The sequence below is a fragment of the Vigna unguiculata genome, chromosome 8 (genome assembly GCF_004118075.2).
Source record: "Vigna unguiculata cultivar IT97K-499-35 chromosome 8, ASM411807v1, whole genome shotgun sequence".
In the NCBI taxonomy this organism is placed as follows: Eukaryota; Viridiplantae; Streptophyta; class Magnoliopsida; order Fabales; family Fabaceae; genus Vigna; species Vigna unguiculata.
In genome coordinates this window covers 2,652,112-2,723,397 of record NC_040286.1, presented here as the reverse complement: position 1 = coordinate 2,723,397, position 71,286 = coordinate 2,652,112, and the positions used below count along the sequence as shown (strand labels likewise).

At 29.7% G+C, this 71,286-nt stretch overlaps 9 protein-coding genes and 1 long non-coding RNA gene across 14 annotated transcripts in view; 6 read left to right on the top strand and 4 right to left on the bottom strand.

The window, feature by feature from the left end:
• The window catches only part of LOC114194013, an 11,774-nt gene extending 8,510 nt beyond the window's left edge, over positions 1-3,264 (bottom strand). The window contains exons 1-2 of the mRNA XM_028084042.1: positions 2,889-3,264; positions 1-346 (exon numbers count right to left, since the gene is read on the bottom strand). The exon at positions 1-346 is cut by the window's left edge and continues 397 nt beyond it. Coding sequence (XP_027939843.1) covers positions 1-346; positions 2,889-3,249 — 707 coding nt within the window. The 5' untranslated portion in view covers positions 3,250-3,264. The remainder of the gene's footprint in view (positions 347-2,888) is intronic.
• An 11,852-nt stretch (positions 3,265-15,116) lies between these two features.
• Positions 15,117-16,905, top strand: LOC114195572 (transcription factor bHLH85-like). Its single transcript, XM_028086089.1, has 5 exons — positions 15,117-15,806; positions 15,916-16,161; positions 16,250-16,315; positions 16,422-16,487; positions 16,595-16,905. Exons 1-5 carry the CDS (start codon positions 15,213-15,215, stop codon positions 16,691-16,693), a joined length of 1,071 nt encoding a protein of 356 aa, XP_027941890.1. The 5' UTR covers positions 15,117-15,212; the 3' UTR covers positions 16,694-16,905.
• Positions 16,906-22,961: 6,056 nt separating this feature from the next.
• On the top strand, positions 22,962-24,010 carry LOC114195561 (zinc finger protein ZAT10-like). Its single transcript, XM_028086069.1, has one exon. It carries the CDS (start codon positions 23,089-23,091, stop codon positions 23,815-23,817), a length of 729 nt encoding a protein of 242 aa, XP_027941870.1. The 5' UTR covers positions 22,962-23,088; the 3' UTR covers positions 23,818-24,010.
• Positions 24,011-30,161: 6,151 nt separating this feature from the next.
• On the top strand, positions 30,162-31,865 carry LOC114195339 (LOB domain-containing protein 39-like). 2 transcript variants are annotated; one of them, XM_028085765.1, is made up of 2 exons: positions 30,162-30,540; positions 31,372-31,865. In XM_028085765.1, the coding sequence occupies exons 1-2, from the start codon at positions 30,357-30,359 to the stop codon at positions 31,662-31,664; spliced, it is 477 nt and encodes a 158-aa protein (XP_027941566.1). In that variant the 5' UTR covers positions 30,162-30,356; the 3' UTR covers positions 31,665-31,865. The 2 variants fall into 2 exon arrangements, with proteins under 2 accessions (XP_027941566.1, XP_027941565.1); XM_028085764.1 differs by having other exon boundaries at positions 30,163-30,540; positions 31,345-31,843.
• A 5,480-nt stretch (positions 31,866-37,345) lies between these two features.
• Positions 37,346-42,285, bottom strand: LOC114194777 (QWRF motif-containing protein 2-like). 2 transcript variants are annotated; one of them, XM_028085194.1, is made up of 6 exons: positions 40,554-42,282; positions 39,983-40,102; positions 39,324-39,440; positions 39,107-39,196; positions 38,013-38,120; positions 37,346-37,890 (listed from the first exon to the last, which is right to left on the bottom strand). In XM_028085194.1, the coding sequence occupies exons 1-6, from the start codon at positions 41,904-41,906 to the stop codon at positions 37,807-37,809; spliced, it is 1,872 nt and encodes a 623-aa protein (XP_027940995.1). In that variant the 5' UTR covers positions 41,907-42,282; the 3' UTR covers positions 37,346-37,806. The 2 variants fall into 2 exon arrangements, 1 of the variants encoding a protein (XP_027940995.1); XR_003606441.1 differs by having other exon boundaries at positions 37,827-37,890; positions 39,107-39,192; positions 40,554-42,285.
• Positions 42,286-48,801: 6,516 nt separating this feature from the next.
• LOC114195657 lies at positions 48,802-50,296 on the bottom strand. Of its 2 annotated transcripts, none has more exons than XM_028086202.1 (3): positions 50,076-50,296; positions 49,337-49,398; positions 48,802-49,211 (listed from the first exon to the last, which is right to left on the bottom strand). In XM_028086202.1, the coding sequence occupies exons 1-3, from the start codon at positions 50,164-50,166 to the stop codon at positions 49,020-49,022; spliced, it is 345 nt and encodes a 114-aa protein (XP_027942003.1). In that variant the 5' UTR covers positions 50,167-50,296; the 3' UTR covers positions 48,802-49,019. The 2 variants fall into 2 exon arrangements, with proteins under 2 accessions (XP_027942003.1, XP_027942004.1); XM_028086203.1 differs by having other exon boundaries at positions 49,337-49,389; positions 50,076-50,265.
• A 6,538-nt stretch (positions 50,297-56,834) lies between these two features.
• LOC114195659 lies at positions 56,835-57,792 on the top strand. Its single transcript, XR_003606522.1, has 4 exons — positions 56,835-57,045; positions 57,134-57,199; positions 57,325-57,650; positions 57,743-57,792. It is a non-coding gene; the product is annotated as an uncharacterized LOC114195659 (long non-coding RNA).
• A 69-nt stretch (positions 57,793-57,861) lies between these two features.
• LOC114195658 (sugar transporter ERD6-like 16) lies at positions 57,862-58,422 on the top strand. Its single transcript, XM_028086205.1, has 3 exons — positions 57,862-57,996; positions 58,077-58,123; positions 58,212-58,422. The coding sequence occupies exons 1-3, from the start codon at positions 57,927-57,929 to the stop codon at positions 58,395-58,397; spliced, it is 303 nt and encodes a 100-aa protein (XP_027942006.1). The 5' UTR covers positions 57,862-57,926; the 3' UTR covers positions 58,398-58,422.
• Positions 58,423-60,857: 2,435 nt separating this feature from the next.
• LOC114195656 lies at positions 60,858-62,469 on the bottom strand. 2 transcript variants are annotated; one of them, XM_028086201.1, is made up of 4 exons: positions 62,345-62,469; positions 62,120-62,259; positions 61,593-61,645; positions 60,858-61,421 (listed from the first exon to the last, which is right to left on the bottom strand). In XM_028086201.1, the coding sequence occupies exons 1-4, from the start codon at positions 62,356-62,358 to the stop codon at positions 61,209-61,211; spliced, it is 420 nt and encodes a 139-aa protein (XP_027942002.1). In that variant the 5' UTR covers positions 62,359-62,469; the 3' UTR covers positions 60,858-61,208. The 2 variants fall into 2 exon arrangements, with proteins under 2 accessions (XP_027942002.1, XP_027942001.1); XM_028086200.1 differs by having other exon boundaries at positions 61,593-61,654; positions 62,345-62,457.
• A 3,446-nt stretch (positions 62,470-65,915) lies between these two features.
• Positions 65,916-71,286, top strand: part of LOC114193494 (transcription initiation factor TFIID subunit 4b-like) — a 9,711-nt gene continuing 4,340 nt past the window's right edge. Inside the window, exons 1-7 of the mRNA XM_028083322.1 lie at positions 65,916-66,184; positions 66,344-66,492; positions 67,394-67,601; positions 67,712-67,817; positions 68,878-69,410; positions 69,578-69,679; positions 69,778-70,704. Of these exons, the coding sequence (XP_027939123.1) occupies positions 67,563-67,601; positions 67,712-67,817; positions 68,878-69,410; positions 69,578-69,679; positions 69,778-70,704 (1,707 nt within the window). The 5' untranslated portion in view covers positions 65,916-66,184; positions 66,344-66,492; positions 67,394-67,562. The remainder of the gene's footprint in view (positions 66,185-66,343; positions 66,493-67,393; positions 67,602-67,711; positions 67,818-68,877; positions 69,411-69,577; positions 69,680-69,777; positions 70,705-71,286) is intronic.

Here is a 71,286-nt window from a genome sequence, read left to right as displayed (position 1 = left end):
TGCACATTCAGGAAATTCTTGTCAATCATATGTAAGACATCCTTTCCTTCAAATAAGGCCATAAAAAAGGTGAGCACATTCTGAAAAACTGCCGAGCAAATTCCTCTAATTACAGCTGATGTTGGTGCCACTGATGAAGCAACGCAGCAGACATCAGCTAGGCCACAAATACAGGCTCTAGCAGTTTCAAATGCAATACCGTTGGAATCCTCTCCTCTACTAATCAATGCCAGACTAAAGTTGTGCATATTAATAACAACTTTAGCTGCAGCTTCCAAGGCTGTTGGACAGTGACATGCATATCGAGGAATAAGATCGGCCACAATTCTTTGTACACTCATACAACCTGTCAAATTACAGAAGCTTCAGTTTGGGAAACAGAGCACTCTATTCCTTCAATATTCTTGGCAAAGAATATAGTTTACTATCAAATTAAGCACCTAATAAGGCAATGAAATCACATGAGATAGAGACATAGCTATTTGAGGTGAAATTGAAACCCAAATCTCTTGAACTTTTAGCAACTACCTTGGCCTAACAGAGAGGGAGACCCCAAAATCCTAGATAATTTACAACAAAAAAGAAACACATCACTGCACACACTAAAGTGGCTGAATGATGTTAGTATTGCGGAAGTGGGGTATTAAGCACTTTTTTTCTCCATTTAACGACAATTGTATACCATCTTCAGTTCTACACATAATCATCTCAGTTTTTCTCTAACTCGATTAATTCCCTTCATTTCAACATTCTCATTTCTGCTACTCCCACCTTTCTCTCATGTTGTACCTTTGGGGCCCAAATTTGCCACCATATAGCATCGCAAGACCATAACAGTACAATAAAACACATGTTTGATAGGTACTTTGCGATAACAGATAATTTCCAATGGTTTTTTCTCTTCATTTTGTATTATTACTCTCAAATATATAAAGTTAGAAACTTGTGATATGACATTTTCTCTCGTATTAACTTCTACATTATATTTCTCTTCATTGAAATGATTAGTGACAAAACAGCTCAAGGAAGATGATGCCGCTCTAGTACTATGTTGAGAAAGAGAAACCGAGAATGAATACAATGAATTTCGTGCGTTGTATATGCACGTGAGTATTCTAATTTGTAATTAATAAGAAATAAGAAATACACTAAAAAGAAACAAAATCAATATCTAGTAATGGAAAATATACGGTAAGATATTTATATCATATCTTCCTATTTAATGTAATCCAATCATATCTCTAACACTCTCTTCTCTTACAAAAATTGCATTGCATATATTTCCTCTTACTGCAACTTAGGCAAAACCCTTTGGCTTACAAAGTTAAAGTTTAAAGTTAACTATTTTGCTTAATTCTTTAATCAAAAGTATATCATCTGCGAAAAGCATGCAAATTAGGGATAAGATTTTTGTGAGTCTCTAACTTCCAAGACTAGATTAAACAAGAACTTGATACTGAGCCTTAATGTGATCACATTTCAGAGGTCCTTTATTTCGCCTCTTGGAGTTTTGCCACTCAGTTACCAGCAATACATGTCATGGAAACACCTCTCTTCTCCGAACTCTTCCAAAGCACTTCTCTTGACACTCAATCGTAATTTTTTTTCAAGTCAATAAAAACCATACGAAATATTCTATTGTACACCTTCTCATAGCAAAAAAAATTGATTTAATGAAATCTTAATCCCTTCTCTTAATAGATGATGCTCCATCACCTTAACCCATAATGTCAAAATATGCCTCCAAACCGGTGCTTCATGAAAGAACTAAACACAGATATCAATTTTCATTTTGTTAGAGAGCAGCTGTTATCCAAGGAACTTAATATTGGATTTATCAGCTCTGATGACCAACTTACAAACATTTACTAAGCCATTAAGAGGGTCTAGAATCCAGTTTAAATGCTTCAGGCTTGGTGTATACAATTTATATACACCAACTTGAGGGGAAGTATTAAAATTCTTATTATTTAATTGTACAAGTTCATAAAGTTGTTTTATGGGAGTATGTATACAAAGCCTAAGGATTAAGTGTTATAAGCATTGTATTGTACACTTTTCATCTATACATATAAAATACATCAGCTGAGAACAATAACTCCCTGATTTTTATGAACTCTAAATTCAAGTGAATAGTATTCAGAACTCTTTCCCCATATTTCAGAAAGAGGATTCTTGCACGCATGGTCTAGACTTCTTGTGAGTTTTAAGGATCAATTGGCAAACATTTTGACCAAGTCCTCATCATGTACTAGGATAGACTACATATGTTACAAAACTGGATGCATGCAATCTGTTTATGCATAACCTTAAGGAAGAGTGTCGATTATTGTCAATCATATAATTGATATTGTTGTTTCTTTCTCCATTTCGTAGTTTCCTCATTTATAAGATTAAGTATCATAGGAAAGTTTTTTGCATCATAGGAAACTATTATAATATCTCTTAAACTTATGGATTTCTTTCTTCTTGTTTCATGTGTGCCTTGTATCTATATGCTAACATGTGTACCACAAAGAGTATTGCCTAATCAATCAATCCAATACAAAGTAGTCAATACTTTTCATTTCAGTCTAAGAGAATCGACATTCGTCACCAAGCGTGAGGAACATTTCATGTTTCAGAGAACATTCCAAGGGAATTGAAACCACGGGCAGCTCCGAAACAAAAAAGGAAATTACTTATTTCATTTCATATACTCGAAACATTGGGCAAACCTAAGTAACGCCAAACCAGGCGAACTTTATGCACAAGATTCCTAATGGATTCTACAGAAACGTTCCTCTCCAGCAATATCACATTCCGATCACAATCAAACAATTGACAACAGTTTAACAATAGTAAGAACCGCTAGTTAATGAGGTGAGAGCGAGAGGAAAAAGGTTCACCTCTGGAAGAAGTTATGAGCACGAGATAACTCTGTTCAAGGTCTGCCATGGCGGAAGGAGCGTCTTTCTGAAGCAAGCAACGCTGAATCCGCTTGTAACCTTCGAAGACGCTTCGAATTTCGTCCTTGTTCCGCCGCTTCGCGAGAATCTCTTCCTGGGACGGCGGGGGTAGGGTTTGCGGAGAGGGAGGGGTCGGTTCGGTTGCAGGAGGCGGCGGTGACGGAGGCGAAGACGGTGGCGGTTCCGGTAAAGGCTCATAGAGCTTCCGCTTCTTAGGAGGCTGCTCCACCGAGGCCATGGCTAGTGACGGCAGGACTTGACTCACGACGCAGTGCACGAGTCCCCTGTGCTCTCCTCGCATTTAATTTATTTACTGTATGAAATTACTTAAGCTCATGTTTTGATTGAACCATCACAGAATAATACAGTGGAATGAATTCCGATCTAACACATTAATTTTATTTTTTGTTATTTATCTATTTTTGTTTTTAAATTTTGTCATGAAATTATTTTATTACATAATTTTGTATATATTGTTCTTCTAATAAATATATGTTAAAACATCAAAAGTGCAATGATGACGATGATTCTTACATAATAAAGTAATTGAATTAATTAGTTTAGGGATTTTGTTACTTTAATCAAACTTAAAATAGGGTATTTAAAAAGGATGAGAGTTTTTTTATTTAAATAAAAAAATATTTTTAAAAGGAGTAAATAGTTAAATTGGTTAATGAAAGGTTTTTGCATGGATTAGTCTTTGAAAAAAAAAAGTTCTAAATTTGAGTTTTGAAATATTCTTCATTTAATTTTTAAATCATTGTCATTCAAACATATTTATCAGATTATTGTATATTGACATTATACAGTGGCGAAAATTTTAAAAACATTAGATTTTTTTTTATTCTTTTTTTTAGTTTGATACATGATTCAAGATATCCTAGTCATTTTATTGTTACCAACGTTCTACTAACATATGAACTCACATGCAAATTGAATGAACTATAAAAAATCTAAATGCATGATATTTTTTTAAAGACCAATTAACCATTGCACAATTTTTGTAGGATAATTTTTAATAACTACTCCTAAAATAAGCAAGTTAAATAAACATATAGAGCTACACAAATTATTTGAAGGAAACTATTTTTCACAAATTAATTCAGTCATTATTTATAAGAGGTCAACAACAAATAACTTATAGGAGGTTAAAAAAAATGATGAAGGCCAAAAATTATAGAATATAAGCCATACCACAAAGTTAAGAAAACCATTATAGCTCGAAACAAGTTTTGTGATCCGATTTTATGAGGGTTGCCTAGGATTTAGATTTGTGTGTGAAATTAATGAAGCTTATATGTTGAAATTTTGTGAAGAAAGATAAGTATGGTTCTCAATGTTGAAATTTTGTTGAAGTTTATATGTTTAAAATAAACTTTTATAAGCATTTTAAAAATGAAAATAGCCATTGTAACATACAAAAATGTTTACAATGAAATATTTTGATATATAATGTATTAGAATTATATTATTATTGCAAGAAAATATATATATATATATATATATATATATATATATATAAAATAATTAATCATCAATTGATTAAAGATAATGTTTCTTTGTACTAAAGATAATAAAAGTAATTAAGTTTTGGTATTAAAAGATAATAAAATAATGATAACTTTTATATCTTGATAAATCATATAAAAAAATATGAAGTGTTTTAATTATAATACAAAATATTATTATAAAATAATATAAATATATTTCAATCAATAAAATAGTTACAATATTTATGAATGTAACATAATACATGTAAATAAAATTACTGATAATAGGGTATTATATAGTTAAATAATGTTATTTTAAAATTATATTATATTTATACTATAGGTAACTTTATAGTTAATAGATATGTTGCTTTGGTGAGGTTCATTGGCAGCATGTGAGAACATTGTATTAAAATATGAGATAGGTATATAAATAGTCGGAATCAGCATAGATATAGATAAGATAAAAAGGTGGTTAATGACTGTAGTTAAAAGAATGTATTAGAAATTTAACGCTTAAAAATTGAATCTAATAAGTATTGTTTCTTAAGAATAGCATCTAGCTGAAACTACGTATTCCATTTAATCCTTTCAGATTTTGCATGTGGATTTCATTATACAAGCATTAAATGCAGGTGATAAAGAACAATCAAAGTTTACTTCTTTCATATTCACGCTGCTATAAATAGATTCAATAAAAGGTGAAAAGGTGAGAATATGAATGAGAAATAAACTTATTTGCATGTGTATTGTTTGAATGTGTATACGTTGTGATGAAAAAATTTAGTATCGATCGAGTATAGATATGAATAGTAAAATTATTCAACTTTTTTAATTGAATATGAGAATGAGAATAAAGATGTGCATATTTGTCTTGTATTGTACTCATATACCTATTATATATTTGTTCATGTTTAAATTACTAAATAATAGTATATATATATATATATATATATATATACTTTTTATTTTTTATTTATTTTAATTATATGGCTTGCTATGAAATATATTAGTATTTTCAACATATTTTTTGTCTTATCACAACCATTACAGTCAATTAAATGTTTTTTATGTCTCAAATTTAAATATTTATACTTTTTTTTATATTTTTATTTATTGTATATTTTCTTTTCACATGAGAATGTTTAACACTCTCAATTGAAGTGTTCAATAACATTTGATAAACTTTGTTAATTTTTTTTATTTGTTATTTAATTTTATAATGTAGAATATTATTTTGATATTTTTTATATAATTATTCTTATTTTTCAACTCATTATTATATGTGTAATTTTATCACTATAATTGTATAAATAAATCTTATTTAGTATAATATAATAATTTAATGTAGTTCCAATAAATATATTTCATCACTACCCAACATATATTAAAGTTCAAAAGATGAAAGATGTATGTTAAAATTATATTATTACTATTAATTTAATCTATGTTCTTTATGTGATTTGATCAAATGGTGTGTTATAATTTTTATCAGTGTATAAAAAAATATATTTCATTACTATTTAAAAAATTGAAGTAAACAAACATTTAAAATATTTATTTTCCTTTTATCTATTTTTAAAAATATTTAAAATTTTATCAATTAAGGTTTCATTAATATTTGTAAATTTAATAAATATTTTAGTTTTCATTAAATTTTATTTGATATTCTAATTTGAAATATACATAATTATAATTATAATTTTTTTATAAACATTTGTGATTGAAAAACAACCCTAGTTTAATATTAAATATTTTATAATATTATGTTTATAAAAATTTTAATTATTATATAAAAATTAATTAATGAATAAAAAATGGATACAGATACAAGTACAAATATATATTTATTATTCAGTAAAAATGATAATAAAATAAAAATTTAATATCCGTTAAATTTGGATGCAGAAATAAGTATGATTTTTTTTTTGGAATTAGATATGAGAAACTTTTTGATAGAAAAGACATTTTTCATCTATCAAGTTATTTTTATTTTAACTTTCAATTGTTAGTAGATATTTGAAAGAAAAAAAATATAATTCATAAATTAGTTAGTGTAAAACATTTAATATATTAAAATTTGAGCAATACTTAACTTTGATGGAAAGGACTTTGTCGTCGTTATCGATGGCGTTCAATTATAGACTCTGAATTTACTAAGCTTTCGAGATTAGTTTTTTTTTTTTTTTTTTAAATTGTTTGTTCCATATTCCCTTTTCTCTGTCTTAAATGTTCTCTAATAATCAGCACTCCTTCCACTTTATTTGTGTCTACATATTATAATTGTTTTAATTTATAATTATTGCATTAATTTGACTAGTTTTATTTTCAATGGATGTTTGGGCTACAGTGATCCCTCTTTTCAAGCCCGGGTGAATTATTTAAAACATTTTACTCTTTTATTAGCATGAATTTCTTTATTTTTTTATCAGTTTTTTTATCAATACTAATTTATGATTTTCTTACAATCATATATTTGTGTGATGGTGATAATGTATATGAGGTACCATTAATCTAATAGATAGATATATTATCTTTGAAGAGAGACTTTAAATATGCTTATTTGTGCGAATGCAACTTTTTCAAGTACAAATTAAATTAAAAAAGTGACATATATATATTTTTTACTTTGTTAAAACATTTTATATTTGTTCAACATAATAAAACACGTCATTATTTAATAAAATTCCTAGTATTTTATGTCATACATCTTTATATTTTAAGAGCTTGTACACGACTATATAAAGTATATAATGATTAATAGACTTTAATATGCTTTAACATAATTTTATTTTAAAAGTAGAAATTCTCCATATTTTTTTCTTCTTCTTTGGCTATACAGGGAAACGCGTTTGATTGATATGGACATGCTACCATCCACGTATATTATGCAGTTCCCAAATTAAATAATTACAAAGTTTAATTGCTTCAATACTCGTTTCCAGAAGAAGTCTGCATGAGATTAATTAATTTAACACGTCCATAATCATACTTAATAACTAATCAATTTAATACGTCTACGACATAATTATAATTAATTACTACCAAAAACACTGGAAATACATTATAGGTATAATAATACCACCCCACGACAAGTATATGACTATCTTATAATATTTTTTTTATGTGAACTTTTAAATTAGAATTTTTTTTCCTATATATTATGTATGCATTTAACATACAGGGTTTTTTTTTTGTACAATATTAATTGTTTACGTGGACCAATCGTTGTTTATGTTATTAGAGTTTACGCTTAAGGTTATATAGTTTTTTTTAGTCATCCCATTCTTAGAGAGATAATGTATAAAATTGTAGTTACGAAATACGTCTTTTCTACAAGTATTAAAGTAGTTTACACGGGGTTCGAAAAAAAATATTATTATTTGGTTCAAGTATATTAATATAGCATGTTAAATAAAATAAAATAAAAATTGTAACTCTGAAAAGGGAAATAAAATATTAATTTATTTTCAATTAAACTCCGTGTTTTTTGCACATACGTGCGCATCACCTTAACAAATACAATATTTTTTTTTTAAGTTCGTCATTTTTATGGTAGGCGCACAAAAATTCTGTAGTCAATTTTAATTTCGAAGTCGTTTTTATAGAATTTAGAACTAATTAATTGAAGACTGTGTATAATAAATGCTAAAAATTGGCTCAAATACAGTGATTAAATAAATAATTTATGAAAATTATGGACTTTCGGTCTAAGCTACTTTAAAACTTGAACTATTTTCTCTCACTTTGGGACTAATTAGTGAGTTGTATCTTATAGATCGGGTAAGATTTCTAGAAAATTGTTTTAGTTAAACAAACATGTAAGATTTTTGTCTTTTATTGAATGATATATTATTCCTAGATAGAAATTTTCAGATATTCGAGTAGTTACCTTTTGCCAATAAATATTTTATTTGGGATATAATATTACTTGGAGAGTAGTTAAAATGGGTTATTTAGCCCAAATTATTTTTGATGATTTCTTTTTTTTTCTTACTTCATAAATTAATCTAACTTTTATATTCTGTCTTCAAAATATAATGATTAATAATGATTTTGATATTTTAAAATGTATTAAAAAGAACTATAATATAATATCAGGACATTTTTAATAAGACAATACCAAAAACTCAAATAGAAAATATGAACTCCAGTTTTGGCGTGTTAAAAATAAGTAAATGTTATATTTTGATTTTAGGATTTTATATCAAATTAAAACATGTGTAACTAAACTTTACTACGGGCTTAAATGGTCTTTTATATGAGATCAGTCCATTTAATTTTAGAGAATTTTTAGAATTTACTGTTAAACTTGAACATTTATTATATTTAAGGGAGTTTTGTAATTGATTATGATAATAAATATGATACTACATAAAAAGTTTAGCAGTTCTAATAATAAATGCAGGAAATAAAAAACTAGTTTTTCTTTCTAACCTAAATATCACATTATAATCAAAATAGTTGTAGCATGTGTCATTTTATGTTGTTTTGTGTCTAGTGTAGAGTCCTTTTGCATACGTTTACAAATCTATATAATATGTCTATTCTCGACATTATTTATTAATTAACGTTAAGAAAATTTCAATCTTTACATCTACATCAATGCATTAATCAATATATAAAGTTATTTTTTTCCTACCATATATAACTACAATTTTAGTAATAAAAGGTAACATGCTTCTAAAAAGATACATATATTTTCGCTTTCTTCTTTTGTCTATATAGTACATTTTTTTTCTTTGAAGAGGTTATATATCATACATTTATATATATATATAAGCAATGACTCATCCATTCATCGATGGAATAATACAACAAATGTAAGAGATAATTAACCTGGACTTTTAACTTACGATAAATCTTAAAAATATTATGAATATATATAATTATATAATTAAAAGTATATTAGAAAAAACAGTGATAGGATCACGTGACACATATTGGTTGGATGAGGCTATATAATATTCAGTTATTTCGGTTGGTAAGGTGGTTTAACAAGACATAAGAAATTGTGAATGGAACTAAATGTTCCCATTGAGAGTTCACACGACACAGCTATGACATTTTAGCATCATGAACCCTAATTTTGAAAAGCAAGAACTTGAGGGCACATCATAGAGAATAGATAGAATTTGGAAAAGGGAATAAAATCAGATTTTTAGGGTCTCCAATAATGGTATATAGTATATATATATCTGGAGCTTCTAGATTTTATTCTGTGGGCTTTTCAACTGGTATAAGGGTTTGCTTTGGTGTTGTTGAGGAAATTAGGGTTTCTTTAAGGCATTACCAAAGGTCGTGCAATGGGCACAGCAATTTCCAAAGTACAACCCACTTTGTTTGAGACAGACAGTGCTATAAAAAATGAAGACAACAACATTGTATATCCGACACGTGTAACCGATGGGACCGGTAGCTTCGGCGGAATCTATGGACATGGACCAATGAAGTGATACAGTCTTCTTATTCTTCTCAATGTGTTTAATTCGATATTCGATTAATCTCATCTCATTCCATCCTTTCAGGAATTTCATTCATTTTTTGCACAATATTACAGCTAGAGTCGTAGCTATATATATTATATAAAAGATCATCCACATATATATACATTTCAAAATTTAAGCAAAGACTGATTGGATTTCATCATCAAACCTAAATTCGATGAATTCAAATATTGGATCTGTAATTTATGAATTATTTAATAGCTTCTTTTAATTCATTAAAATGTTTTTTTTAATTTTATGCTTATTATCCTTTAAAAATTTCATTTTTAAATATAATAGAAAGTTTATATATTTAGTCTCTGGTGGGTATCAGTCAAGTATGTTTTGTTACAAAAAAAAAGAACATTATAACATGTAACTAATATTAAAGATAAATATTTTATTTTTTATTTTGTAAATTGTTTTTAAGGTCAATGACATATTAATATTAATCTTTCGTTTAATAAACATGAGATACTTATTACAAAATCAAACATGTTTTTATTTATATTAATCATCAACAAAATTAATAAAATTAAAATTATTGTACTAAATTTTTTCTTCTTATTATACTTAAAAAAATGTATCGATAATTATTGTATTGTATTAAACTCACAATTTATATATTTTTAATATATTTAACTTTGTCTCGCTTTCTTAAAAAATGAGTCAATATAATTTTTTAATAAACTGAAAATAAAAATATTATAACAATAAATATTAAATATCAAATAATAAATTACATGCCAGTAACTTACATTGTGTATATTTGTTTCAAATGTGTCTATAATTTATGATGTGTCCAGTAATGAATATTAATTGGATTTGTCATTAATTAAGTTTGTTTTCAGGATTTAATCAATTTTTCGCTTTGTTTGACAACTTTATTTATTTGAAATTTATTTTTCATTGAAGTCTGAATTTACAAATTATAAAACTGTGAGTATTATTTAATTAAATAATAAAAAATTATTACAATTTCGCACCCTAATACTTTTTGTACTACAAGGAAGAAAATTACAAAAAAAAAAAAATCATTTGTACAAGTTGTTGGACAAATGTCATACGAATTTACGAAAATGCTAAAGAAATTTTAGTTGCACTTTTTATGTGGAACGAAACTAACCCGATCTATCTTTTGTGAACAAAATGCAGAATTAGGCAAAATAAAAATGGTATGAATAAAATTTCATAATACAAATGTCGTAATTTTTATCGGTTATTTTTTTTAAGCTTAATAACAGAAAAAAAAATACTTAGCTTACCGAATATAATAAAAGTACAAAAAATATCATAGTTACGCTTTTTAATACGATAATTATGTGTGATTTTTTATTGGATAATATTTTCTTGGAAAAGGTAAAACATTTAAGTATTTGTATGTTAATATTCCACATTGATTTGAATGGAACCTACTTATTTTTTATTGAGTTAATTTCTTAGTTAAAGATTTAAAGATCAAATTAATCTAGAAGTGGATCGATTTGAAGTTCATTCTATTATAAATTCAATCTAGACAGACTCGTCACCATTCATGGTCATGTAATGTGGTTTAATTTAATTTGTTTTTATGACTATGTGCTATGTTTAACCTATATTCTTCCTTATCCTTGAATAGATTAATGCAAAAAAGTAGGTACAATATTATTTAATGAATATTAGAACTATTGTACTATCATGTAACATTCAATGGGTAGCTGGAAGAAAACACAGATATTTTTTGGCCATAAACATAAACAAGTTTGACTTTGTAATATATACAAATTCACAGCAATGTCAATTTCGTATGAAGCTGTACTTCGTTGCTGTCAATGAGTTGGAAGATATAACATCAAAATAATTTCATGTTTTTCATGTTATTTATACTCTTTTAAGACTTCAAGGATTTTTTTAGTCAAAATGTTTTTTCATTTGATTCCAAGTTTTATTGATATCATTCTTGTAATAAAAAATTGGTTTAATTAGTGGGATGTTTTCATTTAGATGTGTAAATTTGGTATCCGCTTTTAAAAAGATGTCAATTGAGTCTTACTTTTTTAAAAGATGACTCAATTAGGTCCTCAGCAAAAAAATATTAACACCGTTAACAATATTGATATTTAAAATGACTTACAAAATTAAATATTTATATTTATATCAAAATTTAGTGGTAAAAGTCATGAATTAAGTTAAAGACTTTAGTAATTTTTGTCTGAAAGGGACTTGAGACATTTTTTCAAAAGTTGAGACTGAATTGACAATTTTTAAAAATGAATATCGAACTGACACATCTGAACGAAAATGGATATTATCCGACTAATTAAACTTAAAAAATTATATAAACAATTTTGGTACCGCCTTCGTAATTTTTTTTACCTTATTTATATTTATAATAAAATGTTGATTTTTATGATAATTATTTTTTTAGTCTTACTTAAAATCATTTTTAATTGATTATTTGTGTAAAAGAAAAAGGTAAAATTGACCCTACATGAATTGACCGCTATTTGATGTGTAATTATTATTCTTAAGCTTATCCTAGTTGGAGACTAAACATTTTAATTCGAATAATAAGATAGAAAGAAGAACATTTGATTTCCTTTATTGTTTCTTAAGCACTTTAATGTATACGTTTATAATGTGTCAAATTAATCTCTATTAAACTACGAAGAGAGGAAAGAGAAAAAATAATATAAATTCTTTTCTGTGAAAGCAATAAGATATAACACCATGTCTGTTGAAAATGGAAAAATATAAATAGGAAATTCTTTAATCAACAATGAATGTCTTTATATTAAAAAAACATAGTTATTTTTCGCACTTTTAAATTTGATTATATCATTAATCAACATCAGGAATGATTTAAAATAATAAAAGAAAGGATTATTTTAGAGAGAATAGAAGAAAGTTTGAAAAGTATCTACTTTGGATTAATTTATAGGAAATTATTTAAGCTTAACAATGATATTGTGAGTTTGAGAGTTATGGGCTTGTATACAAATAAAATCAATTAATTTTAGATTTATTAATTAAAAAGCATACTTAGGTTCATTTAGTATCGTTGATCGTTGATGGCATACAATAGAGAATAAGATTTTCTGAATTATTCTCGTTTGTGTCTAATGAAGATGATTTATAGAATTTAAAATAATGATATTTTTAAATAATAAAATTGTTAACTGAAAAATAACTCTGATTAATGTTAATCGAAAAATAACTCTGGTTAATGATCTTATCAACATTGTTTGAAAATAATCTCATCTATCATCTACTAAAACTAATATGTTAATGTTAATTGAAAAAAAAAATTGTTTGAAACATTATTTATGCAGATGAAAAATATCCTAATTAACATCAATTGAAAAATAACATTGTCTATCTGTCAAAAAATAAATAACCTAGTATTAAGTTAACGATGTGATCTTGATTTAGCAAACAGTTCATTAAAGATGAGTCGATAATATCACGACTAAAGTCAAATCGGAGAGAATATGAAAAGAAAATATATAAATTAAAAGAAAATAGATAATATGAATATTTTCAAATTAAAAGTTTTTAATTTTAAGTAATCAAATAGTTTTCATAAATTACTGCAATTTTTTTTATTTTTTTATGAAAACAAAAACATAGTTATTATAAATCATTTCAAATGTTTGATAAAAAAACGTATTTGAAGAGAATTAGGACCTTTTTTTCAACGAAACATATACGAGGCTCTGGTTTTTAACTTGCTAATTCTGTACACATAGCTTTTGTATTATTATCATACCCTTTACTAATCTCCATAGACTAGTAGTAACATAAATTGTTCTACTATTATTGCTTGTCCCATAGGAAGTTAATTAACCTTTTGGATTATATTTTGTATAACCTTCCTAAGATTATGGACAACCTTTTTTTTTTTTCAAAACATTGTTCAAGTTTTTGTTCAAAACCATTACAAGTATATCTCTAATCATAACCTAGTCAAACTATTATATGTATACGAGGTGCAGAAATTCAAATGCTGCTACCTAGAATAAAACTTGGCAAGTATATGCGAAATGTAGATACGCGAGTGCCCTACAGCCTGGAGGACATGATCTGTGAGATACCAAAGTCTGGAATAAGGCTAAACAAAAAACGATTTCTTCATCATTATATACTAAATAAGATACGAGAATCCTTCCACATATTAGTGTGTGCCATTTTTTCTTAGAAGTGAAAAATCCTTGTTCAGTGATGTTAAAACTGAGAAACAAACACAGTCTCAGACCGTGTTAACAAACAGGTATTCTACTGAACGTTTGAATACTTTTAACGTTAAAACAAATGTTATTATTGGACAGCAATACCTTACATATGTTTAGTATAGTTTATGACGACACAGTACTACTTAGGCCAAGAAAAACATAACAACGTAGGTGGACAACATATAAGACCTATCTCAGTAAGGTTAAATTTGTTAGAAATGGACTTTAAACCTAACACAACTCCACAAAACTGACTTGTAAAATGAAGATTGCACCTACTTATATATAGTAAAATTGGTTGTCTCTAGTAAAATTGGTTGTCTCTGGTGGATGCGGGGTTTCCAATAAAAACACAGAAAATGCACAAAGAAGAAGATGTATGTATTTTGGTTGATAAAAAGTGCAGACATACATTGAAGCAATGGTGAATTTGTTACAGCAAGGAGACAAAGAGCGTTGTCCACGGTTGATGTGTCGGTCCATGAAGTGGTTTAAAGAAAGTGAGATCATCCCACGATGTAGCCGTCCATGGACCTTCAATTTTCTATTCCCTCACAGAATTCCTCTGCGTTTATTATATTCATATATGGGACTCCCACGTTCGTTCTTCAACCTCAACAACGCGCATGCTAAGTTAACTCCACTTCTAACTCCTAACTACATCACTGTCACCATTAATTAACACCCTTGTTAATCTCGCTTACTGCCTCTCAATCTGTTTTCAGCACACTTTTATTCAGTCTTAAGCTGTTTATAAACCCCTTCAAAAATTATCATTATTCTAAATTATCACGCATGAACTTGGTCCCATATGAGTTGTACTTTGCCCCTCAGTGGACTCCTGAGTTCAGTTACAGAGAATTAGGACCTATCCATCACACAATGATTACCAATTTAAAATGCTATTTGCAAATGAAGTCAATGCTTACACTAACACTTTTCCTGGGATTCAGTATAAATATGTCTATAGTTTTTGCTTATGCCAAGCCAACATTTATTAGCTTCAATTCTCTTTATTGGACCACACAAGAAAAAACCTTCAATTCTCTCTTCTTTTTTTCCTAAACACACGACAGAATGGAACCTGTTGGAGCTTTCCCTGATGGAGAATGGGATTGCTTTCGCAGGATGTTTGATCATGAGCATGATTTCACACAGGAATTTCCTCTTCTGCTTGATGGGGGCGATGAACTGAACATTGTGACACAGCAAGCCAATTTCTGTGCTGCTCCTGAAGCTGCTGAAAATGAGCTCATGTTTTATTCTTTAGATGCTCACAACAATTCAAATTCTTCACAGTATATTTCTCAGGAAAGTAGCTATAGTAACAGTAGCAATTGTAGTGGTGATGACACTGTGTTCATTGCCAATCCGGGTAGCTCAAACTATTATTTTAGTTACCCTGATCACATGTTAGCAAATAATGCATGTGTATATTCCTTGGATGAGAAACATTTTGCCCCTTTTGCTCCGTCGCTTGGTAACATTGCAACCGAGGAGAGTGTGAAGCTGTATCAAGAATTGGCAAGTGACAGATTGGAGAATTCTGAATGCAATCAAATGGAACCTGTTGTTTTTCCCTCCAAGAGGAAGCTTGATGATGTCCCTGCTGAAGGTAAAATCAACAACAGATCAGAGAATCACAAGAAAAAAGCTCGTGTTTTAAAAGAAGTAAGTTTTGTCTCTGATATATGATTTTAGGCTGAAACTGATCGAAACTTAATATTTGGTCTACATTGAAGGTGCAAATTGATAACAATGTTCTGTGTTTCAATATCAGGTGCAAGGATGTATGAAGAACAACACATGGTCCAAGAAGAATGAGAAACATGACAGCAATAGGGAAGATGCAGAAGAGAGAAATGCAGGATCAGATGGACAAAGCTCTAGCAGTTACATGTCAGATGATGATAACAAGGAAAATATTGGAGGAGCTAATTCAGAATCTAAATCTGCTCTCAACTCAAATGGAAAAACAAGAGCAAGTAGGGGATCAGCAACAGATCCCCAGAGTCTGTATGCAAGGGTATATAGACATTTAATCAGTCACTTTAAATGCAAAACCTCTTTTCATTTCATTTCATGGCACTTACACTCCTACTTGAATCTTGCAGAAAAGAAGAGAGAGAATAAATGAACGATTAAGAATCCTACAGAATCTTGTCCCTAATGGAACTAAGGTAAATAAATAATGTTCATCAAACTCTTGTTTCTTGACAAAAATATATGAAAGTGTATCCTAATGGAGTTGTGTATTAACTTCACGGATGGATGTGTGTACTGCAGGTTGATATAAGTACAATGCTTGAAGAGGCAGTGAATTATGTGAAATTTTTGCAGCTTCAAATCAAGGTATGCATATGAATAGCATAAAACTGAAAACCATGTTTCAAATTTGGAAATTTTAACCTTTGTACAATCAAATTGTAACAATTTTTGTCTGGTTTTTTCTGGTGTAGCTTTTAAGCTCTGATGATCTATGGATGTATGCTCCACTTGCTTATAATGGACTTGACATTGGAATCAATCTGAACCTGAAGAACTCGCTACCACTCTGAGATCAAAGAGGGTAAACTCTAGAGGACATGTTTACCGTTTTAACAACAAACGGAAAACAACTACATAGAACAAAAAAAGTGTAAAATAAGATTGTTATTCTAACTTGTTATTGTTAACTAATATGAATAAAATAGTAGTTTCATTCTTACAGAGAAGGATACTTCTGTTTAATCATGTGGGGTTTTTGACTTTCTTGTGATAATCATTAAACTATTTGAAAGCCAACTTTTTGTGCTCTAATTTGGTGGGTGCCTGGGTTCAAAGAACATTGTAAAACCAAAATGGACAAGTTACAGTTCCACCACCTATATAAAGTTCTGACAAAGAAATCAATCAAACTTTTGGGAGTAATACCATTGAATCAATTTAGCTTAGCACCAAGTTTAACAAGTTTAGTGGTAATTTTAATGATAATTAGAAACTATATCAGCAAATAATTTCATGGAGTTGATGTTTTTTTTTTTTTCATGAGTACTGATATTTTTAAAATTAAAACTAATATCAAAGGCAATCTGTTGAAAATCGATTCAAAATTTTAGTTAACATAATATCATGTTAAATATTATGTTATTTTATAACACCATACTTTTAATATTTAAAAATAGGATGATTTAATTAAAAAATCATCAAATTAAGCTGGAGAAGTTTATTTTGTATATATAATTTGTTTGAATCATTTATAGACTTGAATGTTAAAGCAATCCATTTTCCCATATTCATTTGATTCAACCACAACAATATTTTTCCAATCAAACCATTAAAAAAATATCCATTAAATCAAATTTGTTTTCTTTATTTTATTGAAATTTAATTAATTTTAAATTTTCTGGTAAATTTGATTATTTTTAATTAATTTTTTATTAAAAAAATCATTTTATTAACTATCCAAAAGTTTTATACTTTTTCAATTGAATAACTGTCATATGAATTTGTTGTCAACTATGTTGAAGGGGTTATTACTTATGTTGTCTCATTGCATTCTCAACATGAAAAATAAGAAATCACACTTAAATTTTAGGTTTATAATAATATTAGGTATTTTCAATTTTTTTTATTAAAAATATTTATTATATTAAGTATTTGGAATATTTATATTTTAAAATTGAGTATCTCTTCTTTGATTTTGTCTGTTTTTTTAAGCAGAGTAATGTAACTTTTTAATTTTGCAGTCTCAAGCATAACACTTCCCACATGAAAAACAATAAAAATAATCTCAAACCCTAATTATTTTTATAAAAAAATGTTGTTTTGCTTTTCATTAAAAAAAATATTAAAACTAAATTCAAATCAATTACCTATAAATATCAAATAATGTCATTTGGTAAAAATAATAAAGATTTAAAGCTTTCTTTTTTACGGTACAAGGTAGTGTATTTGAGATTGTAAAATCAAATTGCAACATTACTCTAATTTATGGTAGGATCCCAATCGAAAAAGATAAGTATTCTGGACATACAAAGATTTTTTTTAATAAAAAAATAATTTAAAATACCCAAATTTACATGGGATTTTAAAACTTAACTATGTTGTCTTGCTTTTCTTTTTACTTTTTCATGTGGAAACAAGTAATTAGCGAGAATGCAAAGTAATAATTAAGTAAGCACACAGTGAAGAGTTTTAGTACTAATTTTTTTATTATCATAATTTAATTCTACCGTTGAAATATATCTAGACAAGATAAATAAGGGGTGTTTAAGATTCACTTCTCAACTGAAACTTATACTTCAGAAATAAACTTTAGTTAGTAAGACAACCTAAACTTATACTTCAGAAATAAATTTTAGTTAGTAAGACAACTCAACTGAAACCTATACTTCAAAAATAAACTTTAGTTAGTAAGACAACCTAAACACAAAACAATTTAAAAAAATTAATAGGTTTCTGTCAAACACAAGAAAGAATGAGAGTAAGAGAGCAAGTGTGAGAGCAAGAACGAGAGAGATGAAGAGCAACCGCTCAAACACGCGCACTAACAACGAAGACAACAACAATGATGTGACGTCCCAAACGCAACTAATCAAGACCAACATGAACTTGCAATGTTGCGACGTCCCAATGTAAAAAGATGACAATGATCACCAAAATGCAGTGGCAACACCAAAGCGAGAAGAAAAACAGTATTAAAAAAGGAAGAGAAAAACAAGAACGAAAGAAAGAGATAAACGAGAAATAAGAAAAAACACAAACAATAATAAAGACAAAAACAAACCTCGATGAAGGTTATAATAGAAGAAAACATGAAATTGCAACGACGAAAGGAAAGAATGTAGTGGTGTTGTGCGACAAAACCTTTCGCAGGCTATAAAAACTCAAAGTTATCATAATGTCCAATTTAATTAAACATAATAAATATGTTACTTAATAAATATGTTACTTAATAAAACAATCTCATTCTCTCGATAAATACATTATTTATCAGTTACACATACAAATTTGATGTGAATTAAAAATAGACATTATTATTTCATTAAAAAAATATTGGGAATCACAATAACTTTAAAACAAATAAACCTTAAAACTAAAACTAAAGAAATACCTCATCAATTCTCAAATATCATTTTCCCAATAGAATATTTATAATAATTATATATATATATATATATATATATATAATATTTGTTTGTGGAATAAGTTTAAATCATTATCTGAAATTTTTATGTAACAAGTAGAAGAGAATAAAAATGATTACCTCATGAAAAAGAAAGCTAGCTTGGTATTGAAAAAGATTCTCTCGGCCCATACTATTATTTGGGCTAAGGTGACAATGACCTAATATCACACTCATGTGGGCTTCAATACATTTAATATATCACTCACTCATCTTTATCCAAATCCAACCATACTTCTAATTTCCAATTTGCTTTTACCCACTAAACAACAAAATTATTAACTATTCACAAATTTGTGTGTGACTATTAAATCTATGAGGTCACTCACTTTTTGTGTTCTTGCCATAGTCATTATTTATTATAGTTTATCTCTTTGAATTGGACAGATAGGGGTAGGTTTCAAATACCATATTTTAAAACGTGTTTTGCCTTTTTAAAACTCTTTAACTAAATTGTATCCTTCATTGTCAAAAATGAAAATTTGTGCAAACAAAATCACACGTTTTTCTTTAACTATATATATGATTGATTGAGTCATTGTTTTTCTTTTTATATTTTACATATAATGGGTAATAGATTATTTGAGTAGGTCTAATGCGGTTCATAATCTTAATCAATGGTTTAATGGTTTAATGGTTTTATGTAAGCAGTGACTTAAGCCTTTTTCAGGTTTAATTTTTGTAATCAAAGTTGTTAATTAATATATGTGTTAAGCTTATTAAGGGAGTTTTGTTCAGAGAGATATAATATCAATGAGACCTGAATCCTATCACATAAAATATTAACTTTCAATTCAAAATTTTAAGACAATAAATTTATAGATCTTTATTTTTATATAATACTTTACCTTTTTATTTATAATTAATATGAAACTTAGATTAACATTTAAATTTTTTTTAACCATACGAAAGGATTTGTTTGTATACTATCAACAGAAACTTATGAGTATGTTCCTCAAAATATTGTGATAATGAGAATCACACTATTATGTTAAAATTAATCACTGGATGCTTCTCGTAGTTTTCCAATCCATAAAACTTTTTTTTTTAGTGTTTTTACTTTCTACACGCTAAAATTAAACATGGAATTTTCCAGGAATGGAAATTGGGACTTCTTGTTGTTGGGCCCACCTTTTTATGTCTCATTCAATAAACTATGCACATTGTCAGCTACATTAATTACTTTTTAATTAATGATGCATAAATTCCTTTTATTCATTTCTTATATTTATTCATTTTAGAGAGCAAAATATTTACATCAAATAATGGTAGTGACGAATTTGGCATGATTAATATTGACAAAGTTTGTGACAACTGTAAACAAAAAGTGATTATGCTTGATGAATTTATTAAAGGGTGTTATGAAAAAGATATAAATAATTTAGGATAATAAATATTAGTCGTGAGGGTTTTAATATTTTATTATAAATTATGTTTTTAATGAAATTCAGATGTATATAATAACATCATAAATAAATATTTAAAAAATTATAAATGATTTAAGTGAGAAACAAACTCACAAGTTATGTTGTATTAAAGTCTTATTTTAGTGATGTTGTATTGATATTTAAATAAATTTGATACTTAGTATATTTTATAAACATGAATTCATTCACATCAATTATAAGATAAGATAATTTTATAATGTAAATTTCATTTGTTATGATATTAAATTAAGATTAAAGTTTATTTTTTATAAAATTAACTTTTACGCAAATAGTTTGAAAAATATAATATTTTCATATATTATAATTAAAATAAATATTTTAATATTTAATGTGGAATGATCAATATAATTTTTTATATCAAATCCGAAATTAGAAAAGTCTGGTTGCAGATAATAAACTCAATTATCATACTTTAGTAAATTTCCTCATGTTCCATCAAGATTAACTAAAAGAGAAAGAAAGACATGTATTAAAAAAAATTTCACTTTAAAAAAACTGAAAACCATAGTTTAAACAAAACTGAAAACCATTACAATATATATTGTAACAATTCAAATGTAGTTAAATAAATCTAGCTAATAGCGAAAAAGAATTGCTTAATAAATAACCATTAATAATGTATTCATATATATATATATATATATATATATATATATATATATATATATATATATATATATATATATATATATATATATATATATATATATATATATATATATAATAAAATGTAGCCAACAAACAACTTAATATGAACTATTTCTTAGTGAAAAACAAACTTTACAGTAAATATTTTTTCTAAAAAATGTCATTTTTCTTGAAGATAAAGAAAAAAACTAAATCTTCAATTTATTTTTTGTTTTTTTCTTATATTCTCTCACACATGGTTAATGTTGTGTTAGGTAAGAGGATACTACACTCTATTCCACTTGTGTTTTAGTGACACATATTCTACACAAACATCTAGATGCTTCTTCCTTCCTCTTTTTTCCAATACCTCTATAACAACATACCACGTCATACCCTCACGCTTTTAATGCCTCATACACCAAACATCTCATAATTAATATTTTTTTTAGAATATATATAACTGTACAAATAAATAAATAAGTATATATTATTCAATTTTAAGTATATGCTAGCCTTTTCATTTTCAGATTAACATTACAAAATCATGTACCATTTAAAATTTAGATAAATATCATATTGCATCTATCTTTAAATTGATAAGAAAAATCCAACAAGGTGATTTGATAATGATATCTACAGTGTGTGTAGTCAAGAATATATATAATGATATTGTGGGTATTTCAAGTTTTAATTGTATTATTTTTCTTCTAAAGAATCATAGTAGATGGACATCTCCAAAATGTTATTTGACAGTTATTTTTATCATAATATATAATAATAAACAAATGAAGATTATAATATTACATGTTAGACATAACACACCTCATATTTGAATTATTTGTGCACAAACTTTATGATCACTCTTTAAGTCACTTCAGGGACAAGACAATAAGACAATTGGGCTTTTATAAATTATGTCTAATTTCTATCATCACATATGATTAATATATATACATATATAAATCAATTAAACAAGAAAAGTTTGAAAACCTCCATCAACAAAAAGAAAAAACTTTGAAATACTAAACAATCACTGTATTTACTTCTGCTTATCAATGATATCATTTAATAACACAAACTTCCATTTCTTTTTATTAGTGCATTAAAGCCCATATTTTACTCATCACACATATATAACATCAAATTTTATGGAAATCCAAACATAATTATGCAAAAAAAATCATAAATGGGAGAGGTTGAAGAAGCAAAAAGAAAAAAAAAAGAATGAATGATGAGTTTCCAAGTTGCAGAATAATAGAGGTTTTAAGGGTCGGCCGAAAAGATGTTGACAACGAAAAGATGAGTATTGTTGACGTGTGCAGGCTGCTGTAGAGTTTTGGTCCAACTCTCTTTTACATTTTGACTACCAACTTTGAATTTGGAACCAGTCCCACTCTCACACTCCCACAGTGACACCTCTTTGACCACTCTTGCACACCAAGAAACTCCCCAAAACCTCTTCTACTTTTCCTATCTCTTATTTCTCATATATAATAAATGATTTTATATTTAAATAAATCTTACCTTGCACTTGCACACCACTTCTCACGCAACTTCCTTCACCTCCTTATATAAACACCTTCACCCACTCTCACTCCTAACTCAATCAAACACAAACCAAACATCACTCTCACACCTTCAATTTCTCTCTATACATTTCTTTTCTTCTTCTTCTTCTTTTTCTCATTCATATCAAACACTCACACACATGGCTCTGGAAGCACTCAACTCACCCACTGCAACTGCTCCATCTTTCTCTTTCGAAGACCCAACCATTCCATGGGCAAAACGCAAGCGTTCCAAGCGTTCCCGCGACCATCCTTCAGAGGAAGAGTACCTCGCTCTCTGCCTCATCATGCTCGCTCGCGGCACCACCACCACCGCCGCCACCGTTACCACCGCAACTAACCGCCACACCACCGTTTCACCGTCACAACACCCCACCCCAGATCCTTCCACCAAACTCACCTACAAATGCTCTGTTTGTGACAAAACCTTCCCCTCTTACCAAGCTCTCGGGGGACACAAGGCCAGCCACCGAAAACTCGCCGTGGCCGACGACCAGCCTACCTCCTCTGGCATCACCGCCACCAGCACCGTCAGTACGACCGCTTCCGGCTGTCGTGCCCATGAGTGCTCCATCTGCCACAAGTCCTTCCCCACTGGACAGGCTCTTGGTGGACACAAACGTTGTCACTACGAAGGGAACAACAGTAACAATAACAACGGAAACAGTATGGTAACCGCCTCTGAAGGTGTGGGGTCCACTCACACCGTGAGTCACGGTCATCATCACCGGGATTTTGATCTGAATATCCCTGCTTTTCCTGAATTCGCGACCAAGGTCGGAGAAGACGAGGTTGAGAGCCCTCACCCTGTGATGAAGAAGCAGCGTCTCTTCGTGATTCCCAAAATTGAAATCCCTCATTTTCAGTGAATTTACTTGCTTAGATTTATCTTGATTTTCCAATTATTTGGAGAATTTTGAGTGATATATAACTTGATTTTGTACATAGTGCTTGGAATTTTGTTGGATAGTACAGGACCAGTTCTCCTGTTTAGGTTGTACTTTCAATGTTGCAGATTGCAATTTGATTCAATTCAATTGATTTATTTATTCCATTCAATAATTTTATATATTTTAAAATAATTAAAGTATATCTATCTATCTAATTTGGCGTGTTTTGGAAGAATAATTTATGATTCGAATGAGTTTAATGTGAGAATTCTGCCATCATGAAAGCACAGAGTGGCATGAGGGGTGCAGCAAGTGGTGGCGACACTGTCGGTTTCACTGTTAATTTCAGTTGAATCCTCTCTTTGCATCTTTCTTCGTTGTTAGTGGAACTCAACACTGATTCATGTTCAATGTGTCTAATAATTAATATATTTATATAATCGTATAATAGTTTTCTTAATTAATAACTATGTTAGGTGATGGTGTAGAATGTGGATCCAATTTGAAGTCGAGTCAGTGACCACTTAAGAATTAGAAGCTGTTTTGGTTTTATTTCCGGTTAAAATCACGTCAATTTCTCACTTAAGGCCAAACGTGTATTTATAGCTTTGAATTTTCACGTCAAAGATGCAAGAAAACGCGGAACCAAACACGGATACAGTGTATGTACACTGGAATTGTATTAAGCTTCACGCATGTAAGTGCATGTATCATTTTTTTTATATATATATATATATAAATTGGAAAAATTTTGAGAGAAAAAATATTACAGTAATTTTTTAGAGTATGCAATGATTTGAACAGAAAGGATGAGGATGTTTGGTGTATATAAATATGGTTTCTAGATAAAAATGAGGTTTAAGCATTTTACACATTGTGCTTAATTATTATATGTATTTTTTTTTCATATATTTTATTTGTTAATACATTAAAAATGGACGTTGACTCTGTTCATTTATTTACTGGCATTAACATCGAATGCATTGAATTGAATGCAAATGGTCCTAACATTACTAAATGCCAAAGTGTCATTAACAATAATAGTTTATGGTTTTGATTCGTTTTACCTGTGTGCGTATTAGGTAAGGCATGGATCTGAGGTTTTCATTTTACATGTGAATGAATGATGCAGAACTAAGAAAGTACTAAGAATTGGAGCAAGAGACAGTATCTCTTGTAATTAGAAAATGAATTAAGGTACCCAATTTCACCTCAAACTCTCTTTGCATCATAGAAGACAAAGTAATCCTTTTGTGTTCATACTATGATGTTTCTTTCACAATTCACTCAAAATAACTGAATAGGGCTCAACGCGTGGATCTTCATGCACCTTCTCATAGGTTCGGTTCACACGTTTTTTCTAATTCAGGTCTACACGTTTAAAAGTTTCCACTTCCTGAAAAAAAATTAGGAATAGATGACATTATGTGGCATATATGCCAATTCAGGATGTTTAATATAATGTATAGATGTAAAAGACAATGCAAAAGAAGTTAGAGGTGACGCATAATTTCTCATGAATAGACTCCGATTAAACTAAACTAGGCTATGGATGCTGTTAGATCTACTAAATATTTTTTTTATAAACATTTCTTTATTTTATTTTATAATCTCTCTTGTCTGTGCATTGTTTCTCCTCCAATCAGATCTAATATTTAATATATTCATTTTCTTTTTTCAGAATGTTTTCTTTGGTAACTTTTATTTTAAAAGTTTATCATAAATAATTATATTTGTAATAAAGAAAAAATTTATTGCTGCATTCTCTGTAATTAATATTAATTTTATTGTATGTACTGAAGAATCAAATCTATTACTTGGTAAAGGAATAAACTTATGGACATTATAACTTAAACACTAAAATATAATTATCAATTTTTTTATGTTATAGATTAATATTTGAATTATTTTACACTATTTGATATATCGTAACTTAAATGTGAATTTAAAATATAGTTTAACATATAAAAAATATTAATATTATTGGAGATGACTGTATCAAATTCACGTCTAAATATACAAAATAAAAACATATTTAATCTTACATTAAACTTTGAAATATCTTGGTAAAACTTTTTTTTTCTCACTGTTTCTGTTTTTTTTTTCAACAATATATTTGGATGAGTTATTATGATCAAAGACAAACAACAAACTCTTTTTTTATAAATTTTATACTTTTTGTTTATAATATATATTAAAAATATTATTTATATTTTTAAAAGATAGATTAAGAGAGTGACTACTTTTACATTCTAAGTTATTTAATTACCCTTATAAGTGTAGAAATTATCTAACCAAAAGGTTTATATTAGATTAAGGAGAATTGTTGTACTTTTAAAATTTTAATAATTATGTTGGTTTTATGTATCAACTTGTATTAATATTTTGAAGTAAATAGTATAACATGTTTGAAGAAAAAATAATAAATCTAAAACTTAATAGAGAATTATACAATTTTAAATTGAAATGAAGAATGAAGAATTGAAAATCTTTTTATTCATTCTTTTATATTTACTTTGTAATCTAATTTTAATATAAAAAATCAAATTTTTTATACACCTATTTATGTGATGACAAATCTTTAAAAATATTTTAAAATATTAAAATTAATGAATAATATATTTTAAAATCAAGTATATAAGTATCATAAAATAAAAATAAATCATATTTACTTATATATTAATCATTTATATATTGAACAAAATTTTGAAGGACCAAATTACCCTTAAACAAAAAAAACTTTCGTGTACTTATGAATCTTGTGATCATTAAATTATATATATATATATATATATATATACTATTATTTTAATAAATCTATTATAGATGAGTACGAACCTTTCATCGAAAAAAGAAAAAAACATTAAATTTAGCAGTTAAAAAAAGAACAGTGATGTGGTCCACAAAGTTAGAAGCAGACACATACCCTCCAACTGCCACCAACGATGTCTACCTTCCTCCAATCTTCCTCTATCTGCTTAAGGCGGCGCTTTTCTACTCTTTTTTTCAATTAAAATAAATAAATAAATCTATTACACTATTATTGCAATATGCTTAAATATTCAAAATAAAAATTTTAAAAATGAGAAATTATTTTATTTTAATTTAATTTATATTATCGAACTTTTTTAAATTTAAGAAAACATCTGTTTACTAAAACTGTTTGGTTTTATAATATTTTTTATTTTTCATAGCATCATCTTACTTTTTTCATGTTGAGACTTGTTAAAATAACCATATTTATAAAGAGAAAATAAAATAATATTCTATACTTAAAAAACACTTTCAAGAATCACTCTACATAACAAAGACACTCTGGAGAATCTTTTGGCTGTTTCAATGCACATTTTTAACTCATGTTTTCTTTCTTTATTCTCACGTCAAATACAACAAAAACGCGGATTCATTAATTATTAATTAAAGACACAACGGAATTACTACGACCTTTGCATGATAATTTTAAAATAAGTTTATTCAAGCATAGGAAAATTATTATCTTCGATAAGAACTTATGGTGAAATTTCCAATTTATAATATATTTTAAAGGTTAAGTTAACTTTATGTGTTACTCATGTAAAATCAATTAATCTATATTTCTTAATTTTTTAAATATGTTATTTTTAAGTTTAATTTCAAAATTAGCATGTGTAGAAACTAATAAGTATTCGACTTCAATGTTTTCAATAACAACATATTAGTTTTTCACAATAATAGAAAATAAAGCTTTAATTAAGTTGTACCCTTTTATAAATATGGGTGTCTTCTTTTGGAGTTATATATGTACTCTTGTTTGTTTGTTTTATGACATATATACCCATCAAATTCAGGAACAATACAGTAATAAAACTACAAAAATGAGAATGATTAATCTATATAAATTAGTCTTTTATCATTAAATTCTTTCATTTTTTTTTGTTTTTAATTATTTTTTAAACTGGTATTTTTTTCTCATCTTTAATGTTGTGATTTTTGTTTGAACCTTTGAAGATAAATTATCATTATCTCTTACACAATATATAGTCTTAATAGATATTATATTTTTTACCACTTCCATCATGTGTGAAAATTGAAGTTTTTACTCTAAATGAGTAGAAAAAAAAAAGATATTGAAAATTAAGTTATGGTGTTCTTGATTAAAACAATTATAATAATTATAATAATTATAATAATTAGACTAAACTAGTTGAATTATACTCACTTATATGTGTCAATTTGGTATTTGTTTGTATAAAGGTGTCGATCGAGTCTCAAACTTTTAAAAAATTATCTCAATTAGATTTTTAAAAAAAAAATTATTAACATCATTAACTTTATTCATAATTTTTATTACTAAATTTTAATTAAAATATCAATACTAATTTTACCTAATAATTATAATACTTAATAATTATAATAAAAAAAATGAAATACTGTATTTCACTGAGCCTAAGGTTGGCATCCACTCATTTCCTTTACATTACACGTGGCTCGTAAAGTGAAGGACACAACACAACGCACTTCTTCCTTAAGTTGTTTGGACTTCAAAAACACGTTTTGTGAGTCAGAGTGTGCTTCTGTCTCCAAATGCTCATGCCGTCCATTTCATATTTCTATTTCTCTTGTCTTCAAATCCACACACATTTTTTCTTCCTCTCATCAACTTTCATTTTCTTTCTTTTATTGCTTTCTTATACTATTTCTATCAAAATGTAAAATAAATAAATTAATATACTCACGTGGACACAGATGTTTTTAACTAAATTTTAGATAGCTGTTAAAAATATTTGTAATGTAAAAGATATTTTTTTATATTTTTATTTAAGTATTTTGTTATCAATAACGTGATTGATATTTCTTTCCTTTTTTTTTCATTTTCAAGGTTAACTTGTTCTCTTTATAATATTTCCAATTTGTTTCTTGGAAACAAAAATAGCAAATAACAAGTTAACTAATAAGTTAAAAGATATTAAATAGAAAAAAAAAAGTTGATCGATGAAGTAAAAATAAAAAATACAAAAAATAATAATCATATTTAATAGTAAAAATCAATTTAAAAAATACTAAACAATTTTTTTAATGCTCAATTGGACAAAACTTTTCAATAAAATCTCAGTTAAAACTACCTAAATTTACGAGTGTTTAAAATTTAAAAGAATATAAAAATTATTTTAAAATTATGTATCATAAAGATATAATATATTTTTATTTAAAAAAAAAAATCGACCAATAATAAAAAAACATTAATTAAAGTATTAACTTTATAAAAACTTGCAATTTTAAAAGTAACGTGTTACGGTGAGATTTAAAATGAAAAAAAAAAAGAAGTTAAAATCTTCATTTTCCTTTAGCTCCTTCTGGGAGTTTCATCTCGTATTCTACATATTTCTTAGAACATTTCTTTAATAACTTTTGAAAAATGTATCTTTTACAGTTCTCAAATTTTGTTGAAATAAATGAGATACAATGAACGTGAAGCCAAAATAAAACTCGTATAATATTGACAATAAGGCCAATAATATTGACACACCCTTGTTTGATCTTTCCACCCCTTTATTTTAGTTTTTTTTTTTAAATATTCTTAAAGAAATCTAGTTTTAGTTAAAAATAACATCATGGTGTTAGGGAAGAACAGTAGAAGTACAATATTTCATGAAAAATAAATATAAGTATTTAGAAAAAAAGATTGAAATTAATCTTTATCTGAAAATTTTAAATTTAAAACTTTAAAAATAAATAATTCTTTTTTATCTCAAATATATTAAATTTTTTTACGTATGAAACATATTCATACTAATATTTAAGTTAATGTAAATTGAAAAATACATTTGATATATAAGAAAATTTAACCTTAAAATAATTACATTTATTTGTTTTTAAAATTTTTGGATTAAAATGTATTAAAATTTTAATGACATAGTACAACCTTAAGTTAAATATATATTTGAAAAAATTGAGATGAGGGTGACGGGAGGGGATTAAAATAAGAATTTCATGTGAAACAAAAATACGGTGGTGGTGAGGAAAAGACAAAATAATGGGCCTTAAAGAAAATTGAAACCGGCCTGTAGCAGTGGGCCAGTAGCATATCCAACGGCCCAAATCGGGAAAAATGTAATTTGAATTCATTAGAAGAATAAAATGAAATAAGAATGGAGGCATGTGTGAAGTTTGACAAAGCTCTTCTTAATAAATATTCCTCAGCACACTCGTCACATTCACACAACAAACAATAAAGTCTTATAATTTCAATTAATTTTTATATAATAAGCATTAATGTTTTAAATTTATAAAGATTAAATAATAGTTTATCACTTACAAAAGAAAGAAGCTACCCAACACGCAAAAGGCACCATCAAAATCAAATTCAACCTCAGTTAGTTATTCCCTAACTACACTTCCTTTTCCCTTTTCCCACACTCATTTAATCACAGAACACAACAAATAAAGTGTGACACAAAAAACGATTGGGAACGAAAGCAACGTAGTAAAACCGAAAGAAAGACATAGCAGAGAGAAAGAGAGAAAGCAATATCTGTGATATGAGTTGCAACGGTTGTCGAGTGCTGCGAAAAGGTTGCAGTGAGACATGTCCTCTGAGGTCGTGTCTGCAATGGATCGAATCCGCCGAATCGCAACGACACGCCACTCTCTTCCTTGCTAAGTTCTTTGGCCGCACCGACTTAATCTCCTTCATTGCTTCTGTTCCCCAAACCACAAGACCTGGTACATACAATACCTTCATTCTACACTTCTCTTCAATATTACTCTATCACAATTTCTTCTGTTTAAGGATCTTTAATTCCTAATTTCATCTAAATCTATTACTTTATTCTTTCGTCTGTCCTCTAAAGTCCTTGGATATTTCTGATCAACATTACGTTTCTGTTTGAGTCAAAATATTTTAAGATATATGTATAATTCAAGAGGTGATTAAGGTTTGTGTGATTTTCTTTTCAACTTTTAATTTTAGAGTTTTTACTGTTGTATACTGCTCATAAATCAATTTCTCATCTAAATTTTTTAAAGTTATGTTTAGAGAAGTATTTTAAAAATTAAAACAACAATTAGATTCTATTTTTTCATCATCATCTTCTTCTTCTTTCTTTGTTCAGTTTTTCCTTTAACTTCACTCTTTCTTTAAATTTTCCGTGCTTTGCATCACCTTCTATTCCACAACATCTCAAACTTTTAAGTTATATTAAAAAAAAGGTAAATATTAGTGGTGTCATTAAAAGTTTTTTTTAAAATGTTAATACAAAAATTACTTCTCGTTATGCCCTATACTATAATTCAGATAGTCAAACTGTGTTGATTTATAATTTTTAATGCATTTTTTCATACAATTTTTTAGTAAAGACGCTGTTAAATAGAAAAAAAAATAGAAAATGGATTTTAACGGTAGAAAAATAAAATATACATACTATAAAATGATTAACTTTTTTCATTTTTCAGGAATCAAAGTATATCTTGAATTTGCTTTAGAGATATTTATTGTTTTATTCTTTTTTTTTTATTCTTTATTATCAGCATTGTTTCAGTCTCTGCTGTTTGAAGGGTGTGGGCGAACGGTAAATCCGGTGAACGGTGCCGTGGGACTTCTGTGCAGCGGAAATTGGCACGTGTGTGAGGCGGCGGTGGAGACGGTACTCGCCGGCGGCGTTCTTCGAGCGCCGCCGGATACAGTGGCCGGAGCTTCCACTGATACGCGCCGCCCTTTCCGGCCACTAAGATTGGAACATGATGCGAATGAGAACTCATCAAGAAGTTTGATGAACGGAGCAGAGGAACCGGAAACGGTGCGTTACGGTGGTCACAAGAAAAATCAGATCTTAAATTTGTTCATGTAAGATAACACGTGGTTACACATGTTGGTATCATCGTGGGAAACTTTTGAATTTTACTAAAAAAATCAATTCTTGAAATAAATTTCAGTTGAAAAAGTTAATCTTTGATTTTCGAAATAAAGAAGAAGTAATTAATAAAAAAAAAAGAATCAGGAGCATGTTAATTTTTGCACGGATTGTTCATACTTTTAATTTTGTTTTCCACAAGTTTAGTGATGAACGTGTAACCTACTTTGAGTGATGTGTAATGTCGAAATAAAGAAATGGAAATAATAGAGATAAATAAATATAAATAAATACAATAAAAAATGAAAAAAAGAATAAGTATATGTAAATTCAATTTGAATTCCGTAAAAAACCGTGGCCCCCTTATTAATTAGCTCCCGAAGTGATGATAGCTTTAAAGTGAGATCACAAATTGTCAATTTTGATTAAAATATTTAATTAATTATGTATAATCTCTCTCTATAAATAAATATATATGTATATATACTTTTTAAAATGAATTAAAAGATCACATTCATGATACATTTTGTTGTAAAACTTAACATGAATTGAAGTTGTCATATAAATTATGGTCTATCCATTTAGCTTATGCAACTGGTATTTTTAGGATTTTTTGTTTTGTTTCTTCATATGAGTAAAAGATATATTAAACTCACCTTTTGGAAATTCCTACTTATAGCTTACATTTTATTTGTTAGATCATGTTTGATATTTAATCAAATAATAAGAATAAAAAATTAAAATTAATTAAAATTAAAAAATAAATCAGAACATGTTTTTTAGACTATGTTTTCTTTTATCCGAATATTTTGTCGTGCAATTGATGCGTTTATTATATGCCAGAATTTATGCTCCAAACAAATGGAACAATTTTTATATGATCAAATTTATATAATTATTTTTTAGGGTATAGGCCACCTTGGAAGTGTATTAGAGTATAGGTATAACTTTTGACAAGGCCCTTGGGTCATTAAGTCATAATTTCATTCAAGAAAGCATATAAAAATTAAGTAAAGATAATATATAAAAAAAGTAAAAGTTAAATATGTTTTTTATCTCTCAACTTCCAGAGAAAATTAAAATTAGTTCCTCTTCAAAACTTTGACCCAATTTAGTTCTCCAACTTTAGAATTGCGTGAATTTAGTTCTTTCAAACAAATTTTGTTAAGTTTATTTAACATTTCAAACACATTTCATGATAGCATTTGAGATGTTTATACCGTTTGACACATTTTTGCTTCAATATAACTAAGAAATTATCATGAAACGTATTTGAAACGTCAAATGATTTAACAAAATTTGGTTAAAGGACTAAATCCACGTAAATTTGAAGTTGAAGAACTAAATTGAACAAATTTTCAAAGAAAGACTAATTCAAATTTTCACTAAAAATTGAGGGACACAAATATATTTAACCCAAAAAATAATGTTAAGAATAACATAATCTACTCTAAATAAATATAATTTTTTATTAAATATCTAAATAAATAGAGAAATTGTACTCAAATAATTGAAAATATATAGAATAAGTTGATAAAAATGATGGAAAAATAAGATGATATAACTCAATCATGCTGTTTGGATGAATAGATTGGAAATGAAGGGTGTTTGGGAATAGAATTTTTGACAGAAAAGAAAAGCTTAAAAAAAAAAGGTGAAAATGGTGCGAAGCACGTCAGCTTCTTAAGTTTAGTTTGGCACGGTACTTCTCCATGGAAGTGGGTTCCACGTAATCTATTTGTATAAATTTTTTAAGCACTCACTATTTCTAGTAAAAAAATTATTTTATAGCATTTATTTTATGTAAAACATCATACCATTTGAAATTTGTTCTACTTTTTTATATATGAGATACGATTTTACTATATTCCCTCCTACTTTTAATATAAGGCACATTTTAGAAGAAATTGATTATTCCTTTCTAAACATATACTTTGTATAAAACATTAGACTTTTCCTTTGATTTTTTATTAATTATTATGACCAGGTGTATTTTTAAGTGAGTCGATTCATTAACTCACCAACCTGTGGTAGATCGAGTTAGGTTATAAAATTTTTGACTCACCAAGAAGTGAATTGGGTTGAGCTGATATTTTGTAACTCAATCTGTATCGAGTTGACTAACTTTGAAATCTCTAATTAAAAGTGAGAGGTGTATTCCATGATTAATTTTGATGCAACAACTAATTTAAATGATCACTAAATTACACAAACTGGTATTTTTTAACTCAATCCAGGCCAGATTAACTCACTTTGATACTCTTAATTAGAGATTAGATGTGTATTATATTATTAACTTTAGTGTAACAACTAATTTAGGTGATAACCAAAATCCATTACAGTCTTATAAACTACATTTCAAGTCTAGTGCCATAATTAAGAAAGCTAGACATGTGCTGTCAAATAGTTTTGTATTGGAACATGATAGTTTGACACTATCAATCTTTTATATGCTCCTTTAACAATCGTAAATATCATAATTTTATTTTAAAATTTTGTTCATAATTTTTTTTTATAAATAAATTTAATATTTTGTCATTAAAATATGCTATAAAGTGAAAGGAAGAGAAAAAGGTAGTTGTCAAAGAACAATTTTTCTTTTTGTTTGCACCAATAAGACATTTTTAAAAAAGAATTATCTGAACTACTCCACCATTTTTATAACATTTTTCTAGTGGTTCCGTAGTTTTAGGGTTTTCTTTATGACTTAGATGTAACCAAAATATTTATTAAAATTTTGTGATTATGAACTTTTTTTCTTTATAATTCACACTTTTAGAGATTAAAACTGAACTTTAAATATTTTAGAAAAACTAAAGATATTTTACTTTTAATTTGATTCAATTTTCAAATTACCGGTTCGAAAAACATGAAGAGGGAGTCAAGCAAGATATCTTGCAAGGTAACAGTTTTGATGGGCTTGATTTTGTGCCTGAGATATAGTTCTATTGGAACGCCAGGGAAGTTTCTTCTTGCACCTCTATAAATTTCTTTCCCACTCTCTCAATTATTGTATTTTGAATTGTACAAAGAGTATAAATTTTGATATTTGAAATTTAAAATTTAGAATACATTTTTTACTTTTTATTTCGAAATATAAGACCCAAAGTATAAAAATTATATTTCAAATATGATCCAGATTGCATTTTTTATTTTACATTCTTAATTGTATAATTTAGCATACAAAAGATTATATTCCGATTTTTTATTTCAAATATAAAAAAGGTTGTGGGTGTCTAAGTTGAAATTATGAGGTGCAGGAAGAAATGGCTGAATGTCATTAAGGAGGATCTTAAGATTTCAAAACTGTGTGAGAAGGAATAAAGTAAAAAAATTAAAAATTAAAGGTTTTCTTTTACTTGTCTAAATTATTTTTAAAAAACATGTTTAGTTCTTAAACTAAATTATATACATGTTTGTTTCTATATTCTATGAAATTTATATAAAGCAACTTTTTCATCAAACTACATAGAGATTATCTTATAGTTCAATGCAAAGCCCAATATGTCACATAAAAATATTTCACGTATCATTTGTTTCATTTGTTGAAGATGTTTTAAATGATTTTCGTAAAATTTAAAGGCGAAATAAGTATATAGTTTAATTTAACAACAAAATAAAGTTTTTAGATATAGTTTGGAGATGAAAAATACTTTTGATTCAAAAACTAAAATGTTATCTTCTTGGTGCAAAATGTTTTAATGTTACGTGCTAAATTATTTTGTGGAACAATTTATTATGCAGTCAATTTATACAACAAATGTTTCATTGTAGGAAACAAGAAGAAATGTTATAAGTTCATAGCATTATTATTTTTTATATAATATTAATCCTCTGTTATCATTTAACATAATGCATATAAAAAATGGATAAAAATGTAACACTTTCAATAAAAGAGTGCTTAAATTGGATTATTTTTAAATTTATCGAGTATATTGGTGTAAGTAAGAGTGGTGTAAGTAAGAGTGAGGAAGTCGGTGATTTTAAAATAACTTATTTTATATGGATTTAAAAAAAAAAAAAACAATCTTGTTAGAGCAAATTTTTAAGAGGTAAAAAAATTACATAAAATTGTTAATTTTATGTCTCATAATATCTTACTATAAATTTGTAAAGTTCATTAAACTATATACTAATCATTCTAACCATAGTATGATATGCTGCTGGGTTGACAGATTTGAAATACCAAAAGTTGAACATGAACTTTCTAGAATCACTCCCATAATATGTAAATATAATTTATGATAGTAGAAATGATTTAGGACATCTTTTCCTAATCTAAATTGTCACTACCTAAAATAATTTTTGTAGCTGTACTTATTTGAAAAGAAATATTTTTTAGTATAAATGATTTATTTAAGATTAAAACCTTTATAAAAAAATATAGAGATAAATAAAATAGAATTTGTAATAATAATACACTAAATGTATTCTTTAAATGGGAATATAATTGTAGTTATAAATAAGATTTTGATCTACCATAAAGTCTTATCACTCAATATCAAGGGCCATATTCTAAACTATTATAAGGGAACTTTATAATGGTAGATAATTCAGCTTACCTCAACAAGTCTTGTCACTCAAAATTAAGAGACTAACCTTCCTAAACAAGTCCTACTTCTTAATGTTGAAAAATTCAACTGGATCTAAATATAGTAGAAATGAGGAAGTTAACTTATATATAAGAAATAAGATCTATAAATCTAACCGTTCAAGGTTTTTATTAAATATGACATTAATTCTTCATGAGAGTTAAACTCATATTAATGGTATCGGTGTATGCGATTTATCTTGATAATCAACTAAAATGAGTAAAATATCATCCTCAGTGAATCTTCATAGAAAAACTCATGAAGATCCTTAACAACTCTTATTGCTCATAAATATATTCTCAAGCAAATTTAAGAAATAATATAATAAATTTTAATACAAGTTATCTGGATTAAAAATTGTAAGATAAAGTAATGATTACAAGCCCGAAAAAAATACTTGATTATAGATAAGACTGACAAAACCAGAAATAGACTAAACATGTTAAGTGTCTCTAGCTAGTTACTTCTCTTGGCTAAATCAATAATATACTAAACAAAAATAAGTAATTTAGAAAATAAAAAAGATACTTAACTCTTAAAAAATCATTTCAACTTTCTTCTTTCAACTTGGCCAAAACTAAAAAAATCTTGAAAACAAATAATTCTAATGGAGGCTGACAGAGAGTAACACATAGTGAAATTGAGAAAATAACCCTAGCGAATATATCAAGGAATAAATAACCTTAATGAAGGGCCAGAAATAGTCACAAGGTGACAGCTCAACCTGGGAAGAGAGAACCCACGAACTTACGTGAACCAAGTCCAGGCTCATTAAATCGGCAGCTCAGCTATTTATGAACAATCAGTTATGTTATGGGACCATATTAGAGCTACCCAGGTTGTATTTATCTCTACATTTTTACCTGAGGCAATTACTCCTAAATTTGTTCGACAACTGATTAATCAGACAACCGTACAGAAATTTAAGGGGTAAATAATAACTTCAAAATATTAACGCTAACATTTACCAAATCAATCAAATGCACAATAATGTCAGTAACGGACGATAAAAAAAACTTGGAAAGATACGAGTCATTTATGTCAATAACAGATAATTTTTCTACTTGACTCTAAATGACGAGGATGTCAGAAATCAAAGCAAGCGTATTTTCCAAGGGAGTGTAGAAAATACAGCAAATCGTATCCACATTTTGACATTTTTTTTCCCATAAGCTAATACAAACTCACAAAATACAAACAAAAGAACAAATAAACTAAAATATAAAATGCTACACAGTTTATATACATCCTCTAACAAAAAAACAAATAGAAGAATGTGTATACAAACTATCTCCCGAACGACAAATTTCAATCCTCACTCCTAGCGCGTCATCAATCTGAGAGCAACTATTTGTTACGAGTTTCTTTGTACAATATGTCGAAATCCTGTTTGACCAGAATATTTGTGCTATCTGTAATTTTTCCTTTTTCATACTAACTAGCTTTTCTCCATCAGTAATGACTGTTTCATGTATTGAATTCAAGGCCAAAACAACCATTCCTATGTTATGATGTTAGCACTGAAAGTTGGCTGGTCAGACAATGTATTATTTGGTTGTTATTTTTACTTCAGTGCTTCTAGGTTGACATTTCAGTTGAGCAACATGCGTTCTCAGGCTACATTCTCTAACCTGCTCAAGATTTTATTAACCAATTTCTAGTCATATAACCGCAACTACATTTAACGATCATCCAAGGGAAATCAAAAAGTACTTTAAGCTTCAATAACATATTTGCAAAATATGAAATTTACCTGCAAGGTTGTAATTACTGATAAAAGGTCTTTGCACTCTTCAAGCAAAACACGCTCCTTCGCACTTAAGTTGGCAACTTCGACAACCATCGAATTTAATTGCCCAACCTATCAATTGCAAACGAATTCAGACACATTAGCATCCTAATTGCTACATAACTCCGATCCATAACAAGTATTTTGAGTGATAACAGAATAAAACCACAGAAGCAGAGATAAGAGCATCAGTGATATTTATCTCGTTTAAAATTAAAGCCAACGACTTTGCATTTTCTCACCTAATTTAAATATTTTAACTTTTAAGACCTAAAAAAATAGGATTCCCCATCCCAATTTCCCTCCCTTTATCTTACTTTTACAAGTTTTAGACAGAGATTGAATTGACCGAACCTAACATAAAATGCAAAACGATTTACATTAAAAATATCATGCTCTTGTGTTCTGTGTTTTGGTTAATGTAAATATTAAGGAAAATTAAACTATAACAACTAAATTTTGACAACTTTCTCTTTAAATTTGAGTTGTTATTTTTTAAGTGATTCTCTATTTTTCTATTTTTTCATTTTCCTGTATTTGAAACCCATTTAAAATATGCCAACTTAGTTGTTATAGTACCATTATCCAAATATTAATTATCCGTGAACTCCTCAATGCTTTTTTCACTAGCATTGATTGACATGAATACACCAAGAGAAGAAAAACTCGGGAAAGATAATAAGATCCATGTTTGTAAAACAAGATTCAAGTCAATAATCAACTCGTTAGATACTGGATTTTGTTGTTTTCCTCACAAATGGATCCCTAAAACTGCACCCCAAACCTACCACGATAGATATCTTGCACTCCTACAATTGTGGAACAAAATAGGAAAATAATGAATGCCAATGATAATTTAAACAGATGCCAATGATAAAAAATGAATGCCAATGATAATCTAAACAGTATAAAACAAAATCAGTTTTTTTTTTCACAATCATAATGTAGCCTCGTCGAAAGTTATCTAGAAAATAAAATAACACTATGATCACTCATCATAACAGATATAATTGAAACTCAACATCTGAAAAAGGAGGCAGGGTAAAAGAAATACGTACCTTAGGTGACAATATGCAAATGGAAGACGCCATTGCCTGCATCACATCCATTGCTGAACAAATTGCATCCTTCAAATTTAGCAAATCTGGCTGAAGCAAGTACAGAGCTCTTCATATTAGTCCCAAATATGATAATAAGAAGGTACGTAATTGCTATGTCACACACTATCCATAATTAGATAATAAAGAATAAACAAGAAGCTGAAAGGAGAAATACCTTGGCCCCACCAACAACAGGAAGACGAAGAGTGCTAGCCCTTAAGGCTTCGGTAGCTCCGGAGAGTGAAGTAGAGTAAACCCGATCCAAAGTAGCCCAATCTTCCAAATACAACATCTGCATAAATAGTTTTCATCAACAACATTATGTCAAAGCTGAACACAAAATTCTATGTCATCATAACCAAAGCAAATAAAAATATCTCTCTAACTGGCTGTTTGAGTTTCATTCTGGTCATAGACTAATGCAAACTGATTTTTTCCCAAATGAATACTTTCTTGCTTTGCCTCATTTGAGGTGTGTGTGTGTGTGTGTGTTTCCTGTGGTAGAAAAAGAGGTTGTATGATCTTATAAAAAGAAATGGATGAAACACATGTACTTCGCAACAATTTCAATTAGCCTGCCTACCCGGAGTTTTCTAATTAACTACAAAAAGAAGATTGAAAGAATGAGCAATGCCAATGTATCTAAACCCAAAATAAGCTTCAATATGGAATAATGACAGTAATGAAACAAGATGCCATGAGATGCCAGCTGTACCATGTAGGACACGATGAAATGGCAATCAAACTAGTGGAGAAATGATAAAGCTTCAAATCAAGTGAAGCAAAACTAGATATACACTAGTAAACTTGGAGTAGGGAAGTTGTAGATCTTACTTGATCCTTCAGGATGTTTATTAGCTTAAACTGTTGCTTCAGCAATTGAAACTCTGTTTTTTTGGCTCTAACAGATTCTCGTATTTTTGACATAGCTACCCATGCAGCTTTGAGGCTTTCCTGATACAACGAAGAATATTTACAAAGAATATAAGCAAAACACTAGCAAACAGTCTGACAAAACATAAAATCCTTCTCCACTCTGTCTTGCCTAATATGACTTCACCCTTTACATTACAAATATGATCACGTTTAAAAGACAGCCCATGGCCACAGTTTCAGCCAAAACAACAAGGCTTCGGCCACGGTTTCCATCTGAAACTGTGGCAACATTTATCTGGAATTTCCCTCGATATCAAGGATGTAACAAACCACAACAGGCAGTTTAAAACCTTGATGACATGGGTGCTCATGATCATATGCTAAATTCCATCTAATATAAAAAGTTAAAAAAGAAGTTATCAATCCACAATCTTCACTCAATACAGCTTCAACGAGTAATGCACAAGCAGGCAAATTCAAACCCGCGCAATTCAATTTCAAAACAAAAAAAATTCGAAGTAAAAAATACCTCTGCATTGAATGTCTGCGCAGAGAGAGCAGAATCGGCTCTGGCGTTAACAAAACGCCACTGGAGGAGCCTGTTATAGAAGAGTCTCAACAAATGCGCATCAGCAATCCGATTCTCCCCAACCTTTCCCCTGGAAACGTCAACCGCGAAACTCAGAACAGAAGGTTCACTTCCGGACCTACTACTCATGCCACCAGTGACGCCGTTTTGCGCACGTGACGGACTTACTCCTCTCGAAGGAGACCACACAGAAGGCGTCGCTAGTTTACTCGGAGAAGCAGGACGAACCGCGGAACGAATAGGAGAACCTTGAACAACACGGCTATTCACAACTCCACGAGGCGATGAAACAGCAGAATCCAACACTGATTTCCTCTGCACTAAAATCCTAGGACTAGGAGCAGTAGAAACAGTTCCTTTATTTCCAATTACACCGTTTCTAGAAGACGGAGCCTCTGTTTGGCGCCGTAAACGGTTATTATGCTCTTGCCAGAATCTAGCCGGCATCACGATCCCCCGGGAACCTCGAATTCCATCTCCAGAGGAACTTCCAGAGGTTACACTTTCGGTATCAGAAGCAATAGGCTCAAGCTCAGCTTCAGGCCGAAACTCAGATCCGTTAATTTTGTTACTCTCCGATCTTAGCGTCGCGTCGTGAGAAGCTCGAACATCCGCCATTACATTCTGCAATGACCTAACAACGTTCTCCGACGCGTCCGTTTGTTTTCGCCCTGTAGAATCAACACATTCCAAGCTGCGGTTCACGCAATTCACTTGTTGTGGTCGCGACAGTGATTTTGCGGGCCACCGGTGCCGATCTATCCCCGACCTGGTATTCTCTGCATGATCCGAATTGCCATTTCTCACCGGTGTCGGCGTCGTTGCAACCTTCCTCCTCTCCGGCGTGCTCTTCCGCAAACTCTGTGATGGCGGAGGTTTCGTTGTCCTGACCTGGATCGGGAACGACTCGCCCTGAAACGAAACAGACAAGCTCCTTGTGGAAGTGAAGAGCACTTTCTGAGCCGCCGGAGCGTCTGTCAGGGTAGGTCGAGGAGTGCCTTGTCGCCGGCGCTCCGCTGACTGACACCGCTTCAACGCCGGCGTCGGCGTTTGCTTTGTAGAATTGACCGCCCTTGTCACAACCAGCGGCGAATGGCATCGTCGCGGAGGAGACGAAACGGAGGAAGACGAAGACGAAGAAGACGACATGTAGCGAGAAGTAATTTCTCGTGCTTTGGGCCTTCGTGGAGGAGCGAGTGCATTGTCCGATTCAGAAGGTAACAGAGGAGTTCTCCTTGGAGTTGGAGTCTGTGCTCGTTTAGGGTGTATCGGCGTAGAAATCGCAGCCACCATTGTTTTATTCCAAAATTCTACTAATCCTAATTACAATATTTTCATTGCTATAGTCAAACAATCAACAATATTCAATTCGAAACTCAATCAAAACTTAAAACTCATCGTTGGAATTCACGCCGAGTCTCGGAACCCTAGAAACCAACTGAAAAACGAACAAGCTACAGCAAGCATTGAACGGAATAGGAACAGAGAAAAAATTGCGTGCGAGTGCAGAGAAATTTGGTGTTGCTAATTCACGATGAAGGTTGAAAATGGGAAGGAAAATATGACCGTTACGATTTGCCGGGGATTGACCGAGTAAGAAGTGTAACTGTCGAAGCAGTGGAGTCACACGCTGCGCGATTGTGCTTCGCTTGTGAAAATTAACGCCAAAATTAGAAGAAGCAAACTCAGCCACCATGAGAATGACGCGGACACTGTAGCACACGCACGCGCGGATTTAGGGAGAGTAAAAACACTCGCGTGACTTTAAGGGCATTGCGGTAAATAGACAATGGTTTACGTCAATTTGCGGTGCTTCGTGGCGCTGGAGGCTTTGTTAACACGCATTTTTTAATTTTGATAAAATTAATAAAAATAAATAAATATAATAAATAAAATAAAATAGTAAACGTGAAAACGACAAGGAGAGATAGAAGAGTACGGGTGTTGAAAGTACAAACAAGGGTTGAAGTTGGAATTGGATATTTGCGTTTGGGTGAGGGAATGAATCTTCGGAGAGACGTTACGCAAACGACACTTCTCAAATTTTATAATTGGTCGTTAAGGCGAAAAATTATAAGTAGCCGTTTTTCCTTTTCAGCGTATGTAATTGGACCAAGGTACCAAAACTTCAAAGGAACTTATCGATAACTATGTATATAATTAATTCAGTTTTGGAGCACGCAGTACTTTACTTGCTTTAACTTTTCAGTTTTTTTAACCATTATAAACTTTTCACCTTTGACGCAACACAAGGGCCTAAATCGTTAGAGTTTTTTTATTGATAAAAATGAAGGTTTTGTTTTGAAAAAAATAAATTATATCAATTTTATAATGCTATTAATTTCCATTACACAAGCAAAATTACAATTATAAATAATATTACATGAGATCTTACGAGGTTGTATTTTTACACAAAAAGTTATTCTAATACAAAATTTTTTGACATGAGTATTGTACTTAGAACTTGTAAGTTTTACCATTAGCCTTATATTAATATATTTCAAATTAATTCTTAAAATATTTTTTTGTATTTTCTCTTTCAATTTTTTTCTCAAACAAATTAATGTGTTAATTCTCATAATGTAAATCACTAGTTGATAACCATATAATCTTTTAATAATTATGACATCACTGTGGCATCTATATGGTAATCAAAAGTGAATGTAAAACTTTCCTTGAATCCTTTTTGTCTCTCTGCCATCGGTTACTGTGGTAAGCACAGTTAAAATATTTAATCACCTTTTATTACTGTTTTGAAAACTTTACAGCTCCAACTATTTTGTCTTATTGACTTTAATATATATATATATATATATATATATATATATATATATATATATATATATATATATATATATATATATATATATATATATATATGAGTTTGTGTGTAAAAGATTCAGATTATATTCCTTGCAAGAAAACTTAAACAAATTAGTTTTGATTAGTTTTTTCTAATTTTGATTAATATCTATTTTATTTTCAATAATTATTTGTTTTGAAAGAAGATAATAATATTATGATTTTTATTTTTTTACTTTCATTTTTTCTGATGTAAATTAATATATGTTATTGATTAATGTATTCGTATATATTTAAAAAAAAATCAATAATCCACGTTAAAGTACATTATAAAATAAAAATAAGTAAAAGAATAAAATTCAAAGTATAAATTTTCTTAAAAGAAACCTTACATATATTATCATATTATCTTCCAAATAAAGTTCGAATTTGATTGGTGAACATCATTGATCATGTTAAGAATATGATATATAACTTTTGTTCCTTTTTTGTCACAAATTATCTTATTGTTATATCTATTGCTGTTACATTTTATGGTTCCTTTACAAAGGATGTTCAAAATTTCATCCGAAAATTTCGTTATTATCAAATTCACTTAATTTTAAAAATTACACATGTTAGAGTTCTATAGGAACAACAAATAAACAGTGTGAAAACCAAAAGAAAACTTAAGCTTCAAATTTTAAATTATTAGATAAACGGCAGGCTCATATATTTTTATACTAGTTATTATAAAATTTATATTTTAAGTGCTTTTCATTTGTTATTTTATATAATAGTAGTAAGAAATACAAATTTTCAATGTATAATGGGTGTACGTATTACGTGGAAGTGTTGTTTTACTAATTTTCAGTCATTAATTGAATAGGGGCAAGTTTCTTCTTCTGACATTTTCCTATTCTTGTTTTAGTAATAAAACAAAACATAGGATATATGAGTATTACGGGCACTACAAAATGAACTGTAATCAACTACAGAAATTTAGTACATGATTTTATACTGAATTAATGTAAACAAATAAACGGCTCAATACTCTATATTATTCGAAAATAATATTGAAAACTATAAAAAAAATTACCCACCTCATATTTCAAAATATAAAATATTATTATTATAGTCTTAAATTGGTGACTTAAATACATTTTTCGTTCTCATTTTTGTAATGTTTATTGCGGATGGTCCTTATTTTGATAGAATGTTTAAAATAGTCCTAATTTGTACCGAATGTTTGAAATGGTTCTCATTTTCGCAATTCGTGTTTTATTTGATCTTTTTCTATGACGTCGTTTAAATCAGTACACGAGCACTGTACAGGTAGCACTGTTTGTATTCATCTTCGTCTTTCTTGAGCCCAGATTTGCAGAGGAAGCAGTTAATACAAACAGTGTCACCTGTACTCTGTTACTGATTTAAATGACGTCACACAAAAAGACCAAATAAAACACGAATTGCGAGAATGATGATCATTTTAAATATTCGGTACAAATTAGGACAATTTTAAACATTCTGTCAAAATAAGGATCATCCAGAAAAAAACACTACACAAATGAAGACGAAAAAGGTATTTAAGCCTAAATTGTTAAATGAGTTATTTTTTATATCTTAGCACATTAAATATAAGATCTAACATCATTGATTATGTTTTAATACCATTTTCTATTATTTCTGGTCCGTTCGAAAACATAAAAACAACTACCAACTAACGAAGTTATAAAATACATGAATAGAATCACCCTATTCTAAATGTTTCAACTAATAACCTTAAGAACGATACTGATATACTTTTTCCTCAATCAGCCTCATTGATCACTTTTACAGTATGATCTTATTTAATTGCAATTAATTCATCACTTTTTTCTTTTATCAATTTAAAGGAGTATTTTTTCAAGATATTGTCCATTTTGGATGGAGTTCCGTCACGGGAGATTTCAGAGGACGGAGAGAGAAAAGAGTATTTAAACTATGTTTGATTTTGATTTCTAAGTGATGTGAGACTTATTAAGTATACGGAAACAAGACGCCACTTGAGGTAATGGGAGTTGTCGTTCCCATAGACGGCACCAATATTCCAACCTGACCCAAGTTCATTCCAGCTACATCATTAGGAGCAACCATTGCGTTCCCAAAGTATTATCCGCTTTAAAACATAAAACTTTGTTATAATTTTGTCTTTAAAACACAGTAATTGTTCCTAACGATATTATCGAGGAACTTGGATCGGGTTGAAATACGTTTAAGAATGGAAAACTCAAGTGAGATCAATTTACAAAATGCATAAGTTCCAAGCCATTAGATTCTGAGTAGTGATGTAGGTGCAACAAAATTTTCAGGTATTCTTAAAGCACCTGAAGTTATCATCGTGAGAATGTACTACTAACTACCAAGTGAAAAATATGAAAAGTTTTTGCCTGGTCGTGTTTTTGTTCCTGCAAAATTTGTAATCAAGAGCAGGGTACTAGTTATAGCTCTTAATAGGTTCTGTCATGTGTGATTGTCTTAACTAAACTTTTACTTTGCATTTAATTTGCATTTAAGAAATATGACATCTCTGTGTGCATTAATAGTATGTTACAGGCAACTTTTTGGGGTGATGAGTTAATGCTTTACAGCAGGTAAATTGAAGCATGTATTTGGATTTTAGATCTGAAAATGTAGAGGCACTATTCATTTCAGAAATACTGTATTCAAAAACCAAAATCTAATAAAAATGGTGTATGAACACATGCATGCATTCACTTTTAACGCGTATAGGACCACTAAAAGCTACTTCCTTCTTCAACACTCTATGCCATTATGGTTTCTTTTCTTTCCCTTCTACCATCCCAGAATATTAAAGATCACTTTTACCATTCACGTCTTTCTTATACACGAGGGATTATTTTAAGACATTTCACGAAAAATTCAAGTGAGTCTAAATTTCATATTGAATAAAAATGTAAAATTCAACATAAATTTAATATTTTAAGATTTTAGGTCAAAAATACTGTCAATTTTTTATATATGAATTGGACTCGTATCTAATTAATATCGTATCTTTTCGGTGATTCTCTTTCAAAAGAAGACCGTCTCGGATAAATTGTGTTTAGGAAGCATAATTTCTCTACAAAAACTTGATGATACACATCATTAATAATTATAATAAGACTTGAAAAACATTAATAATTCAACAGAGATATGATGACAACTCTCTAGAATATTTAGCGAGGAACAATGATGTTGTCCGCAGAGTGAGAGAAAACATGGGCAAGGAAACAAAGAGCACAAAGGGGCTCATGAAGAATAAAGAATCAGGAACTTTATTACCCTAAAAAATGATGGGTAATGAAAATGCTAATTGTTTCATTGTTGTGATTAGATAAATAAGTACCCTTTTAGCAACAGAAAGAAGGGACAATGATTTTGCAAGCGAAGCAGAAAAGCAGCACTTTTGAGGATGCTCCTGCTTCAACTGTCTTTGTTCATTCTCTTCTCTTTATATCTTTCCCTTTGCTTTAGTAGTGCTTTGTCTGCTTCATCTTTGGTAGGTCCTTAACCAAATCGATTCACAACTTCTCTCCAACAAACTACACACACTAAAATACTACTGCTACGTACCTACGTTACACTTTTTGATCTCATAATTTTATTTTAAAATTTGTTTTTCTTTTATGTTCTTGAACTTTCATGTGATTAGATGCCAATTATCGTGCTAACTTTTAATTATTCATACTCTTGGTTAATATAAATTCCATGTTTTTGGTCCAAACTTCCTTTCGATGTGTTTTGTGTTTCATTAATTGTATTCGTACTTTCCAAGAAAAAATAGAATTTTATTTTTTCTAAAAGATTGCCAAAAAAAAAAACTCAGTACATACGACTCACTTTCTATTACCTCTTGAAGATTTCTTGTCGACTAAAATTCGAAGGGAGAATGCAATTATTACGGACAAATTTTAAAAATTCAAAATAGGTTATAATAACTTCATACCATTTAATTTTGTTGATACAATCATAAATTCAGTTATAGATTACCTAGTCACTAGAGAATGTCTCATGGTAGGCCCAAAACCAACTCATACGTAGCCATGACTTTCTAAACCAACAAACTCTTCCGTATTAAGGAGGATAAATTAATAACATATCAAGTGATTCAACAATAATTAGACTTCAACCAAATTTTAGAACTTATATAAAACATTTTAAAATAATAAATTTATAAGTCTTCTTTATATATTATTATATGTAAGACTTAAATTTAAGGTTGTATTCCAAACATGATTTTGTAATAAGTTTAAATGTTAAAAATCAATTTGTGTCGAGTCATGTATGAAAAAGAAAACTCACAATATAAGATGATATATTTGGTGATGAAATTAGATAACTTTTCTCAAAAATCTTGCTGACTTAGGTAAATTTTATTATTGAAGCATCATTGATTATAACTTTATTCAAGTTGAAAGCATTACAGAAATTTGACCAAAAAGATTGGTTGAGAACATTGTAAGAAACGGAGAGTATCAAATCACGTTGGGAAGAAAAAGTGGGGTTGGTTAATAAGAGAGGTCCACTATAAAGCGTGTGATGTTAATATTTTGATGATGACTTAAATTTAACCAAACCCACACTACAAAATTGCACTGGCTAGAATCATCACTTGAGAAACACTTCAAACATTAATCATGGGTTTGTAAAAGCTTAACTTTTCATCTAACTAATATTTGTTCCTTGAAGTACCACCCAATAGGACTTAAAAAAATTATTGAAAAATCATATTTTGACTTTCATCTTCTATTGTCTGACATAATTTAATGTAGACTATTAATTCTTTAAAAAAAATAGTATATTAATTAATTATCCACATTAAATCATGTAAAAAAAATAAAAAAAAATGAAAGTCAAAAATGATATTATCATTTTCCAAGATTATTATTATATATGTATTGCTTGGTCCCATGTTATATGGTTCCATTCATTCCCACGTACAGGTGTTACATCTTTGGAAGACCAAGTTAGCATGACATGCTAGGTATTATTAGGAAGTCAAGAAAAGTGAAATGGGAAAAGAAAAAGTTGATGGGACATGAATTGAAGCACCTCTTTACTTGTAATAGTAGGAATCCTAGTGGCACTGGCTGCTCAAAAAATTTCAGTCATCAAGCTACATTAGAGACAATAATTCTATCTTAAGCACCAAGTGACTCAACAAGTTTAACCCAAAAAATGTGGTATTATTCTTAATCAATTTTGGATTTCAATGGAATGCATACTTGCTTTCACTTCTGATGATGGTTATCTTCAACAACAACTACCATTTAATAAATACTAATATGTATTTAGAGAAAAGAGATTTTGGATTCAATTTTCCTGTTAACAATTAGCGATTGTCGATAAGAAAAACATAAGAAGCTAAAAGAAAAAATAAACATAGGTTGCAGAAACACAAAGCAACAGATAGAAATTTGGCATGATCCTTAGTTATAAGTACATAGGATGCTCAAAGGCACAACTGTTTTAAACAACACTAGCACACAGAATATAAGGACAAGAAGGCACAAAAAAGTGAGTAAACAACGTGTGAGAATGAGTCCTATCTTTATTCTGAGCATGAGCAAATGGTCCAGAAAGTTAGTCAGAATCTCCAGGAGGTGAAGGTGCAGGTTTTGGGATGTATGGAATCAGAGGGGTTCCATGCTCAATAGGATCAGGATATAGAGAGGCCTTTGATCTAGAACCTGGTGGTGGATCAACGGGACTGTAATCAGTCGGAATCATATCATCATTGTTGCTCATAACACTTTCAACATTGTTTCCATTTTCCTGAAATTTCAAAGGGATTCATCTTAGTTTTACATAATCAACCACTAAAATTCATTTGTAATTAGGTTTTTGCTTCCTTAACTACAAAGGTCAAGGGCCTTTAAAGGATTATAAAGCATTCTTACCTTCAGTTTCCTGCTCACTGCAATCACTGTTGCCTTATCACCATAATTGGTCCCTGTGAAATCTGAGATGGTATTACAAAATGTAATGTTAATTATAGATTAAGTTCTCAACAATAAACAATATAATATGCAAAATAATCCGCTTAGTCAAAATGTTAGAAAGAAAGTTGAAAAAAGTATATGTAATTTGGGCAGAAAAAATAATCGAGCATGCAGTATTTTGATTCAATTATATTATACTGTCACACACAGTGTCTTTTACTAACTAATATATGAGCAGTAACATACTTAATACAATCAATTTATCCTTGGAGCAACGCTACCATGTTGTCCGAAGTTTCAATTCAACTTAGTGGATCATGTTTGTAGCGAGAAAACAATCAACAGAATAATAACAAAAACAGTTTGTCTACTGCAGAAAATCGTACACCAGAAAAAAAAAAAGAATGAGATTTTTTCAAAGAGTTTGTGGATTGGAAGCTGCCATCACTAATGCATGCATACCCTTATCTCTTCCAAAGAGAAAAAAAAAAAAAAAAACTGAATGAAGCACAAAGAAACATAACTAGTTCAAACACAAAAATTCAAAACACCCCATGTGTCTTTTAACCGACGAGCTTGTCTTACACGGTGATAAATAACAAAACACTTGACAAACAAAGGAATCTAAGATTTACATCATTGGAAGAGATGTAAGTAATTTTCTGAAATAAGAAAGGAAAGAAGATGTGTACTATACCAGGTGTTGCAGTAGTAGGAGTTAAGATGTTGAAGAACATCAAAGTTGCTCCAACCACCAAGAGCAAAGCAAAGAAACCAGAAAGCTTCATGTTAGCAACAGAATGAACCTGCTGAAATGGACAATGTCCTAGGAATGGAGCACTGGTATAATATAGCCCTTGTCCGAAGAAAGAGGTTTTAGTCACCGCCCGCTGGTTCCCAATATTTTATTATTAAACATTTTTGTGAATTGCTTTACTGTGATGATAACGTGCTTGGGTACTCGAATTCCGCAACAAGAAATAGTGACTGCATTAAAGACTCATCAGTGATGACTGATGAGCCTCTTCGTTCCCCAATGGTGTAGTTACAGCTCCAGCAATGGCAATAAAATCTCAACGGGCACCGCAGAGTGAATAATGGCAATGAAACTTCCATGTTGCCCTCTATCATTTACTGGGCTATCCCAATGAATTCTCTCTACACACTTCCCAATCTGCTAACACCACTCCTGCAGTTTTTTTTTTTTTTTGAAAGGAAAAAAGGTTTTTTCTTTTACACCATTTGACAATCATAGCTTCTTCATCACAACCATCTTCATCTTTGCATCTTTCAGAAACAAATGAGTGAGCCCAGAAGCAAACAGAGAACCACACCCATATTCATTCGCCAAATACAACACAACATAGACTTCATCCCCACAAGCGGATCGACTCAAGGGTGAAATACCTAAATTAGTTGCTCGACTGAAGGCTAAAACACTTAAAACATCAGCTCTGGCCTAACTTAAAAAAGATAATATTTAATTTTTTAAATACTATTATTTTTTATTAAATTAGTTATAAAATTATATTTTAAAAAAATTAAAAATAATTCTTTTAGAACTAATATTTCTATACTAATTAATTATAAAATTATTTTATTACAAATGTATCTTTATTAAATTTACTATAAAATTAGATTTAATAAGAATAAAATCTTACCATAATATTTGTAGCGCCGATATACTTCTATTAAATTAATTATAATTTTATGTTTGAGAATAAAATTTAATTAAATTATTATTAATATTTTTTAAATTTTTATTAGTATTAAAATTAATATTTAATGAGTTAAAAAAAGTTGAATAAATGTTTACAGGGATAATTAGCTAATTTTGTTAAATTTAAATGTATAGATAAATGCTTTTGTAATAAAGGAACACAGTAAAATAAATTCTGTAATTTTTTATATTAATATATATATATATATATATATATATAATTCTTTTTTGATAAAAAAAATCTTTATTACAAATTTTGATTACTATTCTTTTATTTTATATTCATGACTTTATAAATATATATATATATATATATATATATATATATATATATATATATATATATTAATTTCATTCTTTAAATCTCATGTTATTTGTGTATCAATCTTATATTTCATTTATGTTTTATTTTTTTATTTGTGTGTTGTTTTTATTTTATTCGTTGAGTTTGTATTAGGTTTAAAAATATGGATTTTTTGTCCAATTTTATTTTTTTATTTTTTAATTTATGGGTTTTGAGAGTTCTTCTATATATATTTTAATGAAAAATTTAAATTTGGCTTGATTGAATTGTTGAGTTATTAACTAAGTTATGATTTAACCTTTTCCTATATAATGAAAATGAAATCTCTAAAAAAAACATCACTTGGAATTGAAAAACAATGTAAAAGTTAAATAAAATTAATTATAATACTTTTGCATAAAAAAACTCAAAAAATAAATTTTAAATAAAAAATCTTATTTTAAGTACTTACCCATGCTGACAAAGTCCTTCTTCAAAGTTATATCCTTAAATCTTTTGGTGAAATTTTATGCATTTTGTTGAATGCAATACACATGCAAGCAACTTCCTTGAGTTCAGCCAATCATCGATATGTTGAATAATGCACTAATGGAGTTGTGGGGGTTCGATATTAGGCACATGTTTTCTTGAGGTGTAACATGCCTCCTAAGGTTTTTTAGGAAAAAACCAAGCTTTTGTTGTTTCACCGTCAACTAGGGCTGGGTAAAAATAACTGTACTGAACTGAACTACCAAAAACTGCACTGAACTAAAAAATAGTTCGTATGAACTGCACTGAACTAAAAAACAGTTCAGACAAACTGAACTGAACTGTTTTTCTGAAAAATAAACTGGACTGAACTGCACTGCACTATAATATGAATTGTACTGAACTGTTATAAACTGAATTGTTTTATGAACTGCACTATATCAGAACTGAACTGCACTATTTTTTAACTGAACTGCACTATTTTTTACTGAACTGCACTATTCTTGAATTGAACTGCACTATTCTTTAACTTAACTACACTATTTTTGAACCGTTTTTGAATCGAATTGCACTGATTTTGAATAAACTTTACTATTTTTGAACCGAATTGTACTATTTTTGAATCGAATTGCATTGATTTTGAACTGAATTGCACTGTTTTTGAACTGAATTGCACTGTTTTTGAACTGAATTGTATTATTTTGAACCGAATTGCACTAATTACATATGATTGTAATACGCAATAATAATATAAAGTTTATAATTTGAAAGTGCTTAGGAAATAATACTTGAAATAAGCCTCATACTTCAATACACCAAAATCAAAATATTTATACATCTTAATACATAGGTTCTCCAGTAGGTTCTCCCATAAACAACATCAAAATGTTAATACATCTTAATACATCTTCAATCATCTAAATTAATTGCACTTGAAGGTCCCACTTCGTCTTGAGAAGTTATATCTACAAAAAAAATATATATTTTAGGCTTTCATATAAAGTATCAACCAAAAAATATATAAAGTTTTCATATAAACTCACCTTGCTCAAATTCATCAAGCTCTTTAGGATCCTCATTAAAAAGTATAGAGAAAGGTGTTCCTCTTAACCAATCTTGTGTGCAAACAAGTACTTCCACTATTTTAGGCGTTAGGCAACTACGATAAGGATTAACCACCCTTCCTCCTGTACTGAATGCACACTCTGATGCTACGGTAGAGATGGGAATAGCTAACACCTCTCGAGCCATGTTTGCAAGGATAGGAAATCTAGTTGAGTTGACCTTCCACCAATGTAAAACATCAAGCTCAACTGACTTTGTATAAGGTTCAAGATCCTCTCTCAAATATTTATCAAGCTCTGATATATAATCAAATCTACGTCCTGTAGCTCTTAGGTAGAAGCTCATGCCATGAGGATCATCATCTTCATCATCTAGTTGGGATTCTTGTTGGCTACTTTGAGAACCCTCCTCAACCCCTTGATATTGATCATAAAGTGTTTTTAAAGATGACAATAATTTTGATTTCAATCCACTGGTCATGCTAGGTTCAAATATATAGTCAATGAAGTAATTAACAAAATCCAACTTACTCCTTGGGTCAAGCACAACAGCAATCAATAATAAGATATTAATTCCATTGGGATTTCCCCAATATTTGTCATACTTACCCTTCATCCTCATTGCCATCAATCTTATGCTCACATTAGTACTCTCAGAATATTGTCGAATCTTTTTACCAATTCCAAACACTTCCTTCATATACATATGACTAGTGACATAAGAAGAACCAGAAATCCGCATGGTAGAGTCATAAAACATCTTTAAGAATGGTAGAACAGACCTCGCATATTCCCAATCCTCTTCTAGTGGCACACCACTACTTTTTGCCATTTCAGCACCAAATTTCTTATCTTGCATATCTAGCAAGACAAAGGCATCTTTGTACTTCAAGCTTGCCTCTAACATTAGATAAGTTGAATTCCATATGGTTTCAACATCAAGGCAGACAAGACCTCTATAAGAAATTCCTTCTTGTTCAACACAGGCCTTGAATCTAGCAAATCGAGCTGGAGAAGATTTGACATATTTAACTACACTTCGAATTTTTGAAATTGAATCTTTTATCTCTTTTAACCCATCCTTCACAATCAAACTTAATATATGTGCGCAACAACGCATATGAACATATTCTCCCTTTAAGACAAGACAATTCCATGATAACATCCTTCTTTTGAGGTATTGGACCCCAACATCATTTGCTGTAGCATTATCCACAGTGACACTAAGGACTCGCTTCAACTCCCAGTTATTCAAACAAGCCTCAACATGTTTAGCAATGAGCTCCCCTGAATGACCTGTTGTTTGAGAAAAATTCAAAATTTTCTTATGAAGCTTCCAATCTTCATCAATAAAGTGAGCTGTTAAACTCATGTAGTTTAGGTTTTGGATTGAAGTCCATGTGTCTGTAGTTAAGCAAACCCTCCCACACTGCTTTGATAGAAAAATTTTTAACTTTGCTTTTTCCTCTTCATAGAGTTCCCACATTTCACGCCTCAATGTAGTGCGGGATGGGACCTCAAACCGTGGTTGCAAGGATCGTACAAAGTCACGGAAGTCTTCATCTTCCACAAATCGAAAAGGAAGCTCGGACTTCACAAACATCTTCACCAACTTCATTCGAGATGCATTTTGGTCAAACTTAGAAATTGTTGGTGAAGGGCCAACACTAGCCCCTTCTGTAGTTGATGATGACATTTTTTTCCTTTTGAATGCTTCTCTATTTGGATTTTCCTTGCATCTTATCAAATGATTCCTCATCCCACTTGTTCCAGCCAAATATTTAATCAAATCACCACAGTAATTGCACTTAGCCTTCTTCTCAGAATAAGGGTCTTGTTTGGTAAAATGCTCCCACACATCTGATCGACCTTTACTATGCTCAGTTGATGATGTAGCCATAAAAGGAGGTAAAGGATCAATCCCAGAAGTAGCTGGTGTGAGAGTTTCGACAGTTTCTGGCAATGTAAAATCCATCTGATCCAAGATTGCAGCTTATAAACTTGATTGTTTTGTTCTCCAACCTGAATTCATCTTCTCCAACCTGATTACATATTTATATCAGTAAAAAAAAAAAGAAATGTTCCAAGAGACCATTGGCTACTTTTCATGTTAAATTTCATAACAACTCCTAGTGTTTACTTCAAAGAAATTTTGAAAAATGGAAATTTTTTTCCAAAGATGATATTTCTAGGCCCATATTCCAACAAAGCCTAAGTCTGTAGCTGTTAGATTATTGTTTAGGCTTGTATGTGGCTTTACTATTGTAGAACATGCATGTTTTCATTGTATTAGGCTATTAGGAGTTATTAATAATGGACAGTTTTCAACAGAGCATTTATGTGCTCTTAAACTTCTGCATTTCAATCATGTCACATTGGTTATAAGGGGAAGAACTGAGGAAACAAATAGGTGCTGCAGCTTACATTGAGTGTAGTTCAAAGACTCAACAGGTAGTGGCTTTAAATTTAACTATTTTTGTTTTTATGCACTACTTATTGTTGCTATGACTTTTAAAATTTGTACCTAAATTTGTACATTGTGGGCAAAGTAGAACAAGTAATTTGAGATTACAAATGCATTGAACACTTACTATTATCAAGGGTAGGAAAAATTTCCTTTATTCCCTTAATACACTGGATGTGCCTCAATTTTGAAGACCTAACTTTCAAATCATATTTATGTGCGTATTACCTAAGTTCGTATTCCAAACATATAAATATAGATAGAAGAATTGATTGAAATAGTACGGTACCAATTCAATGCTTAACATGTCACTTCTGTGCATAAGGGCAAAATCAGCAAGCATGTGGTAGTTTCTTCTGCACTCAATTTCATTTTCGTCTTTTAGAAGTTGGGAAATATGGCGTGGAGGCTTTTAGCATTACGCCCTCTCACTAAAATTCAATTCCACAACATTCTCTCCTCCAATTCCTCATTTCCAAAAACAAGGTACTAATTTCAAACCTTGTTTTACATTTCTAGGACTAGTCTTGTATTACACTACTTATCATTTTTGAGTTTTTAATCTTTGCTTTAGTTTATAATATTGTGAGAATAAAAGAAACATAATTGAAACATCCCAAGGTTGTAGAGAAACAGTATCAGGATTCTGAGAAGGCCCCAAGTGGTAATGAGGGTGATGGCAATGCCAAAGTAAATAGGAAAAGATTGAAGGGGAAAAGAGTAGTTGTAAGATGGCTCAAGTTCTTTCGATTTAAGAAGAAGAAAGAGTATGAAAGGATGACAGCAGAGGAAAATTTTTTATACAAATTGTTGAAATTAAGTTCAATTTTTTATTTTTTTACTTGTATATCGACCCTTTCTATTGTTTTCAAATAGTATGTATGGTTTTGAACCTTTGCCTCCCTATGCTTGCTATATCTATACATACGTTTGTATTTCTTATTAGTATTTTTCATACCACTCTTGATAAAAATATATCTGTTGCTGTTGGAAAATTTGTCATGGAATAGTGTTTTGTTATAATGTATGCTAAAACATATTGCTTAAGAAATCATCTGGAACACTAGAAGCCTCTCAAGCAATATTTTGTGCAAAGAATGTAGAGATAAATTTATTGTTCTCTGTATTTAATATTGGAATCCTGCTCTATAACTATTCAAATCTTTAAATACATAATTTCAGTAACATAAACATGAATTAAGCCTTTCAATGTTTAATGATGATTTACAGAACTATTTTAGTGCATTCATTTTTATAATAAGTTAACAACTTGCCATCTAATTCAAGTATTTTTTTCTCTTATAATTTGCATAGAATTTGTCAAAATATGTTTGGTAAATTGTCTTTGAGGATATCTAGATTTTTGAGAGAGACATTGTTTGGTACTGAACCCGAAATCAGGGTAAAAGTGTAATCTTTATATCTTAAAAGTCAATCTCTGCCCTAGCATAGTATCTATGTGATACATACAGATATGTTGTACATAAAATTTCTTGACTGTAATAATATTATTTAAAGTTCATATTAAAGATCAGTTCTTATTCACAATATAATGCATATTAAACTGTTACTGTTCATGTGAAACAGGCTATGAGGATTTCAACAGGTTTTTGCATTACAGGATGGTTAGCTGTCTTTTTCTCAAAGGTATTCATTTTCTGCATATATGTGCTCATATGAAGAAAAGTTGTGGCAAAATACTAGATAGGTTTTTATTCTTTTCTATCTATTGCAGAGTTCTTACTCCCTTGACTTGGGAAGATTTTCCACAGGGTACGGCATTGGAATTATCTCATACGTGGTAACTAATTTTGATAATCACTTATTCCATTCATAAAGTTTAGGCTAACTTAAATATGTTTGTTTATTCATATATGTTTCCTCTTCACTATAGTATATATAACAAAAATATGTATAATGTAACAGGTTCCTGTGTACATAGTAGAAATAGCTCCCAAACATTTTCGAGGAGGACTTGCAACAACAAATCAGGTGAAGAAATATTAGGAACTTTCCTATCTTGTTCTATATTTAAATTTCAAGAGTTAAGTGCAAGTGAGTTGAATTTTGACTCTGACTCTGATTGATTTGCAGCTTTTGATTGTTACTGGAATGTCTGTTTCATTCTTAATACTAGTTTTGAATTGTAGGCTAAGGTGTAACAAATTATGGATACAAAAAGGGTATAACTTGCTTTAAGGAGTCTTCGGGGTAAAGATGTGGATATTTCTCATGAAGCTGCTGAAATTCTGGTACATACAAAGATGATTGAGAACCTTCAGAGAAATTTCAAAACAACTTGACATGTTTTTGACCTTAGCTAATTCTTTTTTTGGCTCAATAGGATTATATTGAAACTTTTCAAAGCCTTCCAAAGACTAACCTATTGGATTTGTTCCAAAGCAAATATGTGCGCTCTTTGGTTGTAAGTAACACACTTCTCTTGCAGAAATCTAGTGGCAATGAACATAATTGCTCAAAAGATCTAAATTGCATTTTTGTCTCAATTTCAGATTGGGGTTGGGTTAATGGCATGTCAACAATCTGTTGGAATTAACGGCATAGGATTCTACACAGCTGAGACTTTTGTAGCAGCTGGTAAGTGAGAAGAGTCAGAAGAAACCAGTTTCTTCGGTTTGTTTTGTCACACTTATTTTTTTCAACTGTTGAGTTTGCAGGATTTTCTTCAGGAAAAGCTGGAACCATAGCATATGCTTGTATGCAGGTAGTTCATCCCTCCACTAGTTTCTCACAAATCAATAGCGTGAATACCATTATTGTGTCTGAACTTCACCAGTTACAATGAATGACAGGTTCCATTTACTATATTGGGAGCAATTTTGATGGATAGGTCTGGAAGAAGGCCTCTTATAATGGTAAATGGGGATTGGACCACTAAAATTATTTGTATTCATTATCAACTCAGAAACTCTGGACAAGTTAGCAATTTGGTGAGGAATGGTATCACTGAAACTGTTGTTACTAACATCCAGAGTTAGCAAATTGGGAAAAGATGAGAAATTGAGTGTGAAGAGTACCTTTTATGCCATGATTTCTTTCTCAACTGGGTTTCAAGTTGTTGACGAACAAATCCCTAACAGCAGGTTCATCCCAAAAGATTAGAATGATCGAATTGGAGAAAAAAGAAGAAGCGAAATGAAAACCTAAAGATATAAAGAGATCACCTTCGACGGCAACAATCTTCAACGGCGGCGAAACCTTCGACGGCGGCGAAACCTTCGACGGCGGCGAAATCTTCGACGGCGGTACAACCTTCGACGGCGGCGAGGCGACGGAGACAGGATCTGTTTTGGTCGTGGTTGAATCTCGGTGGAGAAAAAAGAAGAAGTGTGTGTGGACTGATCGGGATCGAAGACAAAGTAAAAAATCACAGTTCAGTGCACTGGATGTGAACAGTTAACTGTTTACAGTACAATTTTTCTAACTTTAACTACAAAACAATACAGTTTAATTTTACTGTTAATAATTCAGTTATTTTTGGTTTAAAACAGTACAATTAACCTAAGTACAGTACAATTCAGTTATTTTTGCCCAGCCGTACCGTCAACTATAGCTAAACCCTCGACTAAAGAAATACTTAGTCTTCTCACTCAACTCCCTCATCCTCTTCCACAAACTCAAACCCTATCCCATGGTCACCAACAATGCTATATTGTGGAGGAATTATGAAACGGACAAGCATCGCAAATAGTCCATATGGTTATAGCCTATACTTTAGATCAGACACTACTGTCACCATGTTAATCCTCCACAATTTCACTTTGAATGAGCTTCTACAAAAATAAACCAAAGAATACATTGTGTGGACTATTTTATAGTAATTGTAATTGACTACTTTCATCCAGTCAGGGTAGTTAATAACAAGCTTATCCATTATACAATTGGAATCAAATCAGATAATGATATTGTACAAATGATCAACCATCGAAAAAAAGTTTAACGTATAGACTCATATTTGCATCATCCCTACACTTAGAAATACATTAAACTATTCATCTAAACAAAATATATATATATATATATATATATATATATATATATATATATATATATATATATATATATATATATATATATATATATATATATATATATATATATATATATATATATATACCAACTTGTGAAGAACTATGGAAAGATGTGAAACCTTGGATACATCCAAATCCAAAACCTGATACAAGAAGATTTAGACATCCATTTGTGTAATTTTTAAGTTTCAATTATGTCAATTGTATTGTGTTAGATGTAATTGCTTTCATTGAGTAACTATATTTCCTATTTTATCCTTTTCAATTTCATTATTATAAATTCTCTAATTCAAAAAGATATTACAAAAAAGAGAAACCATATTGTATTACAAATCCTATTTCAATTTCATAATACATTTTCCATTTCTTAATTTTTATTCCCATTTCCTATTGTACAAAAAATCAAAATCAAAATAATTATTTAAAAACAATAATTTAACAAAATCCAACCAATTGAACATTTTAGTGCTTCAACAACAAATTTTAACTCAATTATCTATTCCTTTATTTTAAAATGTAAATTTAATAATGTACACATTGCATTTAATTTTTCTACAAAACTATAAATCATCAATTGCTAATTTATAAACTTTCAATAACAAAATAATAATCAAATTATTTATTTAACAATATTATTATACATTTTTCAATACTATATCAACTTATTATAATGTTTACATATATATATATATATATACACTTTTTTCCTTCCATTTTTTTTGAAAAAACAAAAAAAAAAATCCAGCTCATAATTTGGTTCTCAGAAAATCAAATTTCTACTAGTTTCCAGGCCGAATTAAGGAAATGGGGTGGTCAGAATTTCGCATTCCGGAAACCGAATTTTGACACATAATGAAAAGTGTGTTACTCATGTAAATAAAAGACACATTATGCTTTTTGGGGAACATAAAAAGGAACCTTGCTGCATGGGAAAAAAAATCTTCATTTTTCATCTAAAAGTTTAAAACAACGTATTTATGATTTTTTTTTTCTTATGCTTAACGTTTTCATTTAAAAAAGTTAGACTTAGATTTCCAAACATAAACATTTTTTGTATACATTACATGAGTTGAAACTAATCAAATACTCTATTTATATATAATTCTTTCTTGGAGATAAAAAATAAGATTGGTACGAGTTTAAATAGGCTATAACTTCTTATTTACTAATTCCCTCTCTCTCAGTAACTCTTACCAACTTGATATCTGGTGGAAAATGAGTGAAAAAAAAACAACCAAAGCTAAAATAACTGTCTCATTCATAAAATTCCAGTCAAAAGTAATAGTCATCAAAAGGGTCTAAGCTTGCTAGATATATATATACCATATATTGCTTCCATTTGGCACAATCTATCTCAATTTCAATGAGATACTATGCAATTCTATAACAGAGTAAATTCACATCACGTAAGAAGAAAGGATATATATCATGTAAAAGAAAAATAAACATACAGAAGTTGCACAAACACAAACTAACAGAAATAGAAATTGACATGATCCTTAGTTATAAGTAGGTACATTGGCCACTGCATAGGATGCTAAAAGGCACAACTGTTCTTTCACAACACTAGCACAAAGACGCACAGAAAAGTGAGTAAACAACGTGTGAGAATGAGTCCTATCTTTATTTTCAGCACGAGAAATGCTAGCAACACAAACTTTGAACAATTTCTTATTTCCCCATCAAAAGAAATATGTTAAAAGAGTGTGAATAGCGTTCCTCTTGTGAGCATAGCATATAGTTGAAGAGATGAGAAAGTTAGTCAGAATCTCCAGGTTTAGGAGGATGATCAGGAGGTAAAGGTTTTGGTATGTATGGATTCAGAGGGCTTCCATGCTGAATAGGTCCAGGATTTAAAGATGCCTTTGGTCTAGAATTTGGTGGTGGATCAACGGGATAGTAATCGGTCAGAATCACTCGACTCATATCATCATTCTTGCTCATACCACTCTTAACATTCTTTCCATTTTCCTGAAATTTTTCAAAGGCAACAGTTTGATTATTCTTCTTGTTAGTGCACAGAGTTTTACAAAATCAGCAAGTAAAATTCATCTTAGTTTTACTTGTGAGGTAGTTAATTAGGGTTGATTCTTTAACCAGAAAGGTCAAGGGCAAGAGCTTCTTAAGTCCAAGCATTCATACCTTCAGTTTCCTGCTCACTGCAACCAGTGTTGCCTTATCACCATAATTGGTCCCTGTGAATTCTGAGATGGTATTAAAAAAATGTCAGGTTAATTTAATTATACATGTAGTTCTCAACAATCTCAACAGTATAATCTGCATGATATATCTCCTTAGTCAAAGTGATAGAAGAAAGTTAAAAAAAGTAATATTAGTTGATGCATGCAATACTTTGATTCAATTATACTGTCACACACAACATCAAAATGCAGATAAAGATATATAAGAGGAAAAATCATCAGTGTCTTCTACTAACTAGTATATGAGGAGTAACAAAAACAGTGCCTACTGCAGAAAATCGTAAAGAAGATGTTTTCCAAGAGTTTGTGGAATATTGGAAGCTGCCATCACTATGCATGCATACTCTTAACTCTTAAAAGATATCCAAAGTAAAAAGGAAGAAAAAAAAGGAATAAATCTAAGATTAGCATTACTGGAAGAGATCTAAGTAGTTTTCTGAAATAAAAAAGGAAAGAAGATGTGTGTACCAGGTGTTGCAGTAGTAGGAATTAAGATGTTGAAGAACACCACAGTTGCTCCAACCACCAAGAGCAAAGAAAAGAAAGCAGAAACCTTCATGTTAGCAACACAATGAACCTGAAGTGAACAATGTCCTTGAAGTGAAGTACTGATATAAAGGAAGAAAGAGGTTTTAGTCACTGGTGGTTGATGAAACCAAAGTCCACTTCAAAACGCGGAAAGATGAAACCTACCTACTATTATTCATGAACTGGTTCCCAATATTTTATAATTAGACACTTTTGTGAAGTTGCTTTTCTCTGATGATATGATGATAGCGTGTTTGGGGGCTCGAATTCCACAACAAGCATTGGTGAGTGCATTAAAGACTCATCACTCATCACTCTTCAGCCTCTTCCTTCCCCACTGCGATAGTTACAGCTCCAGCAATGGCAATAAAATCTCCACAGGCATCGCAGTTAATAATGGCAATGAAAGTTCCATGCTGCTCTCTATAATAAAAACTTGCCACATTATTTTTGGGGTGTACCAATAAATTCTCTATACACTTCCCAATCTGTTCACACCACTTCTCTACTTATTTTTTTATAAAAGAAAACATATTTTTCATATATATTTTTAATCCGTTTAATATTGAAATTCATTTTTTTCTAAAATTGATTGTATTTTATTTTGATTCTCAAGTTTTAAAAATAAATGAATACAATTTTTTTAATTTAATTAGTTACATTTTGAGTTATTTTTTATTTATTTATCTTTGATACGTTCTAACTTCGACATTAAATAAAAAACACGCTTGATAAGAAAAGATATATTTATTTTTAAGGTTTTTAAATTAAAATATATTAAAATTTGGGACAAAATCAAATTTCAATCTTTCTGTGAAGAAGTAAAAGTATACTTAATTTCCTTTTTTAATCTTTTTCTCTGTTACTCTTGATCTTCATTAACACAAAAACAATTGACAACAATAACGTGTGATGAACAACTTTGTAAGTAGAATGATGTCATGTATGTTGTTACATGTTAAAATACACATTTGGTATAAGTTTTTAAAATTTAACAATTTCAATCCAACAAAATATATCATCCATTTAGTAACAAAAGAATGCTGACACATCTTTCTTTTATAACAAAGTTAAAATTTATAATTTAATTAACGTTAATATTGGTGGTTTATATAAATATTAGATTTCCGTTTAATTAATTGAATACTTTTGTGAAATCTTAGCTAAATCTACATCTTTAACACATATTAATAGGTCAAAATATTTGATTTTTTTTATACATTTTCTTAAAGATTATCAATAGACAAATCAATAACATTTGTTTCATATTGTCATTCTTACTCGACTCTAGTCTAAACTTACTGAATGATTCTAAAATGGACCATGTTCCTAAAACCTTCTTATGAGTGTACAAATTAATTTTATTCAAACTAATAATTTAATTAACTTATTTAAAAATTAAAGTTGCCCTAAACTATATGTTATGTTTCAGTTAATCCTTTATTTCCATTAATAATATTTAGATTTATAAATACATGAATGAAATTTTTAGTAATATTAAATCATCAATTATACTTATGTTATTATCTTTAATTAGATAAGAGTTCATTTTGAAAATTGGATCTCAAAATATTTAGATCGATGGTTTTTTACTTATTCATAATAGACTATTAAGTTTGACAGAAATAAACTATTTAAACTAAATACTATTTTTCAAGAAGATATTAAAATATATATTTAATAATAAAATATAATGGAAATACTAAATCAAATTAGAAAAAATATTAGCTAACTACATATAAATTTGGTATATATAGATAAACTATATTCACCCAAACCCACATATCCAAGAATGGATAATTATTAAAGATGTGTGTTTGGGGACTCTCATTCCACTACGACCTTTAATCACTACATTAAAGTCAAACCTGCTCAATTCAATTTCAATAAAAAAGAAAAAAACTTTTGAAACAAAAGATTATTGTGCATTCAATGTCTGTTATGGAAGCTGGAGTCTTAATAAATGAATGTATTACTGGGAGAAGCTGGAGTATTTTATTAGTCTTATTTTGTTACCTAATAATTTGAACCCATATTCTTGAACACCAAGAATATATATGTTTTTTTTTAAGATATGGATAAGCAATGCCCTTTAAGAATTATCCACTTTAAAGAGATATAAGGAGTCTTATATAAATCTTTTTAAATATAATTAAGAAAACGTTACATATTTTAGAGATTCCATTTTTGTAACAAAATTTAAAGTAGTTCTTTTATTTTCTATTTGACTCATTTAAGTTTATATTTTAAAAAATTGGTTATAATTAGGTTATTTTGGTTAATACTATATTGACGATATTAATTATGTTTTATGTGTAGGTATGTATTTTTTTTTCTTATTTCACTATTTTTTTTAATAGATTAAGCACTCAAATTTTGTAAACTACCTAGAGAGTAAATTATGATAATATTCTCTTTTATAAATTATGTTAACAATTTTTTTTTTATCATTATAATATATAATAAATGTAATATTTTTAAAAAATTTTGAAGATGTGTTTCATAAAAGAAAAAAAAATCATAATGTAACGTTTTCAAAATAAATATATTAATATAATCTATTCAGATCATATTTTTTCAGAAATTAAAATTACTTTTACATAGATAATATATATACAAAAATTCATATTAATTTAAAATTATTAGATATTTTAATTATGTTAGTAAGTTTCTAGATTTGAAACCTCTATAGATGGTATTAGGTTGTTATGGTGTTACGTTTGTTAGAATAAAATATAAAATTATAATATATTCTTAATTTTTAATTCAAATTATAAAATTATAGTTTTTTAATTATTCAATTTGAATTAAAATAACAAAATTATAAAAATGTATAATTATATAATTATAAAATCATAAAATCATAAATTATAAAATTTTAAATAATAAAATTTTAAAATAATAAAATAATAGAATGGTATATGGTGACACAGACCAGCAAAATAATAATTTCATTGATCACTTAACCGTTACATCATTTAATTAATCGAAAGTTAACATAAACTTAATTAAAAAAATTATATTTATTGAATATGTAGTAGACAAAATTTTTTTTATCAAAAACTTAATTAAAAATGTATAAATTTATAGAAAATTAGAAAGTAATTAAGTTTAAAATATAAATCAAAATAAAAAGATAGTTATACATGTACAATTTCACAAAATTTAGAAAATGATCAGTTTCATTTGAATTTTATTTTATCATATAACTAAGAAAAACAAAATAAATAAAAAAAAACTTTCGCTTTATTAAGTTAAATATATTTTTGTTTTTTATTGAGTGAATTTTTGAAATAATTTATTTTGAAATTTTAGATCAATCAAATTATTTATTTTTTAAAATACGTAAATTTTATCTTTTTAATTTAATTTTATTAAATATATTTGATGTTGGACTAATGTTATTTTTTTAAAATATGTAAATTTTATTATTTTAATTCAATTTTATTAGATTTAGTTGATGTTTTATATATATATATATATATATATATTTTGTAAAATTGTATTTGAGTTTTTTAATATTTATAAAATATATAAAAAATTATATAAATTTAATAAAATTTGATTATAATAATTAAATTCATGTATCTTAAAATATAAATAATTAAATTAATATAAAATTTTAAAATGTACTAATTCTACGGTGGATTATAAAAATTTAGGTATTGAAAATATATTTATCCCTTTTCTATGTAAAAGAGAGCGAAACTACATATGCAATACCCCCTCTTCTTGATCATCTCTTTCGGTTGTGTTTGATTCATTCTCGGAAATCAATTGAAATCGCACAACTGTTTTTTTTTTTTTTTTTTTCTCTCCTCCGAAGCTCAACACTTACACTCATTTTCAGTTTTTCTATTCAGTGCTCGCAAAACCTTGAAATCTTCAAAGCTTCGTCTCTGAATCAGAAAAAAAGAAAAATTCGCTCTTAAGTGCTCTCGAATCTTCGTCTTCAAAACAATTTCGCTCTTCAACTGTGCATCTCTCAATCACAATATCCCATTGGTAAAAAGTTTCCTTTTGCCCTTTTTTCTTACCCATCTTCTCACGCCCTAAATCTCTTATTCGTTTAATTATGTTTGTTTTCATTTTGCTTCCATATCTGTGGTACGTTTGACACCGGTTGCTTTGGGGATTCACTACCTGTGGTGTTCTTTGTCGCAGGTTCACGGCGATTGTTTCGGTTGTTAGCGCGTTCGTAGCAGCAGCTTTAAGTGTTCGCAGCTGCTTAGCAGGTTCGTGGGTTCCTGGCGGCTTCGAAGGTTCACGATTGTTTCAATTTCACGGGTGTGCCTTTCCCTTCCAGAATCACGGTTGGTCTCTGATTTTTCTCTCTTGTATAATTGTACTTTTTTTATTGTTTGTTCAGCGTAGTAGTAAAATGACAATTTTGGAATGTGAATTAGGAATGAATTGTTGATGTTGTCTTCGTCACTGAATCTGAATGGTGGGTGAAACTAAACATGTTTGTGTCTTGGTCTTTGAATTATAACGCAACACTCAAGCCTTAATTGATTTGCAACTGCTGTTCTGGAGAAACACCTAATACTTATAAAAACAAATAACCCATTTCCATTTTTTGACAAGGAGTTTGGTGAGGTCAACTGCTGTCACTTGTTCTTTATACATTTCTTGTTCCATTTACAAAACAAAAATCCATATGTTCGATTAAATTCTGAGTTTGCTCTCACTTGTGGCTAGTTTAATATTTGAGTATCTATATTTTGTATTAAATTATGGAACCTCTAATCAATAGCAGCTGGAAGGGGTATTAGTTTCATAGCAATAGGGGAAGGAAAAAAATTTAGAAGTATGTGCAGATGTAGTAGGTTCAGATTGAACTTTCTCATCCTTTATTCTGCAAGTAAAGGTAAAAAAAATTCAGCATGTAATAATCAACCGTGAGATTAGGATTTATGGAAGATAAAGGTTGTGGTGTATACCCTTTTGCATTAGTACTTCTGTTGTTGCTATTGCTGCTATAGAATTGCAGGTTAGGATGCTAGGCCTAGGTCTCATATTCGCACCCATGTGTTTGACAAATCGATGTGTATTTTAATTTAGATGTTTAGAGCATTCTTGCAAGCTTGTGAATAACTTTATTCACCACTTAACTTGACATAATGGAATCTCTCATTTTTAAGTGAAAAGGTTAGTTGAATTATATTATGCGATTGTCAATACTTAGGTAGAAATTGAATTGTCAATATTTAGGTAGAAACTGAACGTGTGGTCAAACTGCTTATGGATTGGCACATGGTGGCGTGATGCCATTTCAGTTTGTTTGCTTCCTCTTATGAGCTAAGATATGGTGTGAAGAAAAATTTCTTAGTTTGTTTTGGTTAAATAGAGCAACAGAGATTACAAGTGCAGTGAAATCGCCATGGACCCGTCTATCATGAAGCTGCTAGAAGATGATGAGGTTTACTCTATTCTTTTTTTTTTTATCTTCTTTGAAGGAGAAAAACTGCGGTCTTAGTCTTACCGATTTGGGGCTTTGCTTATCGGACCACTATGTTTAAATGTTCACAGGATGAAACAATGCATTCAGGGGTGGATGTGGAAGCCTTCCAGGCTGCTCTAAATAGAGATATAGGAGGAGATGTGTCTGCTTCTCAGTTTCCTGGTTCAGATGCAGGTATCTGTCAATTTCATTCATCATTTTCTGTTCAATACTGACCTCTCTTTCTCACTCATTTTGGTAATATTTGATTTCTTTGTTATTTTTTATCATTTCATTCAAACACTGCTTCTTCTGTCCATGTTTGAGTTTACTGTTTTTATACATCTAAAACATAAAAAATGATATAAAAACATTTATGTTTGGTCATAGTGTTTGAACACGGAAGTATTTTTGGTTGTCAAAGAAAGTTAATTAACTAGGCCTCAATTGATTTCTCCCTTCAACCTTTGTGTTTCTTCTAATGGAATTTGGCCAGCTGTAGTTACAGAGCTCCAAGATATATTTTGTGATAGCCTAAATAAATCTCTATCGTTCCCGTATTTGGGTTTCTTCTGTGGTCAGCAATACGAATATGCAACAGTACCCACCAAATAAAAAATATAATAAGAACCAGCTTGCCACCAAGGTAGAGGTTCCTGTGGTTTCTTGAAACAGCTACAAGAATTATCCCATTGCTTGATGTGTGGGGGCAGGGAATCCCAATCTTTGAATCCTCTCTTTTATTAAAGTTGATATTGGAGATTTGAGTGATTGGCTTGTAGCTGCTGAAAACTTCTATGGATCCCATTGCTAGAAGTAGGCTGGCTGGAGCTTCCATCTCTTGGAACCCATTTTGCCATTGGCATTTTCAGATAAAATACTAACAAGTCATAGACCAACCAACCCTCATGAATTGATTGTATGACTGTTGCATCACCAGTAGTGGTCATGACTTTGTTTCTTGCAACTGCTTTTATCATTTCCTTCTGGATAGTAACTATAGGACTTTAATTCTGAAACAAAGCTGCATGTCGCATTCTGGCTTTGTCTCCCACATAATTGACTGAAAAGTGGTCGTTCTTCTCTGAAGCTTATTGAAAGAACAAGCATGGTATGAGTTAAACCTTAATAGGAAATGTGTTAGTTTAAGTTCTAAATTTAATTTAGTGTTTGGGACACAACTTTTTTATATTGCTTTGTGATTTCTCAAGTGAAATGCTCATTCTTTATGTTTATGGTGCTATATTTGCTGCAGTGTTGTCTCAAGGAAGCAATAATACATCAAGTCAATCTTCATCACAGTGGCCTACTTCTAACCATGACAACCAAAGTGATGGTCAAAATCAAGAGCCTAAAACTGCACAAGAGCAACATTCATCTGAGATGGAGCCGAAGCAACATGGGTCTCTTGGCGAACACCTTCAGCATGTTGCTTCTCAGGATGTAAATAATATTCATTTATCACAGAAACAATCTCAAGATGACAGTCACCAAGCACCTGCTGTACAAGTTCCCCTCCACAATTCTCAAACTATCGGAATTCATAATTCTGGAAAAGATTCAGTCCTTAATAAAGAAGTAGTAAAGAGTCATAATCCCAGCAGTGAATCTCAGTATGCAAAGTTGCAGCAGATGAGTAATCAACAGGCTACAGTCTCTGAGCAGCCAAGTAGCCAAGTAAATCGTAGTAATAAGCAGGTACCATTTGGCCTGTTGCTACCCATTTTGCTTCCTCAACTTGCCAAAGACAGAGCCATGCAACTTCAAACCTTGTTTACAAAATTGAAGGTGCGTTTTCGAAACCCAACCAGCTATTAGGTCCTTTTCCCCTCCCCCTTTCCATGGGACATTTTACTCTTTTTTATGATAGCCCAGAACCAGCTTATGAACAAATATCGCATGCAGTATGCATTATTTATGTATTTCATCAATTTCTTTTTCTTTTTTCATTCTAGAAAGATGAAATACCGAAAGACAGTTTTGTGCGGCTTATGAAAGGTATCGTAGGGGACCAGATGCTTAGACAAGCATTAGCAAAGGTGCAAATGCAACCTCAGGTAGTAAGAAACATGGTTTGTGTTGTGGGTGGTTTTTATAATCCAGTTAGGTATTGATGTCATCATCATGCTTAGATTCATTTTTTCATACTATTTAGGCAAGGCCCAATCAAGCATCTGCTGGGCAGCAGCTTCCTGTAAGGATGCCAACTGTTAGTTCAGGTGCTAGACAATTGAATGATCCCCATGCTTTAGCACAGATGCATCAAAGAAGTATGAATGTTGCCGTTGACCAATCTCGCATGAGTTCTTCAGCTGGCCAAACCATGGATAGCAATGCCAGAAAATCTCAGGAATTCGATGTTAAAATAGAATCTCAAGGATTGCAGCCAAACCAGTTGACGTCTTCCAATTCCAACTCAATAGGTCAAGAAACAGAAAGAGCATCAGTTCACATACAAGGGCTCAATAAGCAGCAGCAACACCATCTACATTTTGCATCAGCGTATGGAAACAGTGGTGGTAACTATAACCCTTATTCTGGGACAACAAGCAGTTCCACTTCGTCTATCAAACCGCAATCACATGATTCACACATGAATCAAATTCCTCATCAAAGTATTGGTTCAAATCACTTAGGTGGGTCAACACATGGTTTGAGTGTAATTGGTATGCCAAAACTTGAACAGCAGACTTCTTTCAATGATCCCAAGAGATTGCCAGGTGGATCTGTGTCTTCTGCTGTAAACAATACAGCATCTCAACAAACTTCAAATGCTTGGCAACCATCAACAAACAAAGAACAAAATCTGGGCTTAATGTCATCTGTTTCTTATGTGAAGAAGGAACCTGGTGACTTGTCCACTGAGCAGCAAAATAGGCATAATTTGTCTAAATTGCATGGGTATTCTTCTGTTAATTCTGCTCAGCTTGAACAGAGTGGTGCCAGTCAAGGAGCTCTAAAAGACGAGTTTTCAAGAGGTCTTCCAGCATCCACAAACATGCCACCTACAACATCTACTGGCTTGCTACCACACAGTTCTGCTTCCGCTTCTGCTGTGAACCACCTAGACTCCAGTGTCTTGGTAAGTTGGAGACTGTTGTACACGATCTGGTCTTAAGATATAATGGTAGTTTTTTGCAGACCAAGTAACATTCAAATGTGTTTTTGTCCTCATGTGCACAATGCATCCTTTAGTACTATGTTATGCTGAATCTATATATGAAAATCAGTTTTCTCAGCTCAGATGTTTTCCATAACCTTTTTTGTTTTTAGCTAAGAATCTCTTTCACCGGTAGTTTTTCAAACCCTTTTTTAATAAAATCGCAAGTAAGCATAGATAGTATTCAGTGTCTTTTATTTGGGTTAGCTTAGTTGCTGTACTTTATTTGGGTTAAACAACTCTGAAATTCACCAATTTATGCACCCCACTTCTCCCCAAAATATGTAATATGAAGAACCAAACTGGAAATAAAGTGGGATAGTAGTACCCCTAACTGGAAAAACCAAAAATCCCCTATTCATAAACCAAAATTAATGATTAGTAAATAAGAACCCTGATTGATATCATCTTCACCATTCTGTACTTTATCTGTAACTAGGTCAATCACGCATTTATAAAATATATGGCATCTCTATAAATGGTCAAGCTTTAGTTAGCTTCTCC

Bases quoted from the DNA above. Each gene is read 5' to 3' on its own strand.
- LOC114195657 (XM_028086202.1), bottom strand. From the start codon at position 50,166: ATGAAGCTTTCTGGTTTCTTTGCTTTGCTCTTGGTGGTTGGAGCAACT. The intron at 49,399-50,075 runs GTATAGTACACA...ATACCATCTCAG, and splicing joins TCCTACTACTGCAACACCTG to ATTTCACAGGGACCAATTAT. The intron at 49,212-49,336 runs GTAAGAATGCTT...TTGAAATTTCAG, and splicing joins CAGTGAGCAGGAAACTGAAG to GAAAATGGAAACAATGTTGA.
- LOC114195656 (XM_028086200.1), bottom strand. The intron at 61,655-62,119 runs GTACACACATCT...ATACCATCTCAG, and splicing joins TCCTACTACTGCAACACCTG to AATTCACAGGGACCAATTAT. The intron at 61,422-61,592 runs GTATGAATGCTT...GAAAAATTTCAG, and splicing joins CAGTGAGCAGGAAACTGAAG to GAAAATGGAAAGAATGTTAA.
- LOC114195339 (XM_028085764.1), top strand. From the start codon at position 30,357: ATGAGTTGCAACGGTTGTCGAGTGCTGCGAAAAGGTTGCAGTGAGACA. The intron at 30,541-31,344 runs GTACATACAATA...CTTTATTATCAG, and splicing joins TCCCCAAACCACAAGACCTG to CATTGTTTCAGTCTCTGCTG.
- LOC114195561 (XM_028086069.1), top strand. From the start codon at position 23,089: ATGGCTCTGGAAGCACTCAACTCACCCACTGCAACTGCTCCATCTTTC.
- LOC114194777 (XM_028085194.1), bottom strand. From the start codon at position 41,906: ATGGTGGCTGCGATTTCTACGCCGATACACCCTAAACGAGCACAGACT. The intron at 39,441-39,982 runs GTAAGATCTACA...CTATTTATGCAG, and splicing joins TAAACATCCTGAAGGATCAA to ATGTTGTATTTGGAAGATTG. The intron at 37,891-38,012 runs GTAAATTTCATA...AATCTTGAGCAG, and splicing joins CAGTAATTACAACCTTGCAG to GTTAGAGAATGTAGCCTGAG.
- LOC114195572 (XM_028086089.1), top strand. From the start codon at position 15,213: ATGGAACCTGTTGGAGCTTTCCCTGATGGAGAATGGGATTGCTTTCGC. The intron at 16,162-16,249 runs GTATATAGACAT...TGAATCTTGCAG, and splicing joins CCCAGAGTCTGTATGCAAGG to AAAAGAAGAGAGAGAATAAA. The intron at 16,316-16,421 runs GTAAATAAATAA...TGTGTACTGCAG, and splicing joins TTGTCCCTAATGGAACTAAG to GTTGATATAAGTACAATGCT.
- LOC114195658 (XM_028086205.1), top strand. From the start codon at position 57,927: ATGGCATGTCAACAATCTGTTGGAATTAACGGCATAGGATTCTACACA. The intron at 57,997-58,076 runs GTAAGTGAGAAG...TTGAGTTTGCAG, and splicing joins TGAGACTTTTGTAGCAGCTG to GATTTTCTTCAGGAAAAGCT. The intron at 58,124-58,211 runs GTAGTTCATCCC...AATGAATGACAG, and splicing joins TAGCATATGCTTGTATGCAG to GTTCCATTTACTATATTGGG.